This window comes from Falco rusticolus, chromosome 2 (assembly GCF_015220075.1).
Source record: "Falco rusticolus isolate bFalRus1 chromosome 2, bFalRus1.pri, whole genome shotgun sequence".
NCBI lineage: Eukaryota > Metazoa > Chordata > Aves > Falconiformes > Falconidae > Falco > Falco rusticolus.
The window spans coordinates 31,253,125-31,324,720 of NC_051188.1; the positions used below are offsets into that span (position 1 = coordinate 31,253,125).

General features: G+C 42.3%; 1 protein-coding gene and 2 long non-coding RNA genes across 8 annotated transcripts; 1 reads left to right on the plus strand and 2 right to left on the minus strand.

The window, feature by feature from the left end:
- Positions 1-16,956: 16,956 nt before the first annotated feature.
- LOC119143297 lies at positions 16,957-18,776 on the minus strand. Its single transcript, XR_005102654.1, has 3 exons — positions 18,502-18,776; positions 18,253-18,378; positions 16,957-17,145 (listed from the first exon to the last, which is right to left on the minus strand). It is a non-coding gene; the product is annotated as an uncharacterized LOC119143297 (long non-coding RNA).
- A 3,540-nt stretch (positions 18,777-22,316) lies between these two features.
- Positions 22,317-36,078, minus strand: LOC119143492. 5 transcript variants are annotated; one of them, XR_005102727.1, is made up of 6 exons: positions 31,226-31,311; positions 29,301-29,469; positions 28,657-28,847; positions 27,641-27,848; positions 27,187-27,248; positions 22,317-25,506 (listed from the first exon to the last, which is right to left on the minus strand). It is a non-coding gene; the product is annotated as an uncharacterized LOC119143492 (long non-coding RNA). The 5 variants fall into 5 exon arrangements; XR_005102730.1 differs by lacking the exons at positions 29,301-29,469; positions 31,226-31,311 and adding an exon at positions 35,940-36,078; XR_005102726.1 differs by lacking the exon at positions 28,657-28,847.
- On the plus strand, positions 31,580-59,830 carry HTR2A (5-hydroxytryptamine receptor 2A). Of its 2 annotated transcripts, none has more exons than XM_037377810.1 (4): positions 31,580-31,670; positions 32,156-32,810; positions 37,655-37,855; positions 57,997-59,830. In XM_037377810.1, the coding sequence occupies exons 2-4, from the start codon at positions 32,396-32,398 to the stop codon at positions 58,794-58,796; spliced, it is 1,416 nt and encodes a 471-aa protein (XP_037233707.1). In that variant the 5' UTR covers positions 31,580-31,670; positions 32,156-32,395; the 3' UTR covers positions 58,797-59,830. The 2 variants fall into 2 exon arrangements, with proteins under 2 accessions (XP_037233707.1, XP_037233706.1); XM_037377809.1 differs by having other exon boundaries at positions 31,590-31,670; positions 32,138-32,810.
- The last annotated feature ends 11,766 nt before the right edge of the window (positions 59,831-71,596 follow it).

The window sequence follows — 71,596 nt, forward strand, 5'->3', positions numbered from 1 at the left end:
CAGAAATAAAAATAGATAAAAGAAAGGACCTAACCTTGGACTTCAAATTTTAGTTCCTCTGAAGGTGTTAGCAAACCCCTTTCATCTCTGTTTCTCTGCTTTAGCTCTGCTGCTCAGAACAGAGCCCAGTGCTGTGTGTTGGGCCTGAGGAACAGGCTCAGAATGGTGGGGGGGGCTTTTCTTCCTGCCTCTTTGCAGATGCCACAGGATTCTAGCAAAACTGGCAAGAAAACCAGCTAGCATCCTATAACCATCTTTTATAACAGGCTTAACTTGATGACAGCCTCACAGAAATCATGCCTTTTCCCTAGAAGGACAGCTCTGGTACTAGCCCTCTTCTTTTAGCTGGGCTTTACTTTGTGAGACCTCTAACATCCAGCAACATTATCCTCCAAGTCCCTGACAGAGCAGGCTCCCCAAGGAGAACTTGGGTACATGTGCGGAGGAAAGTCATTAAGAACTGAGATTTCAAAGCTCTCTTACTTCACAGAAGGAAAGGTTTTGTATTTGCAGTTGTGTGGGGATTTTTCCACAGAAAAAAAAAAAAAAAGAAAGAAAATGAGAAACCCATTCCCAAAATATGACAGTAGCCAGAGCTTGGACTTACTCAGGTACCCAGATGGGCAGATAGCAGCTATGTGGCTTCTTTTCAAGCTAAGGCCAGATTCTGTTTAACATGTGTTTGCTTGTGCAGCCGTGGTTTGGAAAAACAATACCTCCCTGGTCTTGGGATGTATGTTGTTGTTTTCTGCGTGTGCTTACTGAGACTAATTTGAACTGAAATAGTTGTTTCCTTTAAAAGATTCTAGCTAGTTGTACCCCAGACTTACTTCATGATAACCTGTAAGGGCTCTTTCTGAAATCTGTGCAGGCTTTTCCTGCTTGCTCCCGAGCCCTGGACGTGGAGATAAAGAAAAGGATCTGTTCTTTGTCTGGGTGCTAGGTTGCAGAGTGATGATGTCTTAAAATGTAGTGAGGAAACAACACTACATCTGGCTCTCTGAGCTCCCCTGCAAATCAGTTCTGTGCCCACCCGCCTGCAACGAGGGGCTGCCCAAAGCCTCCCAATGGGGGGTGTGCCCAGAGCCTCCCACAGCTTAAATACTGACCTGGGAAGAGGAGAGCTCCTCAGGTGAGCATGGAGGGAGCAAACAGCTCAGCGGTGTGTGAGCTGGCTGCAAAGGTGCTCTGCTGCGTGTAGGCGTATTCCAGGGCAGAACTTGGGTGAATAAGAGATTGCATATAATCAGCACTTATGCATGCAATAAAGGATCTCACTTGGGGTCTGTGCCTTCGTATGCTATAATAACCTAGGAACTGCTGCTTAACTGAAGAGGATTTAAGAGGTAAGGTGAAGGGTGATATAGGCTAATAGCTTGTAGCTGGTGTGAGAAACCCAGTTATTATCCAACATCATCAGATATGTAACTATTCTTAAGCTCACCCTCAAAAGGAAAACAAAGAGTACCCGCACAGTGTGATTTACCATTCCTTAGATAAGACAGAAGAAAAGGGGAAAGAAAGGAATATAAAAACTGGCAGAGGAAAAGCAGCTGCTGAGGTAAGCACTACCAACCTCAAAAGAAGAACTTGAAAAACTATAAAATTTATTAGAATGAAGAACCTGTGACACCTGGAACAGTGAGCTGAATGCATGCTCAGCCTACAGCTTAGTAGTTATGTACCCCTGGGCACCCCACGTACCCCAAGTAGCCACCCCTCTCTGGGCAACAGAGGGGCCAGGTGATACAGATCAGTGCTTAGTTTTGTACAATTTTATTTGTTCCCAGTGATTTTCTCTATTAGATTTGTACCATCTTCACTGCCAGCTGTTTGAGCACTTGTTGTCTGGGTTTATCCCTTCAGCTACAGTGGTGGGAGTGAAGCAGAGAAAAAACGGTGAGAGATCAGGAGATGAACAGCTTACATGAGGGCAGAGTTTCTTACTAAAAAGAAAAGTTGTAGGTGAGAAAATAGTAATAGTAAGACAATGTTCAGCCAGTGGAGTGTAGTTTTAAGTGCAAATTAAAGCCTAGAGGAAAGTGTAAGTCTGAAAGTGGGCTTGATGCCAATTAAATAGAAATGCAGCCTGAAAGTCTCTGGAAGAAACAACAGTTCCACAGCTCTGTCTGTTTCCTTCACTGCAAGATGCCTTTCTCATTAAAAAAGCCACATTGTCTTGTTCTCCTCTCAAGATAACTCAAAATTTTCTTCCTTTGGTTATGACTGTTCAGTTCCTTGTCATGGCAGGAAACAGAGTTAAATTGATGAGTTGCATTTGTAATTTTCTGGAATCAATTTGAGGTTCATGCAAGATCATCAGGGAGAAATGCATAGAGCTCTATACAGGGCATGAGGTGTTAGTGTTGACTCTGTGTGTGACATCACCTCTACTCCACACCTATCCCAAAACAGTGCAGAAACACACCAAAAACACTGCCAGTACCTACTACTATTGAACTGATGACTTTGATTTCTCAAGTAGTGACAATTGAAACGTTGTTAACAGTTCCAAAATCCAGCCTCCAAAACCATCACTGCTACTTTTGACCATATGTGTCCTAAATATAACTTGCTTACTTCTAGGAGAAGTATGATTAGGAGAATTGGTGAGCCTTATATTTTTAAAATTGACTCCAGAATTCTTTCCCTCTGTTTGCCACTTTGCAGCTTTTAGAGATTGCTGTGGAATGAATCCTCACTCACAGTCTAGGGACATTGTTATAGCTTTTTGCCTTTTAAGGTCCTGACTGGAGATTACACCAGGATATACAGCCATGTAGACTACGGAGCAGCTTGTAAACAGACCATTTGTTGGTGTGTCGAGGCTATATCTCTGCTAGCTGTCACTGTCTCTGCTAACAAAGGAAAGACACTACAGAAAAAGAAGATATCTGGAGGTTATAGTAGATTAGAAGCTGAACATGAGTCAGGAACATGCTGCTGCAAGAAACTTTGATACAATTGTGGGATGTAAAAACAGAGGTTTCCTAAGTGGCAAAGAATGTAATTTTTTCTGCCCCTCACAGCACTATTGAGAACCTGTCTGGAGTACAGAATGTAAAAGTAATGGGAAAACCCCAGAAGAGAGTAACACCGTTTCCGAGAGGTTTAGAAAACAGACATGAGAAATGGTTGTCAAGAATTTTGTTTCTTCCATCTAGAACAGAGAGACTTGAAGAAGGACATAATATAACTTTAATTAGTGAAAATACTATTAAAAGAGAAACAGAGTTCAAATGTTTTCCACGTACACCAGATGTCTTTCAATATAAACAGAGTTTTCATAAAGAGGACTGCAATCAATGGTTTCATTTTGCACCAGGTGTGGGACAGAGTTCTTTGCCACATGAGATAATCCAAATGTAAAAAAAAAAAAACCACTTCTAAAGGTAGTGGTATGTGGAAACACAGATTTTAGGAATATTTGGCAATTTTAACAAGGCCACAAGCAGTGCCAAGGACATATGCTTATCTTTCCCCAGAGAAGGGAGATGGCTAAGAGGACTTCTTCAAGTCCCTTCCAAGATTAATAATTTCTGTAATTCATACTCAGACATGTGTACAACATAAATCCCACACAGTCAATTTTCAGAGTCTCTCACCAAGCTGCCCCAACATGGAAACAGCATGCCAAATGCAAAATAAAGTTATTGCCATAACCAGAGGCTCCTAGAGAGATTTCATTCATCAAATATCTGTTGTATTAGCTGCCAAGTAGACAGCTGTCATAGTAGTGAAGTCCTTCCTTTCATGGTTCCTCTCCTTTTATTGGTAATGTTTGCTGCTAGTCTGGTACAGATTGTATATAACCACTGTTCTCTCTTCATTTCTGCTTATAGCAATTTTCTGTGTTCATAGAATTCAAGCACCTTTGGGTTTATTTTATAGTGAATATAATAATATACAACCACTATAAACCGTATGTTAAGCTGACTTTTACAACAGAACAGCTGTCTTGGACTTGGTGGGGTGGTTCAAAGAGGTCTCAAGAGCACTTACTCTAAAATCATTGGAGCAGGTTTGTATTCCTCTGACAAAGTCCCCATTAAACACTCAGCGAGCACATGCCTACTCATGATGTGATATGATCCAGGTGTTAAGAGGAAAGTAGGATGGACATCTGAATGGGGAGGTGCTGTTTTAGTAGCTGAGACTTTACTGAGATGTGCTTTTTAAGCAGGAAGTGTTGATGACTGCTTCAGTCCCAGCCTAGATTTTAACAAAAGGTGGGCCACAAGATCATGTCACATGCATAGTATTTTCCCTGCTTTAGCCTTCTGACTGAAAATAAGATGAAATGAAAGAATAATTTGTAATGTATTCCTAATGATTTCTTCTGTCAAACTGTGGTACCCATGCTCAGCTGTTATCTATAGTCATCATCTGAAACCTCATATCACCTATAGTGCTTGCATACAAATTATATTCCCTTCAAAGTCTCATAAATCCTAATTAGCTTTAACTCTGATGCCTTAGAGTTTCTGATTAAGGAGATCAGAATATCTCTTTGCTGCAGGATCCCTCAAGAAGCAAAGTAGAACATTTGAAGAATAGTTCAATATAAAGTTAATAACCTACAAGCATCATGGTCAGACCTGATAACTTTAATTAAGAAAATGCCCATTTGGAAGTTGATAAGAAAGAACAGGAAAGATAAAAACATTTATGAGAGGAGAGTGGCCATTAAATAATGCAGTTCTTGTGACTGCCTTTAAAAAATATTTATATAACAAGTGTATTTTATACTTGTATAATTTAACATACAGCAATTTGAGATCTTGCATCTGAGTTATACCTTTACTAGTCTGTAACTGGAAGAGCGCTGAAGGGCTTACTGCATTTATAGTATGAAATCACAGAATCATAGAATCACTTAGATTGGAAAAGGTCTTTGAGATGATCAAGTCCAGCCATTAACCCAGGACTGCCAAGCCCACCACTAAACCATGTCCGTAAGCACCACATCTACATGTTTTTTAAACACCTCCAGGGTTGGTGATTCCACCACCTTCCTGGACAGTCTGTTCCAGTGCTTGACCACCCTTTCAGTGAAGAAAATTTTCCTAATATCCAATCTAAATCTCTGGCATAACTTGAGGCCGTTTCCTCTGCCATCACATGGCACACGTAGGACAACCGGGGGATCAGGCCCAGCTAGCATGGGTTTATGAAAGGCAGGTCCTGTTTGACGAACCTGATCTCCTCCTACACCAAGATGAACCACCTAATAGATGAGGGAAAGGCTGTGGTTGATGTCTAGATTTTAGTAAAGCCTTTGACACCCTCCCCCGCAACATTCTCCTGGAGAAGCTGGCTGCTCATGGCTTGGGCAGGTGTGCTTTTCATTGAGCTAAAAGCTGGCTGGAAGGCTGAGCCTGAAGTGTGACAGTGAATGGAGTCACATCCAGCTGGTGGCTGGTCACAAGTGGTGTTCTCCAGGGCTCAGTACTGGGCCAGTCCCCTTTAATCTTTATTGATCATCTGGATGAGGGCATCGAGTGCACCCTCAGTAAGCTGGCAGACAACATCAGACTGGGTGGGAGTGTTGATTGCTTGAGGGCAGGAAGGCTCTGCAGAGGGATCTGGACAGGCTGGACCGATGGGCTGATGCCAATTGTATGAGGTTCCACAAGGAGAAGTGCCAGGTCCTGCACTTGGGTCACAGCAACCCCAGGCAGCGCTACAGGCTGGGGGCAGAGCGGCTGGGAAGCTGCCCGGTGGAGAAGGACCTGGGAGCGATGGTTGACAACCAGCTGGACATGAGCCATCAGGAGGGCCAGTAGCATCCTGGCTTGTATCAGGAATGGTTGGCCAGCAGGACCAGGGCAGTGATTGTGCCCCTGTACTGGGCACTGGTGAGGCCGCACCTCGAACCCTGTGTTCAGTGTTGGGCCCCTCACTGCAAGACAGACACTGAGGTGCTGGAGCGTGTCCAGAGACGGGCAACGGAGCTGGCGAAGGGTCTGGAGCACAAGTCTGGTGAGGAGCGGCTGAGGGAATGGGGGTTGTTTAGTCTGCAGAAGAGGAGATTCAGGGGGGATCTTACTGTTGCCTGCAACTTGGGGAGCCAACTTTCCCTTGGGTTGTTGTTTTGTATTCCTATATCTAATTCTTCCTTAAAAGACACAAAACCCAATTGTTTCTTGTGGCGTATGAAGGCACGGACTCAGGTTGTTGTGCAACCAGAGACCCTTTATTGTGCAATGAAGGTCATATTTATATCTCTGAGCCCGCATACAAATTCCAGCGATATGTTTCACCAGGCTCGGGGCGGAAGCCATTCATGCAGTTACATAGCTATATATAGTTACAAACATGCACACACCTTTTGGCTAGACAACCATGTTTTTCTTTCTTACTTTCCTTCATAAGACCCAGCTGTTCTCTTACTTCCTGTCAGTAATGATCAGACATTCTCCATCCTCCTCTCCCAGTTTCTCACACCCTGCAATTCTTGCCTTTAAATATAACAGTCTGTCATACTCTCTGCTTTCTTCCATTCTGTTCTAGGCTTCTCCTTTATACCCCCAGCCTTTATGGCATGGCTATCAATTTGCTTTTTATTTCCTGCCTGCAAACCCCCACTTCTTGTTCCTTTTTTCACATATGCAGACTTACTCTGTTCCTCAGATATGCTTTTTGAGTGCTACCTTGGAAATTCGATTTTAGCTTCCTCAGTTTCACTTCACTCATTAACTGGATATTCCCAAATAGGTTTTGCAGCATTACAGTGCCTGCCATCTTACCTCAAAGACAGACCTGCCTGGTGTCAACAAGAATAGCATCCATTTGCACCAATATATCTTAAAGCTAGAGTTCTCGCCACATCTGCTTGCACTGAGGCAAATACTTCAGAGTGATTTTGCCTTCTTGCAAACATGTAGAGTGCCATATACACAAATAATGATGCATAACAAGCAGTGCTGGTTTAGAAGTATTTTTCCCATAGGAAATGCTGACCAAAAAATTTAAAAGCAAATATAGTTGCAATTTTTAAAAGGAAAACCTCTACTGTTTGGATTCCTTGCCATCACTTTCCTCACTTAGTTGTGTTCCTTCCATCCGTCTCTCTTTCCTTTTGATGGAAAAATATATGGAAAAAGAATGACTAGGAAGAACAGGAAAATTCCCCAAATGTTCTTCCTTCTAAAGAGTCTTATCCTCTGTTTTCTTCCTCTCTCTTTCACAAGAACACTTTCTAAATAGAAAGCAAGAAAGTAAAAAACTCTGAAAACACTTGAAACTTTTCCTTTTCTTTTTGATCTTCCCTATTCCTTCCCACTAAGAAGGGGGATAAACAACCAAGATGCATATATGAAATGAAGGGGGGTTCTATGTTTTCAAGGCAATCTGCTCCAAAGTCTTCCCAAAGTAAAGCAGCTTGTTCAGTTCTGATCATGGATGACTGTAAAGTTACAAGGTAAAATAAAAGTTTTCTCTTAGGTGGCAGTGAGGGACATGAGATCTTAGGTTATATCTGAAGTTTTCCTTTGACTTAGCTGCTGGTTAAAGCACCCTCCACTTCCAAAGGTGACAGAGAAACAGCAGCTGTGGGCAGTTTAACTACAGCTGACTCTGCAGTAGTCTTCTGCAGAAATCCGCCTGCCTTACATATTCATGCTGCTTTTACACTCTGCCTGTCTCTCCTCTCAACTCCAGTTTGCCCTCGGCTCTTTGCAGCATGACACACCTCTGCAGGGAGTTCACCTCTGTATTTCAGAGGGATATTTGACTTCCCTACATGCACAGAAATTGCATCTTCTCTGCTGAATCACAAGATACTCATGTTTGTGCATGAGACTGGATTTGCTGTGTGTTCAGTGGTTGCACGATGAAAGCTTCCAAAGCCGTGGAAAAGTAAAGGTCAACAGAGTCCATCTTTAGGAGAGCAGGGCAGAAATTTAACCCCAGTGATTTCAGGATGGGTGGCTAACACAGCTGCCTGCTTGTGGCCGCGTTATAAAGCAGGGAATCGCCTGTCAACAGGGCCACACACAGTCCCTGCCATCCCTTTCCCTATGAAACCTGCCTCTCTGCCAGCCACTCACTATGCTGGACAAGCGTATGATGAAGACTGGGAGCACAAAACCACTGAATAATTGAAGCTGGATTTTTATGTTCCCCATTGCCTGCAGCATCTTTAGTGTTGGGTGATGCAGATGTTGGGCAAAACACGGAGTGGGGGTGGTGGTTTGGGCTGCCAGGATGAAGTACAGTTTGAGGTCCCTTCTTCATTTTTCCCCAGAGCTTCCCACAGGATGACATCTGCCATCTCCCTGCCAAAACATAGGCATGTGTTCTGCTAGCCAGTGTCAGCGAACTGCGTGGTGCTGACTGCATTTCTCCTTACAGAAGCAGAGGACTTTGTCATAGCAAATGACTAGAGTGTTAAATCTAAGAAGTGTCATGAATTGGTTCGATCCCTCTGAAGAATTAGATAGATCTTAGTTTCTATTTGTCTTCTTACTTTGGGGAAAAAAATAGAAAACTAATGTTATTTCTTTAGCTGCAAAAGCAAACAGAAATGAGAAAAATATTTTGGAAGCTGAGAGGTTTTTCTTTTTTATAATATTGCACCGAAGTTTCTTAAACTAAAAATTTCACAGTGAAAATATAAGGTATGTGCTTCTGCTTACTATGTAATAAAGAATGGTAATTCCTCCCAGGAGAAGACAAGAGCACTCCAAGAACTTTTGCTGTCCTAGATACAACAGGATTTCAGCTATCTCCTGGCACTCAAGTTATACTTAGAAATATATTCCTTCCTATATTCAGAAATCTTTGCTGGCAGGGAAAGAAACAAGCTAACACCTATACCTCTCATGAGCTGGTGTCAGCACTTATTACTATGAGTTAATAAGAACAATGTGGTCCCAACAGCCTCGATGCTCAAGGTGGCTGTGGTTTCCAAGAGCTGAGGGGACTGCATGTCTGAAAGGGTCAGGTTTTGATTTACATTTATTTTCAACTCTATTAGTCTCTTAAGCATTTTTGCAACAACTTCCTTAGACCTCTGCCAACAGAAGTATCTTCTGCCCTATAAATGCTGCCTGGTTCCAGATGCTAGGATACAAGACTACCACCAGGATTAGGGATTCGAGATCTAAGGCTGAGCAGGTCAGAGAGGAACAGCCACCCACTGAACCACCCATAAGTGTTGCATTTCTTGGGAGCGGAGCAGCAGCAGTCAGGCCTGAGGTCCTCTTGGACCTGGTGACAGTCTGGGAACTGGCTGCAGATAACAGCCAGCTCTTCCAAACTGCCTCTAGCACAGCTTTGATTCTCACCTGGACCTGTGACCTGGTGAGTCAGTGAGTGGCTTTTCTTTGAGTCAGGACTGATCAACTGCCTTACAGAAGCAAGTACAGGAGCTGACATGGTCATCTTTCAGCTAAGCTCTAGAATAAGGACTTCAGTCACAGGAACAGATATTTCATAGCATCTTCCTAAGTGTCCTGGTATTGTCCAGTTTCTGCATACTGCACCTCTGGCAGTTTTATTTTCTCTGCGTGAATTCCTAAATTAAGTTTCTCATAGAACGCATGCTGTGGTTTTATATTTTTACGGTAATATCTCTTAAGACAGAAGACTACCTCAGTTCCACAGTAAAAGCAAAAAAACCTTTACAAAAATAGGTAAAATCTCCCCAGAGCCACTAATTCTGAAGTTAACCACTGAGAAATATATGTATGAAGGCTGCACAAATATGCTATATATAATAGATATATAGCACTATACATAGCATGCAGTAATATTATAAGTAGGACACTAATTTGATATGCACTAGGAAATGTAAAATTAAATTAGCAATATGTCATCAAATAGATTTGAAGAGATTTGACTTATGAATTAAATTTTAGTCTAGCCTTTTTGTTAGACTTCAGTTATCTTTTTTTTTTTTTCTTTAAGCAAAATGTACATGAGAGGTGGGCCTGTGCGAACATTATGAAGTTCAACAAGGCCAGGTGCGAGGTCCTGCACATGGGTTGAGGCAATCCCAAGCACAAGTACAAGCTGGGCAGAGAACGGATTGAGAGCAGCCCTGAGGAGAAGGACTTGGGGGTGTTGGTGGATGAGAAGCTCAACATGACCCAGCAATGTGCACTTGCAGCCCAGGCAGCCAACTAGACCCTGGGCTGCATCAACAGAAGCGTGGCCAGCAGGTTGAGGCAGGTGATTCTCCCCCTCTGCTCCACACTCGTAAGACCCCACCTGCAGTACTGCCTTCAGCTCTGGCGACTCCAACATAAGAATAGCATAGGCCTGCTGGAGCGAGCCCAGAGTGGGGCCAAAAAGATGATCAGAGGGCTGGAGCATGTCTGCTGTGAAGACAGGCTGAGAGAGTTGGGGTTGTTGAGCCTGGAGAAAAAAAGGCTCTGGGGACACCTTATAGCAGCCTGCCAGTGCCTGAAGGGGGCCTACAGGAAAGCTGGGGAGGGGCTTTTTGCAACGGCATGTAGCGATAGGGCAAGGGGGAACAGCTTTAAACTAAAAGAGGGTGGATTGAGATTAGGCATTAGGAAGAAATCCTTTCCTGTGAGGGTGGTGAGGCACTGGCACAGGTTGCCCAGAGAAGCTGTGGATGCCCCATCCCTGGCAGCGTTCTAGGCCAGGCTGGATGGGGCTTTGAGCAACCTGGTGTGGTGGAAGGTGTCCCTGCCCGTGGCCAGGTGTTGGAACTGGATGATATTTAAGGTCCCTTCCAACCCAAACCACTCTATGGTTCTATAATACATAGTAATTAGATAAGGAAGCATTTCTTTTGTTGTCACTGCAATTTCCCAGCTTTACCAAAACTTTCTGCTCTCAGGTACTATTGTCAGTCATATTCTATATACCTACATAGGTTATTTTGTAAAACTTATTTGACAAGGAGGGTTTCTTGGGGGGAAAAAAGGAAAAGCTAATAAAAAATCCAAAGCTAATTCAACCCACCCATTCCTCGTATTTGATTTCTGTAATAAAACATCAGTACCTCAGTTATGACCTTTGCTCTGACTCTATGTATGATTCAGAGACTACCCATAACAGCCCAGTTCATGTGTAAACAACTGTTAAAAGTTAATGTTGCAAAAAGTATGGAAGGATTAGATGCACAGTAAGTATGCTCTTAACTTTAAGCAGCAGTGCAATTGCCCAGCATTATGCAAAGTGTGAATCAGCATAGAGCAGGTAAGAATTATTTTTGTTTTCACCAACACTTGAAGCTCTAAATTGTGTTGAGTGCAGCTAATTATAGTATAGTTCTTTCAACAGGGAACAACATATCGGTGCACAGGAGTGTCTCTATTAATTATCAACTCTTGACAGAGGTTTCAAAATTTTGCTTGTAAAACGTTCACTAACTTCTAGTAGAAGCATATTAAAACTGTAAGAAGGTACCTCTTTTATCTCAGTGTGGAATTCTTATAGCACCTTGCTGTTGGTAGCCTTCACAGGACATCTTATGCCTGGGAGGAGAGACTGCCATCAGCAGACCAGGAATTCTTCACCATCCCTGAAGAGAAACAGTATGCCTTAGTGAAAAGAGATCCAAAACTAGGGTTTCCCCAAGTTTCATGGGACTGTGCAGGGGGAAGGAGATACATTTTGTGAGTGAGGAAAATGTAATACCAAGCTAACTTTGGTTTTGTCCATCAAGCTGGGAAGGTGCATAAAGAATTTGCCCAGTGTGAAGTCAGGAATATTGCTAGAATAACTGCTGGAATTGCAGGTTTTCACTGAGCATTTGTACAGTGTCAGTGCCTGGGTGTTGGTGGAGGGGCTGCAGGGCAGCCTCTGTGAGCTGCAGGTAACCACACCGGAGCAGATAACCACCCTGCAGCCCATGGAGGACCTCAGGCCAGAGTAGATATTCATGCTGCAGCTCGTGGAAGACTCTGTGCTGGAGCAGGTTCACCCTGAAGGACTGCAGCCCCTGGGAAGGACCCATGCTGTAGAAGGAGGAAAGTGTGAGGAGGAAGGCACAGCAGAAACGAGCTGCTACGGGCTGAGTGTAACCCCCATTCCCCGCTTCCCCTGCACCACTTCGGGAAGCAGGTGGTAGAGGAGTTGGGAATGAAGCAGTGGAGTTGAGCCTGGGAAGGAGAGAGGGCAGGGAAGGTGGTTTAGTTTTTTGTTTTGTTTCTTACCGTCTTATTCCATTTTTAATTGACAATAAATTAAATTTAAATTCCCCAAGTTGTGTCTGTTTTGCCCATAATGGTAATTGGCAAGCAATTTCCCTGTCTTTATCCTGACCCATGAGATTTTTCACACAATTTTCTCTCCTTGTCCCGTTCAGGAGAGGGAATGAATGAGCGACTGGGTGAGTGTTTGGTCCTTAACCAAGGTCAAACCACCACAGTGTTGCAGAGCTGGACTTGGGGAACTTGACATGTGGCCAACAGAAAGTCTGCTGGAGACAGTGTCTCCTCTCGAAAGCATGCAAGCTGATTATCAATTTACATCTGCTCAGAAGCAATTCATCCCTGTAGGTGATGACTAAGGTAATCATGCAAATACTTGCAAGTACAGATGAACCCATCAAGGAACTACATGGAAATAGTCAACTTTACCATTCAATCCAAGTTGAGCACTCAATTCCCAGCTTACCTCAAAGGCAGAAATTCTTGTTCAGTTCACCCTTTATTCAATACAATTATTTTGCTTTTCTGTCAAATGCAGCGTACTACTTAAGCCTCCACTTCAGTGGAAGGGCAATTTAATTAATTCACAGAGTTATTATTTTAATTGGGTTTGAGTGAATCAACTTTTGAGTGAAAGTCAAGTGACGGGGGTTATTGGCTTGGCTTCATAGATGTTATTCTTGCTTGCATTTCAGCTAGCCCCAGAAACAAGGTTACTTCTCTCTGAGGATCTCAGTCTGAGACAGTGGCATCCACTGCAGTTTTATTATTTTAGTAACATAAAAATGCAAGAAAATTTAATGTTAAAATCAAACTTTCCCCTTCTTACCACATTTTAACATGATGGAAATGCTAATTAAGCTGACACCAACTTGGTCATTAGGCCATATCTTCAATTGCCAAGAAAAAAAAAGAACAATGAAAGGGGAAAAAATTCACATTTTGGTGAGGAAATATTCTTGTCAGCTTCATCATGCAGCTGTGGTACTTGACCCACCTGAGCACAGGCTGGTACATGAGACAGAAGTGATGTCCACAGAAGTGATGTCTGTCTCCTTTGCTGTGCTAGGTAAAGCAAATTCAGTAAAACAGTGAAGAACAACAAGACCAGTATACACTAAATTAGCAGGAAGCTCTGTATTCTGACAGGACTAGCTAGCTGAAGTAACGCTATAAATGCAGGACTGAAACAAATAAAGAACTCTCAATAACAACCTTTAACATAAAACCACTGTATCTTCAGGTGGAATCAGTTCTCTATCAGCAAGATATGCCAAAGGAAGGATTTTTTCTTTATCTTTTGTAGTTGCAGTGAATTCCTGAGTCATTAGAAAGTGCATAGCTATCACGATCCGAGTTCCAGCCAGTAGGAGCTCCTAGATGGTTCCCTAATGCAAAAATTGCTTCCATTTCCTCTCCCCTTTCCTTCCTGATGCACGGGCAGATGGGAGTGGGCAGTGTGTGTTATTAGTGTTTGTGTTGATGTACCACGTATAAGCCTCAGCTGAGTCTGGCACTGAGTGTGGAGTCCCCTGATGGCACCAAGGATGGTATAAAAGTAGAACAGGACAAAGTTCTTGCCTCCAGAAATTTCTAATTCCAATGAGACAGGAAATACTGTTAACAGGAAAAAGAACACAAGGAGGTGAAATGATGTGGCCCAGGCTACCCACTGCGAGAGCTGGGAGCTGCCATCAGCTCTCACATGCCAGAGACCCTGCCTTTGACACTATGCTTCTCTTAAAACCATGCAAGTTGGTTTTGCACCTGATTCTACATGATCAGCGGTAAACAGCATCAGAGAAAGTTCCTCAGAAGTGGGACATTCAGCACTACCAAAGAGATTATGTATCTGAAGTCATCCAAAAAAAAAACAAAACCCCAACCAAAAAACCCACGTCCCTCTAACAGGAATATATACAAAATTGGAATTCAAGTAAGGCAATGAATTCACATTCCATGGCTGCACTTGTAAACACCAAGGTAAGATGTTGACATTTAATTTTCTCACATTTATATTCCTAAGAGGAATTATACATTCAGTTTACACAGATTTATTGCCTTAATTGCTTAGCAGCATTAGGTGTAACATTAAGAAGGTCAAAAAAAATGTTTTTAATACCTATTGTGAGGTCCTGAGCCCCTGTGAATTACAATTCTAAAGCCTTCCGTCTAAAACAAAAAGCAGTCTAGATGTGAATGTGCACAAATTAAATGCCTTCAGAGGTGGGAGAAAAAAAGGAAAAATAAGTAAATACTGTTTTAAGCCACATACACAAAAGTGCATTTATGGAGGCAAATACTGTCTTCTCTGGTGAGTGGAAATATGTGTCTGCTGTTGCATCTAAGTCCTCAGCTCTGATTTTCTCATTGCCAGTTCCTGAGCAAAGACCCTGGAGGGAAGGGAGCAGCTCGTGGTCCTGTTTGTACAGTAGTCTGATGAGATCATCCACTCCCAAGCACTGGGACTCAAATGGTGTTTTCCATCCACACTTTGCAGTAATGGGAAAATCAGGGTGTTTATTAAACAAAACCTTTCTGCGTAAAGCTTTGCTGTCTTTCAAAGACTTTCAGATTCTGAGGAAAAACCTTTCCTTTTCTTAATCAAATATATATTTCTTTTTTTCCACCAAAATGTCAACATTTTTCTAACAAATTTTTTCTTTTCCAAACAGCTCTAGAAGATACCTTGTGTCAATTACTGATTATGTAACTGATTACCTTTTGAGGTGATATGATCTTGTGTAATTCAGGTTAGTTCTGTTGAAGTCTGGAGTTACGGCCAGGCAGCGAATTTTCCAAGATGCTGTTAAGTCTGCACCACTGCACCACACCGTCCTCTCTGTCCCTGCCAGCCAGTGAACCTGCAATGATTGATGCATCGAGACCTATACATCTCCTTTCCCATTCAGATCAGGGCTGCATGCTCTGCTGGCAATGCCATTATATGCTGGATGAGGGTATGGCCAGCAGTGTATTCCTTTTTCAGTCCTAAATTCCTTTCTGTGTTTCGTACATGCAAAGCTCTAAACAGCTTATGAGCTGCGCGCTGTGGCTACATAGGAAATTGGTTCAAACAATTTCCCACTCTGTGATGATGATACATACTGTAACTTCAGTGAATGACTCCTACTGCTAATTTAGCTTAATATGAACGTGCAACATCACAAAATCATTTGGCAACAGCAGTGGTAAATGCCAACCAGAGCTGTTGCCATGAGATGAATATTAGTTTAATCTTCTAAACCAGGGGGTGATATTTTAGTTGGAAATGCTACAAACTGTGAAGAACTTAATCTGAAAATAAGGATAAGGAGTTGTATACAATACAGCTGATTTAGGCATGTACTTTACCAAACCAGTACAACATTACACTGACCGTACTGTAGTTCTTATATATCATATCTTAATACTGATTGGTACATTTATTTTTAATTCAGCATTTCATCTGATTTTGATGGAAGAAGAAATGTCAGAAATCGGTATTCTTTGTGCTTCCTCAGACCAATATTGTTCTGAACAAGTTTCACTGTGGCAGTACAAGTAAAAAATACAGCAGGATTTAGGGTTTTGTTGCTATCTTCTAGACTGTCACAGTCAGAGTTGGATGCTAGAAATGCGAAAAAACCTCTCCAGACATTGAGTCTATTTCAATGCAAAACATTTCCTGTCATCTGTGTATTTTCTAAGATCCTCATTCACAAAATTCCCTGTGGTGGATTTCTCCAGAAAAGGAAGGAGCTAAGACGGTGAAAGAAAAATTATCTCTTGGCTTCAACCTGTTTCTGTTCACCTTTTCCTTCCTTAGACTTTGCTGTTCTCATTTCTTCTGTGTAGAATTCCCCAAATACTTGCTGTCTATCATCCTTCTTGTATACCTCCCCTAATAACCAACTAAATTGAGTCTTCCCTGTAGAGTTAAGCCCCTACACTTACTTGTTGCTTTTCTGGAGCCCTGATATGTTTTCATTGTACAGTAACAACAAAGTAGTACATGTTTGCACAAGGACAACCCATCTTCACTCTACACTGCTTCACCAGGTAGGAATGGAAACTAATCACAGAATTCCCAACTATTTCAACCAAACCAGGGTGAAAAAACACTATCAACCCTCAAACCTATATACGATTCCTACCCTGCTGTCACTATCAGTAAGAAGAGGCTTAGGAAGACCAGCCTGAACACAGATGAAAATTGAAAAAAATTTTTCCTAGGCCCTTCATTCCCAATCGCTCTATGCTGGATTTTCTTAGTCAAAAATGCCTCACTGCACTTTTGCATCAAATACCCAGCAAGGATAAGCTAGTCAGCACCTCTCCTCTCCCAGTAAGTCCTCAGATTGCATCCACTCAAGCTGTCTTCTCTCAGGGCATGTTCGGTGCTTTATCACTGCTGGCTCACAGTGTCTCATGTCCTCCTCAATGCTTCTTCAACAGCAGCAACTGCCATCGCTACATGGCTTGCAGGGTGGGCCACTGCTTGGTTAGTATCACTACAGGGAGAGGATGGAGTGGTACTTCTCTTTCCAACAATACTGCAGCCAAAACAGGTCACAGATGAAGGTCTTGCCTCTGCCTAGCCTGACTTCTGTCTGCTGATCTGCTGTTCTTCAGATCAGGCTATGCTAGAATGAAGGGACTAGGAATTTTAAATCCTTAACCAGACTTTAACTAAAGTTAAAGTGATTACCTCCCAAATACAACTTTAGGAAGTAAAATGTTCTCTGTTACTACCAGAGCCCTGTAGCTTGACCAGCTGCTGCAGACATAAGATGTGCTCCTCCTCTTAAGTGAGAAAAAGAGATTTTTTTTCATACCAAAAGAGGCTTTTTAAAATTTTATTTAAGACAAAGCCTAAATGATTAAGCTGTTCCAGTGTGGCTTGTAAAATACAGTACCAGATCCAACATAATATTTTTTAAAGAAATCTAGGAAGCAGAGATGTAGGACTCCTCACAATTTCAGGCCAGTTTTCAGAAGCAATTTCTTAAGACCCTTCTGTGGCAGGGAGTACCTGCAGGTAGAAGAACAGAGAATGGTGAGTGAATAAATGAAGGAGTCAAAAGTTAGGGTGGCCAAATGCACAGAATTCTGCAAGAAAAACATCTTGAGTAACATAAAACATACTGATAGGACTGCGATCAGCAGGTGCATCAAATGCAGATAAGAACATGTCACTGACCAGATGCTACTTGGGCAAAATCTGCCCTGTAAGTCTGCCTAAGTACAGGTTCATTTTTCTTCCCATAAGGCAAGAACAATTCAACATTTCTTGAGGTGCTGGGGTTTAAACAAGCTGTCAGAATTACATTCAGGAGCAGTCCTGCTTTGTTTTGCTCATTTATTTGTATGCAAGGATAGGATAAGCACCTACAAATATTTCCCTGCCCAGAACAGGAATGAGGATGTTTTCTGGTTCACAGCAATCGCTCACAGATCCTCAGCTTTGCTGAATTGCTTCACATGAAAGCTCCTGTGCTTAAGCAGGTATGCAGTTAACCCATATGAAAATGCCCATCCATATAGCATGGAACCTCCAGATGGACTGTGGACACAAAGCATCTTGAAAAATGAGGTTGCTTGCACCATATGAGACCCTGTCCAAGCACACGCAGCTGGAACAAGGGATGGTGACACCACTACAACTAATGAATGCAGGCCAGTAAGTAAACCTACCTCAAACTTGCTTAGTGTTTGGAAAATTCTATCATTATGCTTTGGTAAATTATATTCACTTTTTGTCCTGGATGCTTATGGGTGTGGCAGTGCCAAAGACCTAAAAGGAAGTATCAGGCTTGCTTAACACTTAAAATACTTGTTTGCTGGAGACTATTTCCAGCATGACAATCTGGATGGAACATTTAAAGAAATAAGCAGATATGTGGCTAAAATTCTGTGAATAAGAGGGAAGCTGAAGAAATGTGTAAAAAAAATGCTCAGAAACAAAGCAAAACAATCATTATTTTTACATGCTAATCTGTTCCTGTGGGTTGATGATTCTCTGGCTGTCATCCCCTGGCAAATTACTGTGACCATTAAACATCATGTAGCAAAATCCAAACCCAACTGATGTACAAGGCTTCCTTATGCTAATTGCAACAGTGAATATTTCTCAGAATACCTGTCATTCTGGAGGAACAGGCAGAATCCATGAAGATGAGGTTGTTTTCACAACTTTACCCAAATATTGTAGCTCCAGCCACATTAGATGCACACCACTAGGCATCTCCTCTGGAGGGATGTTTCTCTAATAGCAGAATATTCCCCTTCTAGTGTTATAAACTAAAAGAGGACCCTTGACTAGAGGTTCCCCTTAGAGTTTGGGGTCCTCTTGCTCCCCTGAGGGGAGTATTATCATTGCAGCTCTTACCTCTGCCAATCTTCTTTGTTACAGTGCCCTGCTATGTCAAGCATATGGTGGTGGAAGACTTTTCCATCTTAATACCTATTCATTCTGCTTCATCTTACCATGCTACAACATCCTATATCAAGATGTACTCTCAGTACAGAAGGTTTTCCCAGAGTAATAGCTCTTTTTGGAGGTTACAAATCCAACTTCCCCATGTTCTCTGCTGCACCATGAAGTCTGTTTTTCTCACCCTACACATCCAAGCAGGCGATAAATTTAGTCGACAGCGGTACTGCATCACTTCCCGCTCCCCCACTATCCCTCTGTCCCATGAGTTGCCACTGCCATATCTCTTCCTCCTGTCACCTCCTGCCTGCTTGGTTTCCCCAGTTCAACCTCCCAATGTGGTCCTTGCTATACACTGCAGCTACCCTGCTCAAAAGTGTCTTTTTTCCTAGTGGTGCTCACCAGTCCTCCAAAGCATTTGCCTTGCTTTATCCCCTTTGCCTGTCACCAACCTCCTCCTATGCCTGAGTTTTCCCAAACTTTTCAGCACTGACAGGGTTAATGATGGAATGAAACAGCTGTGAAATGGGAAGCCCAAAAGCTCCTAATTCACTTCCTCTTTTTTACCTTTCCCCCACCCCTCCTGTTTTTAAGGGAAAAAGCTGCAAACACAATTTCAAGGACTGAATGTGGCTGAAATTGCACTGGAGGGGACAATCTGTTCCAGCCCAGAAGATGGTGGGAAGAGAATCCAAGGAAAAGCAATTGTCTGTCTTCAGTTGTAAAATCGATGAACAATAGGATTAATTATCTTCCACTTTGGATGCAAGGATTTGCCAAACTTTTCCTTACTGCTGTATTACCATCAAAGCTGAAATGTTAAGACATACGCACAGTGAGAAATCGTAAAAGCAGAGCAGCAAAAAGGATGCGGGGGCTGCAGAAAGAAAGATTTAAAAGACTAAATATGCAAAGAACTGGGCTTAAACACATCTGCAAAAGAAAAGGGACACAGTGATTTTCTTATCAATATTTGAAGGGTCTGAACACCAAGGGGAGTTACGTCCTTCAGCAGAAAGGATGCAATTAGGAACGGTGGATGAAATCACAAGGTGAATTTAAACTGCCCATTGTGGAGAGGTAAAAACAAAAAGTCTTTACATAGGAAGATATTCTAGGAAGTGGGTGTCCCACTGCCTGTGGAGAACTAGGCTGGCTCAACAGAAGCACGCTGTTTGCAGCAGTCCTCCACTGCCAGGGACATGTAATAGATGACCTAAGGGGCTTTCTCATCTGTTGACTCCATGTTCTGGATTAAATGACCACAAACTCCAGATTTGTATGTGTTTATTAGCACAGTTTAAGACCGCTTCTTTGCGCTCTGTCCCACAGGCTGGCATCGCTTTGCTTTCCTCTGTTGCCAGCACAACCATCTCTTCAATTATTAATGAAGGAGTGGTTTTTTTGAAGCTTTTCTTATCCCAATATGTTAAATCTGTCTTGGAGTTGTACTACTGTGTAATTAGTTTAATGCATTTGAGTTGGAGGCACAAATAAGGTGGATGCTGTAGTAGCAGTGTAATGATGGGATTTCTCTCCAGCTGATGATACACCCAGTAGCGTTTCCAGTTTTCAAATTTTGAATCTAATGGCTCATTCCTGTTCTTTGCCAGGGAGCATGTGTGAGAGAGAAACACAGGGTGCAACCACTGAGCTGCTTATCTTGTAGAAGTCAGTTGCTCGCAGTATATGTGAAATCAGACCAGGAGCTCATCCCAGAAGCTTGAGGGGGGAGCACAGAAAGCAGGCTTCAGGTGGCAATTTGTTAGTTGGTTTGGATGTTGCACAACTAACTGCTGTCATTTGCCAGCACACATGGATGACAGGGACATTAAGGGAACTTGGAACAACATATTTAAACATCCAAAGAGCAGCAGCAGCAGGATGGGGAAATGGGGAGCCCCATCCCTGACAGCTGCAGGCAGGAGGGAGACACCGTTCTCCAGCTTCATTTGCAATTCTCTGGAGCTCAGGGCCTTCTGGGATGGCCTTCCTGAAGCACCAGGCTGATTCCTAGTTTTTATGGCTCTCTGTGATAATTAATTTTCCATAGTCTGGACAATGATGTGGGTGGCACTGATTTGTTTGTTGGGGAACCACCTACTAGTCTCAGTAAGTATTGTGTCCCCGTGCCAGAAAACACGTTGCAGTGTAGCCCATAACATAGGCCTGGATCACTTCCTTTTAGTACTTAGAGTCACTGAGATAGTTCATGCATTTTGATGCAGGAACTCCTGCCCCATATTCTCCAGCTTACTTTTTGTGGAAGCTTGACTCTCCATTAACTTCATGTTAGTGGGAACATTATTGATTTCAGAGAATTCACTGTTAGGAAAAATAACTTGCTTTTACAATGGCTTCCTTTATTTGTCTTGGATGATGCTGTTTTCTTTGTTCACCTACCATCAGCGCAGAATAATTCAAGCTGGATGCACTAGTTCAGCGGCCTGATATTTAAGCACATATTTACAGGAAAAAGGCATTAACTGAGCAGCCCTTGACTCAGGGCTCAGATTCTGCCAGGCTGGCAGGACCCAGGAGTTTCAGCCATTAGAAAAAAATACAAGCAAAACTCATCTGTTAGGCATTTGGGTGGGTGCCTGATTTACTTTCAGAGGCAAATTTCTGGCTTGAATCTTGCATTTTAATGCCACACGTTACATTAAACACTACACACAGAGCATCAAAGAAGCAATTCAGTGCAATGCTTGAAGCTCTCTTGTGTAATGTATTGATTCCATCTAGCATGTGCCAGGTATGTCTTGTAGCCTTGACATTTTCCAGCACCACAGAACATTTTGATTTCTGTTCCCCTCCTGATGTGTTTCTTGGGGATGAGGTATAAGGCACAAATGGCAGAAGTTACCTCTTTATAGCAGAAGTGTCTTTCCAAAGTCAACATGCTATAGGTATTTCTGTCCTTTTCGCTTCCAAACCGCCCTACACACAACTCTGGACTTCAATAAACAATAAGATGCTGATAAATGAGTTGTGTTCATAATAACTCTTCCTACAAAGCAACCAGGAAAGGTGATGCATTTTTTCTCCCGCCTTTTCTCCTGTGGATTGTACAGTCCAAAAGCTCCCTATAAATAAAACCAGACACATATAAACATGCAGCCTCTAACCACTGCCAAGCAGTCCATGGTGGGACTCCCATTAGCACCAGGAGTGTACCTCTGCGAACAAAGATCATGAACCTCTGTTCTGAATTTGCTCCCCATTATAACCTGTGCAATTCATTACAACTTCTTGCCTACACATAATTTCTGCTGAAAGTTCACCTGCCCATTCCAAGCCTTCCTTTACAAAGGCAGGCTTTCCATTGTTTTCTCTCAGACCATCACTGGATTTCCAGTGTTCAGGTATTAAAGGTCATTCTCAGACAGGAAAGCATACTGGCACAGCACCTTGGGAAACGAGAGTAACGAGATCCCTATGGACCAGATTCTGGCTCACTGCAGAACCTGGCACAGATAAGCTGTTTTCTCTCACATGTGGAAACACACTGGAGTGAAAACAGGAGATTTTCCATTTATATTGATTTACCAGTGGTTTGAAAGATACTGTACTCCACTGCCAAGCTCTCCTTTTCTTAGTCCGAACAGGGACAGGGGTCTAAGTTACTTGGAGAAGTTCTTCTTTCTACGGCATGCCTGACAAACACATGGATAAAGTAGTCGAAGAAGTACTGAAGAATAAAAAGGACATTAAAATAAGGACTTGACAGTTAGCCAAGAAAGGATTAAAAGTTTAAAGAGAGCCCTCCAGGACCCCAAAGACTTTTTTTGGAAAGAGATATCATGTTAGGGTTTTCTACTTTTTGAGGTTTTGCATTTGAAGTAACAAATTTGAAACCATGGATGTGGAAAAGGTTTATTCCTGGGCTTACAAAGGAATCTAGCTGGCCACAGGATATGGAAGGGAGTTTTTGACAAAGATTCACCTGAGTCCGCATACCTGATACCTGACTCTTATGAATCTGCATACCATAACTGACAGGTAGATCTTCCTTTCCTCCCCTTTCTGCCCTTCACCTGTCACACATCAAATCCTTCTCAGTCCTCACTTTCTATTCTTCAGGTCCTGTTACTTTGCAGCAGCATCTGTTCCTGGTATTTCTCCTTATCACCCTGATCTACTTTCACACCTGCATTAAAAGTGCCTTCCTTTTTGCCTGCCTCTGCTTACCATGTAAGAACTGTGCTACAGGTCCCAATTAATCACTGGAGCACTGGGGTTATTGCCGCCCTGTATCTGCCAGGACATCCCAGGAAACGCTGTCAGCCTAAAGGGCTCTCTTGGGTGCCTTCCATCCACCCCAAGGATGCTCATGCATCCTCTCTGCCCTTGCTGCAGTAGCACCAGCAATCTTCATGAAGTCTTTCCTTGACGGTATCTCACAAAGACACACACGGGATATCTGCCAAGGCTACAGCCATGTTCATGAAAGATACGAATGCTGTGGGAAATACTCTGTCTGCCCTAGTCCTAGACCTATGCCTAGACACATACATCTTCTCTGCAGTGGATCATGCCAGCATGTCTCTCAGGACTTTTGCACAGATGACCAGAGCAGACCAGCAGCTAACTGGGATTTATTGGTGCGCAAGAAGGTGATCTATACATGAGTTCAGTGACTCTGCACATACCACAGAAAGCTACAGTGCCCTATATTGTATTAATAAACATGATAAAAACTTATGGTTGGAAGAAAGGCAATCACTTTTACCATTTAACACTTCAATACTTTTAATGGTAATGACTGCTCCCTCATTCCTGCCTCTCATCAACAGCTTTCAAGGAAGCATCATTAAGAAGGCATATTCCAGTACAAGAGAGGCATCAGGTTCCATTCATTTAAAAGAGATATTTCAATAAAGCTAATTTAACATTCAGATCAGAGGTGCCCTCAGGGATTCCTGTGTCTACCCTACACAGCTCTGATGCTCAGCTGTAGCCCATGTTTGTATGATACCAGTGTGTAAGATAGGGAGATGCCCAGTGAGTGTGGATTTTCCTAAAAAAGACTGTAAGTCAGTCTTTTATTGGACTCCACAATACAGTGGTGTTCAGCCATATGTTAGAGTGTGGGAGGGTATAAACTGCACTACATAAAGCCAGCAGGTTCTCCACTTGTATTTCAACTTATAGTACTTGCACCCCTAGTAGAAACTGATAGAAAATTTAATATTAGATCCTCGACAGACTCAAAAATGAGTAGGAAGAAAATGGAAGTCAAAATGTTTACAGAGATATCAAACCCCACTGGAAAAATATTTTAGCTTTTGGTTGTATTCCATTTGTTTCCTTAAGTGATTCAGTGCTTTAAATAAATAGTTTTGATTGCCTTAAGTGTTCTAAAGAAAAACATTCAGATTCCAGTGGTATTCAGGAAAAAGAGCACAGATAAATCAGTCTATTAAACTAGGTAAATAATAACAGCTTCTTTTACAAATCAAGTTGTAAGTTTTTGTGATCTCCCCAAGGTCTTCAGAGCAGAATTTTACAGGCTCTGTAGAGAGTACCTGTTCACAAACTGCATCTAAAAAAGAAGGTGGGAATTAGTTGTACCACTAAGCCAAAAAGATGCTGCATTTCCTCTGGAACACTTAAAATTATAGTAAAATTATTCTGCAGAAAATACAGCATTGCAAACTTTGGAAGTAACAGCAAAGTCTTGGCACAGTCAGTTGAGCTGAGTCAACTAGTTCAGCCAGTGCTGCATCTAGATGTAAAGAAATATTTACATACCTGGAGGTAACATGATTCTTTTATTGTATTTTGCAGATCTGACTCAGCTCTCACTGTTTCAAGAATCAGATGCTATGAAGATACAATTTGTAGCCTGATCTGTGAATCACCACCTTACATGAAATGATTAAAAAGTGGGATCCAGCACAGCAGTCCAATGAATGAGTGCCCCTAAATTCACTGCCATGGAATCAATGGAAGCTTTTCCATTGACTCTCAATGGAGACACTCAATTACCTTTCCATTAAGGCATTTTTTTTCTGTGCACCTACAGTTAAGATCTATCTTAAACAAGCAGACTGGATCCCAGCCTACGATGCTAGCATTGTTGACATGCCACAGTTACAATACTTAAGGATTCAATCAGCCAGCCTGTCTGTTGCAAGTTTGCACCTTCTTGCAAGTTCACATTGCTGAACCAACCTTGATTTAATGCTGGACTATATTTTCATAGACAATAGCTTTGCCTGATTTCACAGAAAAGTAGACCTACTGGGGACTGCCCCTTACAGAACTCTTGCATGTATCCATTAAAGCTGTTCTAATCAGTTAAATACAACTAAACAAAACCTGATAACAAAAATATTAGTTTTGCCAAGGAGGAATAACTGCATGTTTCTAGAACTACAGCACACATTCGATAACAGACATTCATGCTGATGCAAATTCATGCACTGTGTAATGTTTTCCACTTTGATGGTCATAAATTACATACTGTAACTTAACAAGTTGGAAAATGTGCTATCCCAGGAATAAGAGAGGGAAAACATAACAGCAATCATCTGCCAGTTTAATAGAGAGCTGTAACAAATAGCAGCTATATTTATTTTTTTAAGATCATCATTTCAGGGCTGCAGCTGTTTTGTTCTGCCATCTTTAAAGAGCAATAAAGGTATGCATAGAAAATACATTTGTAATGTTAACTCCTGCTGGTCTGGCAGGTCCCCACCTATTTCACAGGTCTCTGGTAGTGTCTTCCATATGCTGTTGAACCCATGAGCTTCTGGGGAGATGGGAAATACAAACATATTTGGGCAACTCCCTGCCACCCCATAATGCTGCTAAACCAGCAGAGGTGACTCCACCTTTTTGGATTCAATATTGATATTTTTTTTCTTTTAAATGCTTCTCCATCCATCAATGTCCAAGTAGAAATGTAGCAAGTTCCTCATGGATTCAGCTTACTCTTGCTTTTCTGCTTATGTGCTGCTAGAGAAACAAGAAAGAAAAGAAAAGGAAAAAAAAAATAAAAGCCCAGAGAAATACAGACAAACCTGTGTATGGAGCACAATAAATTGAAACAGCTTTTGTTTTCTTTTTGTAGTACTGTACTGACCTTGAGAGGGAAAAAAAGTCTAATTTAAATATTGTAGGATCTAAAATTATGAGTAGACATCAGCAGTGAATACAGGGAAAAAAAACAACTTTATCACCTTTTACAAAGCGATGGAATTTATTGGAAGAAGGGAAAGGAATGAAGGATGAAGTACACCCACCTTCTATAGTGTGTATTGCCTGACTAAAAGGCTAAAACAGCTCTTAACAGACATGTAAGACTCCCCATAGACGATGATGGCTTGGCAGAAAGTTCCCACAATGCCACCTTTGCAATATGGTGTGTGGTTTTGATCACCCCATTAAAAAGATGTTGTAAGATGGGTAAGAGCTGAGGTGATACAGGCTTTGGACGATGACCAGTGTTAATTGTGGGCAGCAAGTGCATCTTCAAGCCGCAAACTGAAGTAAATCAAGTGGAAAATGCTCACTGCTGCTTGCAAGCTTTAAATTGAGGAAAAAATTAGTGGAAGAGATTCTGGTACTAATACTGGAATATAGAGCTTTATGCTATGGGATTCGCACTGATATGTGTCTGGATGAAATAAAGTTTTACCTACAGTGGAACTGGCTCATTTGTAATTCAGAGGATCAGAACACAGCATAATATTGTCTCAGCACAAACCAACCTGCCAGCTTCTTCCTAGTGCAGCTGAAATGGAAATATCTAAAGCAAAATGTGTTTTAGTAAATCAAATGTCTGCAGAGGCCTCTGGTGATATAAAAGCTATTGTCAGGTATATAAATAGTTAATATTTACATCTGAGAGAAAGATGTAAAGAAGAACTTGTCCCTTCAGGTATCACTAAAATAAAGCATGGAATTTTAGAGATGTTTCTTTAAATAAGGCTGTAGCATTCCTCCTTAAAGCATCAAAGGCCATTCATCCATTCAGCACAAAAGGTTAATGGACACTCCCCAGCAGTTTTGACTCCTGTGGGAAATTAAGTTTCCGCGGGATCAACATTTATGCAAGAAAAAAATAATTTTGCCCAAAGCATTCAGGTTTCCTTTGGGAAGAATCAAAACAAAACATTTCCTTCACTACATGGGTTTGACCCAAATCAAACGTTTCAGTTTATTTTTTAACTGAACAAGAATGTTTTATTTCAGCTCAGTTCAACTTGAAACTGCCTCTAGGCTTGCTGTTACAGTGGATATAAAACGTCCAGGAGAATAAGGCAATTTGCATATCAGCCAGTTAGCTGTCTCATAAGAAAACATTTTTAATTCAAAAATATTAAAATGTTACCTTTAGATCAACAAGACTGAAGCAAAATGTTTGGGTACTTCCAAACTGAGGTTCTTCAGAACTTTTCCTCCCATGAAAAAATTTTGATGTGGTAAAAGAAATGTTTAAATAGCAAAATTGCACATGAGAAAAAAAATATCTGACTGATTTCCAGCCAACTAATCGTTCCATCAGTTTTATGCCACAGCAATTCAATTGAGCTGCACTGGAATCACACTGGAATCATACCAGCCTAAAAGAGGTCACCAGTGCAATGTTACTGATCTTGGTGCACAGGCTTAGGAAGATAAACAATGTACCTTAAGCTGTTCCAGGTTGTCTTTCACATTTACCTCCTTCTTTGGGCTGTAACTGGCAGATCCTGAAAGAATAACATGTGGTTAGAAAGGAGGACACCCTACAAATCACCAGGAATACTGCACATCTTTCCAAAACTCAGGGATGAATGAGGCAATCAGGCTTTTAAAATCACCTGGGATTGAACAGACTGTAACGAGCATTTGCATGTGGGATAGACATGAAAGTTTACAGTTTCTGTTATTTTTATATATATATATATGATACATATTTGCTTATTACAGATTTCTTAGTATATATTACACTTAGAAATTATAGTCAAACTGAGTTATTACAGCTTTGCTTTTAGCCTCAACTTCTAATATTCAGTTCTCATTCAAAAGCAGTCCAGACCAAATCAATACAGACAGCCAGTTTCACAGCAGAGACCCCCACAACAACACACCAGTTACTCACCACAGGTTTTCAGTCATCACGACCCGTGGCCCACAGGAGGACACAGGGTGCTGGTGCTACAACACCCAGCTTGCTCAGGATCATCACCTGTGGACGCAAGGTTGAAGGACGCTGCTCCCGCGTGGATTTCAGAAAGATCATGCAACCTGTTCTCATGTTACTGCAATGGCATGGGTCAAGAAGGCTGAGAGATCCAGAATGAGCTTGACTGCGGAGTGTGTGCCAAAAAAAGAACAGCACTGTTTAGTTATTTGTTCTGGTTTGCAATAACTAGCTTTTGATTCACATCCTGAGGCACCACAGTATTAACTGTTCCAACAATCCCTGATAAATGTACACAGAGATACAAAATGGTAGCTGTCTTGACCGCAACACAAATTATTCACATTCTACTTGCCTCACTTTTAGATGTCAGAGTGAGTGATTAACCTCTGCAGTTTACACATTTACTGATCACACAAGCCACTCAATACATAGGGCAGGGCAATGGCAAACTCAGAAACTGGGGATTTTTATACCTGAAATAATCCTGAGAACACCAAATCTGTGTTATGCAAACTAGTTTTTGTATTTCTCCTCTTTCAGATGAAATTGTTGAAAAGCAGCATTTCTAGGAAGCAGTTATGTGCACCACGCCAAGCATAAAAACCCTGCCCAAGAGGACAGATTAATGTTCTACATTTCCAAGCAGAGCTAGGAAACAGAGGAGGGGCTCTCATGAATCTGATATGTTGGTGCCTTCCAGAAATTAAAAAGCAGTATGTAGACGGTTCCCATGCCAGCTGTGTTTCTGAAGAATGCTCTATGTCTAATGCAGACTACATTATCACCGTTTTAAGCTAAGATTTCACTTAATTTACATAGACTGGGACAGACTGCAGCTGTCTGTTTTTAGTGCAGACATGCTGCCTGGGATTTCAGGTCACAGCATGTGAGGCTCTGCTGCTGTCAGAGTGCAAGCTTCTTTGTTTAAAAACGGAAGATCATGGGACCTACAGTTTTCCAGAACTACTCACCATTAGGAGAAGCAATAGTCAAGGCTGCCTTTAGACGTGACTAACCACCTAGGGGTTGTACCTCCCTGCTCTCTCAAGGCAAAGTACATGCTTAGTTCTGCGTAGAGGCGAAAGCACCCGTGGAAGCCCTGATACCTGCCTTTCACTGGGTTCAGCACAGAGAGGTTGGATATTTTTGCATTGCTTGACCCCTGTAACGATACCATATGGAAGGGAAGCCATTTTCAGGTTCTTGTGGGGGAGATGGGATGGTTGGGTTTTGCAGTCAAAGAAATCCTGAGACAAATAATACAACGTACTTGTGCTCCGTAGCACATCCAACATACTTTGCTAGAAGATATTGTAAGATCACAAATTTGTTTCTGACATACTGGGCTATACAAAAGTGGTTTGTGACTCATCCATGTTTCACGTGCAAACCTTAAAAAAGACATTTCATCTACCTGTGCCTCAGTTTCACATATGTCAAACAGTTTTATGGGGAGACAGAGTAGTGTTCAGAAGGCACTCAGACGTTGTGGTGGTGGTGGTGGTGGTCCACAGCTAGACCAAAGGAAATAAACGGTGCAGTGCTTAGCTGAAGAGCTTATGGCCATACCTGCAAAGGTCTTAGATGAGGCAACGTTCAGCCTGTTTGCACTTACCTTCTGCGTTTCTGATGTCCAGAGCAGAGCTGCAGTCTTAAATGAGTCATTGAAGCAGAGGAAGGATGAAGTATCTGTGAAAGTCATGCCATTCTAGCAAAAGGGAGATGAAGCTACTCTGTAAGAACGAGGAAGCTCCTTTAGGCATCTGCTTCAGGTCTACAGGGAGCTGGAGATGTGAAATCAGGATTCACAAACCTTTTACACACAGCCTATTTCTTAACTCAGGAAATTAGAAGACCAGGTCCTAAGCCTCTGTCCTTGGAGTGGGAAAAAAGACGCACAGCTCTGCTTGGTGAAACTGGGCTTTGCTGGCAGACCCACAGTTTGGGTACTCACCTGCAAAATAGTACCCCCCCACCTATGACTGTTACTTTAGAAATGTTAGAGCCCCAAGGGAACCAACTAAGAAAATAACAGGACACCTGGGTTCTTCAGAAAGGATTATATGTAGCCCTAGCCAAGGGGTCTTGTGCCCTGTTTTGCACAGTAGCCACGTTCAACAGAAGTGCAGCCAAACATCTGCAGCGGATCTGCACTTTCACGTCAAGAGCATCTTCGCAGGATGGCTGCTGAACCCTCTGGAACATGGATGCCAAATTCACTTGGTGAACACAGTAACCCATTTGGTTGTTGTATTAAAGGCAAGAGGGAAAGAGCCCCTTCTGGCTCCTGGACAAGACTGCCAGGGTTGAAACATTTCTTGCTAAATTCAGCATTATTAACCTTCTTTACCATCTTGTGTTGCCCGATAGTCTTCTGGCCTCACCTACAGGACTGGGAAATTTAAGCACTGGGATGACTCATCTCCAGCTCCCATGTGGGCATCGGTAGGAGCTACTGCCTGACTGCTCCGTCCTGCTGTGATGGCTGTTGGTCTGGGCTCAGCTGGGAGCAAAACTGGTTCCACAGGAACTTTACTGTGAAAGGGGTCCTGTAACAGTGCCTCAGTGACCTGAATGGGCTTTGGTGGGTGCTCTGAGACTTTGATCAGGTTTTTGACCCCTGAAGTGATTGGCACATCAGCTGAGCTGTTGTAACTCTCCCTGTGTTTGCAGCCCCCGGGAAGTGCAGCAGAGTTAGTGGTGCTGCACATAGAGCTGCGCTATAGGAGCACACGGCAGTTGCTGTGGGTCTGCCAGGACCCACCAGTGCCCAGTGACACTAGCATGTCTCTGAGCTCTCACTGCAAACTGCCTGAGCCTGCCTGTATATGCCCTCTACATGAGGGAAGTCTGCAGTGTATTTCAGGATGGGCAGGGGAGCGGTGAATCCACTCAGCTGAAATTTTGACAACTGTGTTTCAGAAAATCTGGGAGTAGGTTTTATGTTAGGTGGCAAATTAAAGAGCTGGCTACTTCCTCATCCACGTCCTGGCAGCAGACGTAGAAAGCAGAAATGGTGGAAGGCTGTTTTGGTTCCCCCTCTGCTGTATACTCTTTTGCTTTACTGAACTGCTCCATTTGGGACACTTACTTGGGACAGGCTGCTGGGGTTAATTGTTACATCCACCTCCTGACAAATGAGCATGATATCAGAGTGACTTCAATTTTTTATAAATATCTATTGCCAATTTGATTATCGTGTCAGCACAGACCAGGAGTTAAAACTGAAGGGGACTGGATGTTACTCCTTCATCTTAAGGCTGGCATAATTTTCCGTCCACATGGGAAAAGCTTCACACTTACATTTTTCACTAGTATCTACCATCGGGAGCCTTAGATTTTGTCTCTGTTAAGCCTGCATCCTGTAAAACACTGTAATTGCATGCAGCTGTGTTTGCAAGCCATCCTCTGCAAGTGGAAAGCGTGCATTGAAAAAGCACCCAAGCGGAGGACCTCTGAAATATAAGCTGCACAAGCTGCTAGTTTACCAAAAAGACCCCCTCTGGTCTGCCCTCCCCTGCCCTCCTCTGCTGTTGCTACCTTGCAGTTTATGACATCCAGACAGTGGGAGGTCTGACGAACCGAACAAGGCAGTGAGCGAGAAATTCCATTCCTGTCGAAATCAGTAATTCCTCCGTGCAGGCTGCTTTTTCGTGTGCATGTGTGTGCTTTCTTTTGTGTCACTTCGAGAAGGGCTCTGATATTATTATTACTTTAAATACAGCTTGCCCTGGGGCGGGGAAACGCACAAGGAAAGAGTCGGCAAGCAGCCTATCTCTCAGAAGAAAAGAGCAAGCCTTGCAGCACAGGAACCGGCTTCACTCAAGTGTGCAGTTTAGAAGTCAAAAAACTATTCCAAATACCACCATTTTGGAGGAGGCTGAAGAAAAAGGACACAAAACTGGCTAAACACAGTGAAGAATATAGTAAATCAGAGTATAAAGTGCACCTAATTGCAGTTTGAGAGTGGGCTCTGAAGTACAATGTAAGTCTTCCTTAAATTGTATTTTTTTTATGACAGTATCTTGTTGTTTAATTTCCATTCTGAAGCCAGGCTGGGCCAAAAGGTACAATTAGCTATAAAAGTCAGCATGGAGCAGAATGTGTAATCTCTGATATGAGGCTGAAGATGATGCTGGAATAAACAGGAGTCAGACACTATCAGCCATATCATGGAAGACAAACTATAAATAAGAGCATGTCTAATTATTTCAAGAGAAAGATGCTGGATGGAATCTTTAATCAACTTTCTTAATAGGGAAGCGAGAGCTCTGCTGTTTTCTATGGCAAGCTATTTTAATACTGTTGTGTTTAAAATTGTGTGATTATGGTTACCAATAGCAATAAGATATGTAGTTCCAGAGGGGAGTCCTAGTGGCTGCAAAAGTTTTTTCTCTTTTTCTCCAACATTTTTGCTCCTGAAGCCTCAAGTCCACATTCTCTATCCTACAGCTTGGTTTTGCTTTTCAGCTGGATTTTCAATGTATGCCAACGCTGGACTTCCGATGGAACTGAAAACAAAACATTTCAGCTTTTGGAGTAATTCTGGTATGTTTTTCTACATCACACTAGTGGCAAAGATACAGTCGACAAAAGATTGTGCTCCCTCAACTTCTGGCATGGACAGCTGAGGAATATAAACCCTGATGGTGACAAAGGGTGATCATTTCTTATTTTTCACTACTTATCTCACCGGTTTTGGACTTAGCAATGGATATTCTTTGTGATGAGAAGAGCTCTGTGAACCCCACTGTAAACTCCTTAATACAAATAAATCATGAGAGAAGACTTTACAGAAATGTTTATGGAGCTGGAGAGATTAATATATCACATCTTTTTAACCTGACTGTCGACTCTGAAAACCTTACCAATCTTTCGTGTGAAAGTAACATGAGTCCACCGTGCTACTCTTCCCTGTTTCAGCTTTCACAGAAAAACTGGCCAGCTTTGCTGACAGTGATAGTGATTGTTTTAACCATTGCTGGAAATATTCTTGTCATCATGGCTGTGTCACTGGAGAAAAAACTACAGAATGCCACTAACTATTTTCTAATGTCACTTGCAATAGCTGATATGCTGCTGGGTTTCCTTGTCATGCCTGTGTCAATGTTAACCATACTGTACGGTGAGTATTAGCTGTGTAACCTACTGCATGTATTAAGAAGCTTTAAACATTGCATGCACATGTTGTTGTTGCTATTATTTCATTTAGTTACCACAAAAAAAATTAATCACTCTATACAAGTTGAAATATATGTAATTGGTTAATGGATGTAAAAATAGGTGAAGTATTTGAATCTTTTCCTACTTTCCATTTCTAGTTACAAGCATTTTAAACACAGTCCAGATCATCAGTTTATTACTTAGTTGCTGGATGAATTGTCTCAAAGTGTATACGAAGATGCTTTGTTCTTGCTATTCTTTCAGTTTTTTCCCTGGCTCATAATTTTCAATATTCCTAATGAGAACGTAGGGTCCTGTCAGTTACTTTGCTCTGCAAATATGCACAGAAGCACTAATGACTACCTTTAGATTCAAAGTAGGCAACCTCTTCAATTTTCTTGTTTAAGTAATAAAAATGTAAAGAATTTTCTTAACACCAATACCCTGCTTAGACACTTACTTACCAGCAAATGCTGGAATAAATATTGTGGGAGTTAAAAAATGGATGGGAATTAATTCTACCTGATTCTAAGTAAAATTTACAAATGCAAAGCTATGATTTCTTAAGAGTAGTTATTTAAAAATTAAGTGAATAATGACTTACAGTTCATAACCTTGCAGATGTTTAACAGCAGATCTCATTTTCACCAAAATCACTTCCAGCATAGCTCACGTAGAAAAAAAGCAGCAGCCTCTGTGTTCAGTACTAATATAGTCAGGCTGTTATAATCCCTAAACTTTGAGTTTTCCAGTGCCACAACTGAATTACTACAGTTCAAGGAGAAGCCAGGCAACATCAGGAGGAAAGTGAGGTTGTTTACAAAGATTTCTATTGCTTCACTATTTTGGGAATACAGGTCCAAGCACGAGCCTGTGACTTAAGAGAGATTTCATACAGAAACCTGGAAGTTTATTTCCCAGTTTCTGTATTTCTACACAGATTGCCCTCAGTAACATTGGCAAACTGTATTTGGCATCAGTGATGGTGTAACTTTGTAATTTATTGCATCAGTGATGCAACTACCTTTGGTGGAAGAAACAGCGTAAAACAGAGCTGTGGGAGCAGCAATCGTCCGATGGGTGAGATTAGCAAAAACCTTTATAATCCTGCATGATTCTCTGAGACATGCAACAGGGACTCCTGCTGGCCAGGCTCTGCTGCCAAGCAAAGAGGTGCCAGAAATCTGAGGCTCAGAAGTGGTTTGAAGGTTGGGACGCAGGATTTCCTGCACACAGCAAAGCCGAAACCGTTGTCGCAGAGGGAAGGCTGCATCACCCTGCTTTGCAATCACCAGAGTGGAGGAGCAGCCAGGCACCTAAAGCCATGGGGAAGGGAGTGTGTTGGCTTTGCCTCCTCTCCCCCTGCTTTTTGTCTTGCAAGGTTAAGAAGAGGAGGCCTTTGCAGGGTAGCTGCGGGTGAAAAATCATCTGGTGGTGCACACAGGTACCAGAAGAGCCATCTCAGCATGGTGCACCATCATCCTCCACAATGACCAGTGATGGCACGCAGGGAAACCTCACCTTACACAGAAGCATTTGCTCAGTCTCAGCTGCCCAGCTTCAGCCACATCACCTGCGTTGTCGTCCTAAGCCCAAACTGAGGGCCTTTGCACTTGATTTGCTCTGCCGGGGCACCTCAGAGGCTATGGAACAAGTGTGCCCCACCACCCGCTCCGCATCACCTTGAAGGGGAATTGTGACTGTTTTGCTCAAAAGAGAGATTATTTCCTTCTTGAGAACTTTACAGCTACTGTGGAAACTCCCATTTGGGTGCCCAGTCACACCAGTCATGCACCTGTCCCAGCCTGCATCCTTTGGCCCAGGCAGGCTTCTCCATCCACCCAGCAGCACCAGCCTCTACTGGGAAAAGACACCAAGCAAGTCCTGCCAAGGTGGACATGCCCACAGAGCAGAAAACTCACAGAGCTGAACAACAGTGCTGGTTCCCACCCAAAACAATAGGGTGCTGGATGCTTGTTGCTTCTGCCTTGGAGACTTGTCCCATGCATAGGTGACAGCAAAAGTGTGGAGCAGGGGTAGGGATTATTGGCAGATGCTACATAACTCCCTGCTGCAGTGGAAAGACCAGGCATTTCAGAGGGCTCCTGTCCAGCCCAGTGCTGACCCCAGGCGTGGTCTCGGCTGATGTGCTTCTGAGAAGGCAGGACAGTGCACAGGGCCTTGTCAGCAACTGCCTGTGCCTACAGACTCTCCTTTCTTCTTTCCTTACAGCAATTCCTTAGCCTTTCGCTCAAAACAGTTTTCCTGTACCTCCTGCCCAGTCATCCTGGCCAGCTTGGCCAGCTTGCCTCCTCACCTGAAAGGCCTTGTGAGAAAATATTTATCCTCTCCTGGATATATCAGGAAGAAAATCTTATCTCATCCTAGGGGCTACCTGCCCTCCCTCTCAGTCTCTCAACCTGAAAATGTATAGATGACAAGCCTCATTTGCCTGTCCCTTGTATGGGACTCCTTCACACGAGCTCCTGGACCTCATGAGCTCTCATGGACCACATGAAATCCTGGACCTTGTAAAACTTCTCCTGCCTACCCAGTCTTTAAATTGCAGCCGTATTTTGTTTTGTTCGGTTCGGTTTGGTTTGGTTTCCCCTTGGATATATCAATGGGTGAATTGGACAGTGGTCAGAGCACAGCACAAGACAAAGGTGCCCTGCACCATGCTCCACATAAAATGTCCCAAGGTCTTCCTGGAGGATACTGTCTACACACTTCCTAACTCTTATTTCATCCACAATTGGCTCCTCTCATGTACTTTTCCCTATCTTGGCCCTGTAGTCTCCAGCGTAGTTTATCTGATGGATGCTGTTTTACCCCTGCCCCATCCAGGTTTAGAGCAAGGACAAGAGATCTAGAAGGATATGACAAATGCCTTCCCAAAGGCCACTGAAGCAAGAGAACAGATGCATGTCGTCAAGCGTAAAAATACTTTATCGCTTTTCCCTTTGTAAACTGTCCTGGCCTGACAGAGAGATGCTGCTGGGAAGACATGCCCCAGAAAGCCTGCCCTCACGTAGCACACCCCAGAGACCAGACTCCCCACTGGAAAACCAGAAAACAAGATAAAACATACCCATAAATGCTGTATGGCTTGTCAGGATCAGCTCATATTACAGCAGTCCAAGAGCACCATGAAATAGGTCTCCTCAGTGCCTACCAAGACTAAAATCAATTAGGCACAGACCTCGCTTCTCTGCCTCTCCCTCTGTTCCTGCTATTGCAAATCGGGTTACTGTATCTTCCAAGGAGACAGGCACTCCCCCAAATACTAGCGTGTTCTCACAACACTAAATTTGGCATTGCCCATGACACGCTGTCATGGGCAGCTTGGTTAATATGCTCTAAATTAAATCACCACAAGATAAGGACGCAGATAACTGCAAAACTTATTTCAAGGAGAGTTTTTAGTGATTGCCTGCAGGACTAGAATGGCCTTTGAATGGGGGTCCTGCAGGGCTCTGCTTAGCCTGGATCTGCTCAGTATTGCCCCTAACAGCTTGGCTAGTGTGTAGAGCGTGAAGTTACACAGCTCTCCAATAGCACCAAGCTGGGAGAGGTTACAAGCACTCAGAGGGACAGGATCAGAATCATCAACAATCATCTGGACCCCTGAAGAGAAAATCTGAAATGAACAAATAACATTCAGTGAGGATAAATTCAAAGATAACAGCTAAGGAAAAAGATAGCAAACCAACTACTGCTGGGAAAGTTTGTCCAGGCTTCGGGAAAGCTGAATAAGATCTGACTGTCAAAACGGATCATAAGCTAACCATGCATCACTAGTATGACATTTTTATACAAAAGGCACTCATCATTCCAGGTTTTGTAACTAAGGACATTCCTGTGAAGCAATCTTGTATTTCACTTAGCAGTCAGGAGGCCTTTGCAAGAATACAAAGCCCTGTTTTGGTCACTGAATGACAAACAAGATGAGGATAAATTAAATAGATTTCAGGGCAGAGAAACAAGAAGCACAAAAGTTTTAAAAGCATCATCTGTAAGCAAAAGATAAAGGAATTGGCTTTGCTTAGTCTCGAAGAGAAAAAAAAAGACACAAACCAACAAACTAGACAAGACACGATAGCCATCTCCCAATAGCTTCCAGAAAGGATAGCAATCAATTATTCTTCAAGGCTAGTGGAAAGAACAAGGAAAAAGAGAAGGCTTAATTTGCAGCTAAGAAGAGGATTGGATATTGGTAAACACTAATGCTTTGCTTTGGATTGCTCTCTGTGGAGGAGCCTATCAATATTTATTGATACAGGGAATATGCTTATATAAGTATGTGGTGAGACAAATATCACTGGTATGCAATAAAATGCATTTTTTTCTTCAGCTGCCACTAAATCTGAAGTTTCAGTTTCACAATTTAGATGGCTTTGCATACCAGCAGGTGTTAATAATGTAGTAATTACGTGGATAAAAAGTCCTAAAACGAAATTGAGAGCTTGCAAGTTTACAATGACAAAATTGCTTCTCTTTCCATAGATTTGCTGCCAGAATTGGTTAATCATAACATCAAGCATTAGCATTATGCAAATAGAATAAAAGAGAAAAAAACTGACACTGCCTGTAGCCTGGGAAAGAAGCAGAGTTAATCCCAAAAGCTACACAGTTAGAAGGTTGCAAACAAATAAAAAAGGTTTCTTGATACAGCATCAGGCAGCTTCTGTTGAAGACATCACTTACTACCAGCTCCCACTAGAAGGATATAGGCACTAAGACATACGTGTCACAACAAAAGATGTATGACATGTTCTTAGCTGATGTCAACTTTCTCTTGTGCAGGATACACATGGCCTCTACCGACAAAGCTCTGTGCCATTTGGATCTACTTGGACGTGCTTTTCTCCACTGCCTCCATCATGCACCTCTGTGCCATCTCACTGGATCGCTATATTGCCATTCGAAACCCCATCCATCACAGCCGGTTTAACTCAAGAACTAAGGCCTTTGCAAAAATAATTGCTGTTTGGACCATATCAGTTGGTAAGTGAGGCAATATTTCAGCATGTAATTGCAGATTTCTAGCCTTTGAGAGGATTTGACATATATATTGCGGTCTAAAACTGTATTCTCTGCCTGCAATATTTTGCTTGCTACAGTCTAAGAAGTGCTGTAATGTAGTAATTACACAGTGGAAATCAAAAACAACAACAGGAAGTGTAGGAGAACTGACTACTGGGTTCGGGTTTGTCTTAAAGATGTGTTTATTTCCCATATTGATTATCCATTATTACCTTAATGTCTGAAAAGAAAAATTTATCTCAACTGAAAAAAAAATATCCCTGTTTTATGTAAGTCTATTGTTCCCAATTTCTTACTAGGGTAATTTGATTACAGATGTTTCATACATGCAGATCTTTTCTGCCTTTCTCAGTGCATATGGTGGGGTATTTATGCATCCTATTTAGGAGGCATTAGACGCTCTGCGCAAACCCAAAATGAGAGGAATTTCTCCACAGGACGGTTCAGAGTTACAGCTTAAAATAGGTGCTCTGAATGACTCACTAGATTAATCCCTCTTTGCACTAGCAAAACCCAGAGGCTCAAAACCAGACATGGGAGCATTGCTCTTCCATTCCCGTGGTGGCAGCACCCTTGGTCCAGGGCAGTCTTACAGCATGGGAGTTGGGAAGAGTTTGGTGACTGATGCCACCAGGGATTTCCTCACACACCTGGGGCAGTGCTTCTTAGACGTGTTGGAAGCATGGTTCCCTTTCAGCTCATCTGGTTTCGTACACCCCCTGAGCACTGGCAGCTCATTTATTCAGAAGCAGGAAAAAATCCCTCTTTGCCCTGGAAGAGATGGGTGTTGCCAGCAATCAAATGTAATTAGCTGCTTCCCTGGCTAATACAAATTATTCCATGTGTTAACTGTAATCTGTTACCACTCTTCCAAGGGGAAGGAAAGGAGATTGCTGCCAGCTTGCCACTCTGAATGGTCTCCTGGCCTCCCTCTTGATCCTGGCCCACAGTCTGAGAAAAAGCGGTCTAGGATTTTTATGACTTAAAATAGCTGTGCAGTAAGAAATAGCGGGAGCCCTCTTTCAACAGGAGGACAGTTCCTCCAAGACCTGATGAGGTTCAGCAGCACCACGTCTAGCTCTAGGGTGCATTCAGCTGTTCAGCTGTAGATGTTCGGTGCAGGCCAGGTGAACTCCACCCTAAAAATACCTAGTTACCTCTCAAATATGAAGGAAGCCTAGAGAAATTCAGATGTAGATGTCTTCATTTAGATTAGATAAATCATACCTTATATCTCTACAGTCACATTTTTATCAGTCCAGTAGAAAACATATTACTTTGTCCAGTTTTTCAAATCTTGGGCACTGCTGTGCCAGCATTTTCAGTGCATTCTCCATTTGATAGAAAAAAGTCAAGCATTCCTTAAGTTTCTATGTACTGTCTTTGTCTGCCTTTGTGAGTGGTGCCTATGCTTATTTTGTGTGAAATTATTGCCCTTTTTAAACACAAATAAATTCACAGAATGATCAGAACAACCATTCCAGGGGAAACCTAGTGATCCATGCTGCTCAGCATCTTTCCTCAGACATGGGCTCACTGTCAGAGTATCTGAATTAGCTCACTATTAAAATGAATCCACAAAAAATATTATTTAAGCCCTATTAGTTAGAACATGGTTTATGGTCCTGTAGCAGGAGGGCTTAGTTCTTTGACATCTTGATATTTCATTTCAAAAGTCAGGACTGTTCTTTGCAGTAATAACTGACAGCATCTTACCCGTTGTAAAAACACCTTTTCTGCTCTCTAGAGAATTTTCTTCTCACAGTGATCAGATGAGCCACAGATGTTATCTGTTATTACTATGGCAAGTGATAGCAACATGGTCCCTATTTATAGAACTCTGAAAAATACAACTTATTTTATTGGAAATAACTCAAGTGTGGCATGAGTGAAGAAGACGGTGTCCTGCTTTACTGCAGCTGAATAAGGACACATGTAAGGGAACAGTGGATGTCAGGAAAGTAAGTGGGCTGATAGGGTAAACTTCATGTCATTCACACATCACCTGTCCCTCAAGCAAGTAGGTTAAATAGATATAAATGAATGCAGGCAAGCACACTATGGTGTGCAGGAATGAAGCGGTGCTGAGCTGGTTTGCTAGTCCCATGGAAGCAAGGGGCATGGGGAGACAAGCTGAAGGAAGACGAGTTGGTTCCCAGTCTGGCAACCATGTCGTGAAGGAGCTCTGGCAAATCTGATGTGCTCCAGAGGACAGACAGAGAAGCAAATAAATGGCAAGCTATAAAGAAGCTGCTGAGCTAGTCACTGCCAGGCTGGACTGAGTTTGCACTATGGCATATTGCTATATTAACAGAATAAAGAAAAATGCCAGTGTTATGAGGAACCTTGCTAGATCCCAGATCACCCATGCAACTTGCTGTCAGTCAGTCATTGACCCTGCCCTCCTGATCTGCCACCATTCAGCTCAGAATAGGTAGGAAATGGTTTCTAAAGAATGAGGTGCTTTCTGTATCATTTACTAACAGAAGCGCTTTCTGAACAGAGAGGTACTTTATGTATCATTTACCAGTCTCCAGGCTCTCAGTGCTACTTAGAGTGGCAGGGTTATAAATTATTTAATTCATTGCATTTTCACATAGCTATAGGGCTATAGGTGGCACAGACAGCACCGCTGTCAGGCACAACACGCTCTCCTCAGTGCATGGTGTGGCTGTTATCTCATTGGAGAGGCAGGAGTTTCTCAAGGGTTTGCCCTCCATCCTCAGTTAGATATCCTTTGGCTTCCCCTTGCTCCTGCAATTTGCAGCTGAGCTGGTGCACTGTGAACTTTCATGATGTATGAGATGGAGGGTAAAAAGCAAGAGAAAGAAATGAAAGATGTTTTGCTCCCCTGCATAGAGGCTCATTTTAGCAGGGGAAGAGGGTGGGAACCTGGTGATCAGAGACCTTCAATAGCTCCCTCACTGTCAGAATCCTTAGTCCATCCTCCTGCATAGCCCCCTTCAACGACTGCTTTACCAGGCTGAGTCCAAATCTAGTTATGTTCTGTTTGTATGGTAGTATCCTGTGCCCAAGTCATCTTTGTACCCTTCTCTGAATCTTTCCTAGTGCTTCTACACTCTCTTTCAGACATAGGTGGCCAGACCACAATATTAAAGATGTGGACACACTATGAATTCATGTAGTGTAGTAATATTTCCTGCCTTGTTCTCAATTCCCACTTCAATAAAACCTACCTTTCTTTTGATCTTTAGGACTATCCCTGCACATTGAGCTCACTAACTCCAAACTCATGGAATCAGAGAATGGTTTGGGTTGGAAGGGAACTTTAAAGATCATCTAGTCCAACCCCCCTGCCACGAGCAAGGACGTCTTTCACTAGTTCAGGTTGCTCAAAGACCCATCCAACCTGATCTGGAACTCTTCCAATGATGGGCATCTACAACTTCCCAGGGCAATCTGTTCCAGTGTCTCACCACCCTCACTGTAAAAAAATTTCTTCCTTATATCCAACGTAAACCCATGCTCTTTAAGTTTAAAACCATTGCCCCTTGTCCTGTCACTACGAGACCTGATAAAAAGCCCCTCTCCAGCTTTCCTGTAGTCCCTCTTCAGGCACTGGCAGGCTGCTATAAGGCCTCCCCGGATGGAGTCTTCTCTTCTCCAGGCTCAACAACCCCAACTCTCTCAGCCTGTCTTCACAGGAGAAGTGCTCCAGCCCTCTGACCATTTTCATGGCCCTCCTCTCTTTCCTGAGTAATGACAAATAGTTCTGCATATCTAGTTAGGGCTACCCCCAAACTAATGTACAACTGCTTCTCAGCACTGGATTTTGTTTGCTACTTTGCTGTTCATTAGCTGGGATTTATGAGGACCTTCTGCAATTCTCTACAGCCAACAGCTGCATGTTGCCAGCACATTTATTCAGTCCCAGTGTTCACACAAACAGGTCACGGATGGGCTGAACAGCGCTGATGACCACAGAGGGCTCTTGGATGTGACCTTCTACCACCCTCACTGTGGAAACAAACTGTTTAATCCTACCCTTTGTTTTCTGTCTTTCAACCCATCCTTTTTCTACAAAAGAATCTTTCTTCTTCTGACATTAGAGCTTAGTTTCTTTAAGACCCTTTGACATAGTGTTGTCAGAGCTTTCTGGAAAACCAGGAATATTATATCAGTTGGATCACCATTATCCACCTGCTCACTGACTCCTGCAAATACTTCTAGCTGATTTGCAGGGCTTGCAGATGTTGTCTTATTGCTTCCCATCTACCCATGTTTCTTTCATTATGACTTCTAATTTACCTAAGCAACAACACTTCCATTCACCAAATTTGTAATTTTCCTTTTATTCACTAAACTCACAAATTTATTCAGTCAATTTGTTCCAAAGACCAGTCACTCAGTGGTCTTCCTTCTGTTGGCTTCGGTGACATACTAAGTATGTATTAAGTATTTAAAAACACCATAAAAAAAAGATAATTTGATTTACTTGACTTCTGAAATCTTGACTTTCTTAGTTTAAACAAAAAATGTACTAATATATGGGTTTGCCTTTAGTGGAAGAAAAGCATTTAGCCAGCAGCATTTCTTTCGCTAGACCATGTAATGCCACAGGCAATTGGTTTAAAATTGATTCTAATTACTGTAACAGATTCTAATCGTGTCTTTAATTCTTAAATCATCCACTACCCAGAGTGGCTAGATAATTAGATTATTTGTAGCTGTTGAAGGCAAAAGCCCATTAAACCCTGAAAATTATTCCATTTGTTTTAAAGCACAGAGGTCATTACTGAGAACAGGTGTAAAAAGCCCAAGCATTTCCTCTTCCTAGAAAAATCAGAGCTGAATTTTGAATAGTGTTTGACTGGAATCTATAGAATTGTAAATAGAGCCTATGCTGAAAAATTCAGGTAAAGCACCTTTGAGTCCTAAGTGGACCTAAGAAATGTATTGCTCTGCAAGAGCCCAACAATGCCTTATTCTCTCATTTAAAAATCCTCGAAAGGGCCTCATAAAAGAATTACAGTCATGAATGTTAAGCTATTATATATGTAATTCCTCTGTCCTTATTTCTCTCTATTCCTCCGTTAATGGTCTAAGTAATGTGAGGTTTGATGAAGCCCAAATCCTCTTAGCTGAGTTTTCTCTTTATCATTTCTCACTCAGCCTACACATCTGTTCACTGCCTTCAGGCAATCTCTGCTTTCCCCAGTCACTAACAACTTAGATTTATTCAGTACTTTTCATGCAGAAAAAAAGTCCAAAGTGGAGCTGGATGAGGCTGGTGAAATATCCCCCACTGCATAACTCTCCAAATTTTTGCTGTTGCTTCCAAGGCTTCAAAAATAGAGAAATACCATAGCATGTGAAGCAACATTCTCCAAAGTGCAGGGTGCAAAAATTTACCACTGGTGCAAGCCCAGTGCGACTGAGCCCTCTGATAATTTGGCAGTGTGAAGTTTTATGCTGACATAGAGGCTTGCCCCTCCTTCCCAGGCAGCCTGCAACTTCTTTGCATGACTTCTTGCTGCCCTACAGAGTACAAAGGGCCAGGGAAGCAGCTGGGATTGGGAAAGTACAAGTCTCAGTGTCTCTGGATTGTGGTTTGGCCTTCTTCAGCTCACACCTCCTTCTGCCAAGGATAGCTTTCATTTGAAAGTCCCTTTACTGTTTTCAAAAGGCACAAATAGCCAAGGGGCTACAGGCTGGGGATCCCTGTTCCAGATCCACCACATCCTCCATCCTTCCCAGATGACATACTTGTAATTTGCCAGTTCATTCAAGCCTAATTTAGGGATGGCTTGGCATAGTAAAAGACCACTTGGTATAATATGGAATACACTGCCAAAATACATAAAATTGCAAATAATTACACACAGCACTGTATTTCGACAATATAGATTTAAAGTTGAGCATTTAAATTTGGAAGTGCTGGAGCTAAACTGGAAATATCTGCTACACTACTCTCTTTACCATGTAGTCATTCAAAACTTGGCTTTGCATTTTTAGAAGTATTTATAATCACTTCCTTAGTTAACATTTCTTTGTTTTTTAATCATACTCATTAAATCATCTCCTAGAGAGTGAACATACTGTTTGCTCTTTCCAGCTGGAGGATTTCAAGAGCAAACATTTTAGGTTTTGTGTTTGGGCAATCCTCCGGGACCTTCTCCATTTGTGGATGTAGCTGCCACCATAAAAATAAAATGCCAGAAAAATGTTGTCAAAAAGTTGTGACACAACATATAGAGAAATTTGCATTAACTATAATGAAGGGCCATGGCACAAAATCTCATGAACGAAGTATTAGAGCTTCATCACCATTTCACAGAAGTAGGATTTTCATTTTGTTATTTTATAGAGACACAATATATGAGTTTTGGTAGTCAGTAACAATTATGCCAGTAGAAAGTTTATTGCCATACTAATCACTCCCCCAGCAGTGATAACTAACGAGTAAATGAGCACTTCATCCATAGGTTGTCCGAGGGAAGTTAACATTCTGTGCTGGGATGCACATTTCTGAGTTGGCTAGCACATGTATTCCGGTTATGAGACATTACTTAAATGGTTCTGAGAAAGAGACATAAATACCGTATTTACCTTCCTCATCGATGTAAATTATTCCCATATTTCCCATGTAACAGAATCCTTTGCTTCTTTCCAGAAGAGTGAACACATGTCATCCACCAGACCAACAGGTTACCACACGTACCTTCCTCTCATATCTGTGAAAGTTAAAAAAACTTGCATTTTGAACTTGTATATGGGTTTTTTTCATTATCTGACAAGGTGGTGTTACTAACCTATACTTTTCTGTATGCAAAAATGCGGAAAAGAATAGTAATGATTGAACTGCTTTCCAAATTCTCCAAATTTGGAAACACAGACATAAAGAAACAGCATAAAAATCCGTTGGGCCACATTTCCAAACTGGAGACACTGAGCAACCAAGTAAACATCTGGATGGGGAAGAATGCATTATACCAGCACATATGTGTTATCAAATGAAGAATAATTACTATGTATACGTTTACTAATTTCTTTGTGTAATTACCTGATTATCAGGAGGAGATGAAGGATTTTGCCTATGAAAAAGACACACTTTCATTTTGTGAGCACCTCTTTTGCAAGAAATATTCTGCTTTACTGGTACAAAAAGCAATGAGGAGTGGTCACAACATTCATGTGTGGCCTTTCTACTTCATTTTTTTTTAAAAAAAAGGCAAATTTTAAATTATAGAGCTGTATTTTTAATAGCGGAGCTGTGTGGAAAGAATCTGGTCAGTCAAGGTACTGATGGCAGAATTTGTTCGTTGTCTTTTTTTAAAAAAAAACACACTTGTCTTTGCCCTGAAGACCACAAGAACCATTCTTCCCCTTGAAGCTAATGGCAGAGAAGCATTAAGCTCAACTGGACCAGGCTGGTCCTATTGTCAGGTTTCTTCAATGAGTAAGTGACTGTTCATGGTTGGCAATATAACTTATAACCAGCCAGACTCTCTTTGTAGATAAACAGATAAACTGAATGTTTTAAGAAAAAAGGCAGTAACAGTACAGTGCCCCTTATAAGTTACTCCTCCTCTGAAAGGCTGTTATCTTTTAGCCAGTCGTGTACCCAGCACAGTGTGCAATACCTACAAGAATCCAGAATGGATTCCCCAGCCAGAGAGGGAATGATGAGCCTAGATCCTACCACAGGATACTCTTTTCTGCAGAAAGTATTATGTGAGGTGTTGCAAAATGCAGAAAGGACATGTTTGCAGGCCTGCTCTGATCTTTTTCCACTAGGTCTCTACAAGAGTACATGCTCAAAAGGTGATCTTATAGTGACCAAGAAATTACTTTAGCATCTCTTACCAGAGGAACTGGAATTTCCACATAGCAGAAGCCACATGCAATATAAATGAGCAGAGAAGAAGTGCACAAGGAATCATGTTGGGATTTATAAACTCTGTCAGCTGTACACTGCAATTGCATTTAATTGCCTTCTAAATTAAAAATAGTGTTGTTAAACTAGCACTACATGGCATAAAAGAAAATGTCAAGAACAAATTTCCATTCATTTTAAAATTATAGAGAGCAATTTCACAGCTTCTTTCATGTATTTAAAAAAAAATTATTTAAGCCAGATCTTACATTTTATAATGTTAAGAAAGAAATACATATCACAGAATTCTGTTTTACAAAAAAAATCCTTACATTTACCCCTGTTAACAGGAACATTGCAAACTATTGCACACTTGGTCTGCAATTAACTTTCCCCATTCATTTCCCAGCCCATGCCATGGGCATCTTTTCTAAGTAGAAGTCCAGCTAATAAGTGTCAGGGGTTTTGTCAGAGATGACTCAACATATTTCTAATTACCTACAAAAAAATTTGGAAATACCTGTCAGCTGGTTTTGCCTATGATGTCCTCCAGAGTCACTGATGGAAAACAGCCTGTCAAAGTCCTATGACGTCCTAAAAGTAGGCTAAGATATCACAATAAAGGCTCTGTTTTTTGGCTGATCAAAATCAGAGCTGTGTATTTCACAGCATTCAGTCTGGCATTTATGTCACAAGTAAATCACAGCCACTGGGAAGACTTGTTTTCTTTTGGTAGTACATAACCCTTGTTATGATTCTGTATTTGATCTGAGCTTCCAAATGTCAACTTGACCGCTATTGCTAGGATCATGGACTGAGCTGAACCGAGCATAGTAAGAAAAATACTGCATGGGGTTTAGCTTGCAGCTTTCTTCTTACAAGCGTAAAAGTGCCCAAAAGTTTTAGGTTGTATGTTTCCAGGGTAAAACCAGACCTGCCTTGCATACCACTGCAGGACATGAGGAGATCCCTCCAGCACTCAGAGCAGCCAATTTTTGTTGCAAGGGCAGTTCATCCTGTAGATGGGATACATGGGAAGGCATGATTTATCGCTTTTTCATCTCTTTTTCAACCCTGCCATCTTCTAAATGTGACCAGGGCGCTGGCTGATTTAACAAAAGAACAGTTCCGTCAGGGTGAAGGGCATTATATACTGGCCAGGCACTGGCACATCACGTACAGTATCCTGAATCATGATGTTCAGAGCAGTGCAGGTCTCTAAGCTGCTTCTCATCCTGTTTTCCCTTCCAAATTATCCATCGCATGAGGGCATCTACCCCAATAACTGTCTGGCCATTGGCGCAGTCTCCTTATATAACTAGTTAGAAGCAGACTATTTGCTTAATCAGCAGCCTCTCTGCAAGCAATCACAAAAGGAGGCACAGAGAGACAAGATGAAGATCTGGATCAAAGTGGAAACTGGCCTGAGGTCTAGAAAATTCAGAAGAATTACAGTTTGGGTTGTCTGTGCCTTCAGACTCAGTGCAAAATAGTTGCTAAAATAACAACAACAACAACAACAACAACAATAATAATAATAATAATAATCTCATAGTTACATTCAGTCTCCTTTTAAACTATGCAATGAGGTCAAGCAGAACTGCAGGAGAAATCTCAGATACCAAAAGAAATCTCTATTCAGTTCATTGGAGGATTAAGGCAGAGTTAAGTAAATTACCAGCGTTCAACAAATCATACCCAGTAATAATTAAAATCCCAGAAGTATAAAAACAGAGATAGTAAAGGATCTTGCCACTCAGACTGCTCCAGGAGACATCACAGTAGTTACTTATGATCTGTCTGTAATTTCTAGCTTATTGCTACTATACATTTTTTTTAGACATCACTGTGTATGTAGCATGTATAGTATATAATAAGCTAGCCCTAAGGAGCCTTCAGGATCTTCATAGCTAAAAAGGCAGACTGATAACGTGTGATCTGGAAAGATCCTGTTACAAACGTATGGTATTTATTTCTTTCTCAAAGCACAATTATCCCCAAATCTGTTCTCCTAGGGGCCTGAACAGTGAACATTGCAAAGCCATCTGACATGGAATACAAAAAGGTCCTGCGCTAAACAAGAGGGATACCACAAGTGGCTGGAGTTGATCCCACTTAAAGGCTCTTTTCCTTTTCAAATTAATGTATTTACCTAAGCCAGTGACAACTGTAAATTTGTAACTTCTTTTGAGTAGAAATTAAACCATTGCTACAGGGAACTTAAAAACACCAATGCAATTTAAACAACATTAACTGAGTATACAAAAAGGAAAAAGGGTGTTTGACCTGCTTTGCTGCATTTTGCTGAGCCACAGAAGTAGCAGGTTTGTCCATCCAGGAGCTTTAAATAAAGAAAAAGCAGCATCTTGTCCCTCTGCATAGAGCTAGGCTGGAGACCTAGGGCACCTCTTGCAATTTTTCAAACTAAATATTCAGCTCTTTATCATAAGGTCACTCACTTCTAATCACTTCTAATCACCATGGACGATGTGGTTACACAGCCATCATCAGCCTACATCCCCTGCAGGAGAATATTAAGCCCAGCTCCCTCCCAACTCCCAGCTGACAGCAGGATTGTAGCTGCCATCTGGCTACCTTGAGCTTTGGCTCTGCTCAGCCAGCATCCTCCAGGCAAGCCGCTTCCTCGGCTTCCTGTCCACACTCAGCCAGACACCGCCTTACTCTCTACTCTTTCCAGACTCGGGAGAGTGATAAGCCTGTATCTCGCCAAAGATCAGACTGCAAATAAATTGGTATTGTAAATAATAATGCAATTAAATTACAGGGTGGGAGGTTTTAAAAGCCTTCTACTGTTACATTAGAAAACTCCCCCCCCCCTCGATTTTTGCAGCTGCGGTTTGGTTTCCTCTAGGCACTGTGAATGCGACACGCCATCTCCACCCTACCTCCCAGCAGGTCTTCCTAGGTGGGGGGTGGGGATTAAAGTGGAGGCAGATGCACGGAACAAGCTGGAGTCCATGTAGAAGGGCTGGCACATGGGGCCACATGCCCTGTCAGTCTCACTGGAAATACAACGCCAGTGTCCCAGCTGGGAGTGCTGGGATAGAGGACCAGCGATGTATAGGCGGAGGAACCCTCCCAGGAGACTTCACCAGACCCATTTGAAGATATAAATGCTATTGACAAACTAGAGGGATGCAAAACTTGCAGAAACCTCCACTGCTACCCTACACCCTTTCTACCCTATGCAGTTGGGTGCTGGTAGGACATCTCCTTTGCGCTAACAGATACAGCATCACTGGCACGTTGTCAGAGCGCAGGCTAAAGGTGTCACAGCACTGGCCTTGCTGGTCCTCAGGGGACTGCCAATGTTTGTAACGACCTACTGACACTGTTGTCAAAACAAGGCTGATGTAAGTAATGGTGACTTCAGATCATGAAAACACAGCTTGTAACTCATTTAGAAAAGTTGGCAATCTTAGTTGAGTAGGTATGTGGCCACATGCAGATGGGTGTGTGTTTCTGTGAAATTAGTGCTTATTTTCAGCCCTGCTTCTTTTTATGTGACACGTGGTATCCACATGCCTTTAAGCCAAGTAGGATGGAGAGTACCCATGCCTTTCCAGTCCTTGTAATATTTCATACTCTCAGATTTTAAAATGCACCTGAGGCTGCAGGCAGGTCTCCCTGCCCTTCTCTTCTTCAGGCACTTCCCCATGAGAACGTAGCAGGAATAGCTGGCCTGAGGGAGGGCTAATGAGAAAAAGAAGCCTCTTGCCGGATGCAAATCTAACCTAGCCCAGCTCCCAGCAGAAGAAAGTTATGGCTTCCACACAGTTTGCTGGTATGTAGTGGGGTTTACCCTTCTCTGTGCTTTTTCAGCATTGCCACTGACACTAGTTGTCCGTGTGCTCTCAGCATAAGCTGGGAAACATGGGACTGAGCAGGACAAAAGACAAGCAATTTCACCTCAGATGTGACATGGCAATGCGGTGCCAACAACACTGCTGAATCCCTCCCATAAACACTTCTTTGTCCCACCTCTAAGGATGGGCTAAGTTTTCACATGGGGAACACAGGAATAATGCTTTCTCAGGTGGACAAGTTTGCTCTACGTGGCATGATGGCACACTCCTTACTGGAGGTCAGGCTGAATGGGTTCCTCTGGATCAGTAAATAGGAAAAGGATTTTTAGGCTCTGTTACTGGCTTTTAATCTCCTGGACTTCCTGGATTTAAACAGCTCTGCCCTCTCTTCTGCTGCAAAAGCCCAGATACCTTCTTGCCTCCCTCTTCTTCCTTGTAGATGCATTTATGGTGACTTGTATTTGCACAGTAATCTACACAAGGCAAAGAGATTTATTTTTTAACTGAGAGTTGACACACTTGCCGAGTCTAGGGCCAGGTTCTTTTGACATCTTTCTCCAGGCTTAACATCCCTAAAATATTCAGAATCAGACCATGAGGTCTAACCAAGCACAGTAAAAGGGAGATTCATTGAATTCATGGGAGACCTGTGGAAGAATCTGGCATGTGGTACATTACTTTGTCCTTTAGCCGTATTGTGCAAGAATTTATTTATGGGGTAGTCTGATATTTCTTACTTATTTAGGAAAAGCTCTGTGCCTCAGTATGTATAAATGCTGTAGTAAACAAGCAGATGGAATGTACGTGTGTGTCATCTAAAAGAAAAAATCTGTATAAATTGATAAAGTGTTTCAGTTTTACAAGGTTTCTACTGATCAAGAACATACACGTATTTGCTGGCCATAGAGGTGAAGGTTTTACCTGCAGGTGTTCCATACAGAAGGTCACCAATGTGCTAACTCCAAGCAGAAAGACTTTTGTTCTACAAAAGACAGAAGCACTGCAGAGCTTCAGCTAAAATAAGGCAATATGCAGTAAAGAGCTGAGGACATTATTGCCTACAAGCACATAAGGAAGTTACTTTAAAATAAAAAAAATAATACTCAAATGAGATAGCAAGACTAGCTTTGGGAAGTGTGACTGCTTTGCTGCTTATGAAAGACCAGACCAGGCAGAACAGCTTTGTCAAGCAATTTCTCACCCCTTGAAGGCCTCCCCTCTGCCCACGGCAGTCGGCAAAAGATGAAGTCAGCCTGTGCAGACCTGTGCTGGCAGTAAACTAAGAGGGTTTGGTTGTAATAGCAAGACTCTCTATTTCAGCTTGCTCAGTTGAAACCACCAGGATCTGTTTACTATTGCTCCTTGCTGCATACACAAATGGCATGATCTGAAATCCCCAGTCCCTAAATCCTTTTTCAAAGTAATTTTTTTTGGACATTCATAAATATTTATTTATTTCTAGCTATTTGCTAAATGCAGACTTCTATATGCCTCTGTTAGACCCTTTAGCGACCGGGTAATCATATTACACAGAGGGGTAACAACTTCTCTTGATTTGACATAGCTGAGAGAAGCCAATAAGCACCTTGGCAGAAGCCTCTGCCCAAGCCAAAAATGTCATTAGCTAAAAAGCAAAGACTGTAACAGTGGAGAGGCTCCACTGGAAATTACTGTGCAAAAGGTTGTGTCTTCTGCAAACACTCAGAACAATCGGAAAATCCAACAAGGCAATAAGAAGGACCAGATGTGAAGGACACAGAACTTCTGAGGTGCGTGCAGGCAGGAACAGCACTTAAAGCCGAGAGCAAAGAAACCACTCCCTACGGTTGGATTCTTGCTGCCTCTAGGAAATAGGGCTGCATGCACATTTTGTAAGTGAATGAGATTATACCAAATCAGTAAGAAACTCCATCAGCTGTTTCCTCTCTCATAATTCAGCCCACTCTGGATCCGTGGGTTTCTAATCATTTGAGTCAAAAAGGGACACATGTCCTTCATTTCTTGCTCTGTCCTCCCTGTAATGCTCCTTTAATTCTGTTTCTATTTAACTTATTATTGCATTCCTACAAGTTAATTTGGAGAGACACATCTCTGTTCTTGTTAGAAATAGGCTTCAGCACTGAGGACGTAAGTGAGAAACATCAGTAAGACACTGAGACTTTTCTGATTTTGTTTTTCTAAAATTAAATAGGTGATTTCTGGCATTACATTATTATAAGTGATCATTTGCAATCATTTTCTCACATAAAAAGAATTGAATATATCTCCTACTAGGCTAAATAACATGTTTCCTCAGAGATTTTCTGAGCTGCCAAGAACAAAGCCATTTCAAAATTTATAGAATAATCCAAGCATTACTTGGCACCCCCTATGGGAAGTTAAATATAATGTAGTTTTCCTTTCAGTTGTATTAAATATAACATGTGTGACAAAATTAAGTGTACCAAGGGAAAGATATAGAAAACCAGCTCTCTGTGTGCCCTCGAATAAAAAACTAAATTTGGCCTATAGACAGTGATAGGGAAAATGCCTGGATCCACTTTGACTCCAGCCCTGTGAAGATGGCCTCTTGGGATGCAGAAAAGAGACAGTGCTCCCCTAGCACCGTGACTCACTTAGCTCTTGAGGAAATCCATCTGAAAGCAAATATTATGTTGGAATTTATTATGTGGGGATGTGACAGAAAGCTCCTCATGACTCCTGCCTCCACCAACATGCGTTCCTACCGCTACAGAAGAGGTCCGTGCTTGTCTCACACGTGAGGAGAAATTCTAGCCCAGGATACAGGGGACACTGCCACGCTGTCTAGGAAAGGCAGAGGGTTTTTAACATTCATACTAACTAGATGAAGCCTCAGATGGTGATTCCCAATCCACCCACAACTTTTCAACATCCCCTCTCCCCAGGTGGAAATGTTTGCATCTACACTGCCACCCATCAGCAAACTGCACACCCTTGCTATTGGCAATGTGGCTGGCACTATTTGAGCAGCAATAAAATTATAACAGTGAAAGGTTTGTCATGACTGGAAATGGTCAGTTGGGAAATAACATTTTCAGGTGCATGCAGAAATCAGCTAAGTGTTTGCAGTTCTGTGGAAACCCTGACTCCCGTAACGGTGAGTGCCACACGCCAAGCAGAGACATGGAGCCAGACTGAGTGGTTCTTCTGCAATGTTTAAGCAAAAGCTCAGAAGTAGCTGTTGCTAAACTCCAGCTCCTGATATGAAGTTCAGACGCATTTGCATCCTTGACACTCGGAGGAGGACAGGGTCCACAGCCCCCCTACAAGTGGTTCACTGTGGTATATGTTCCTAGAGCAACCAAACATCCACACAGGGCACCGTGGTAGCCCAAATGAATAAATATTCTTTTGTGTGGTTACTTCAATCCAAAATATTGAAATAATGTGATGGCTGTGTTGCACCAAGGCCATTTTTATACAACATGAAACTGAGGATATGCATTGTATGCATTTTATGTCTTGGGATGTAGGATGTGGATGGACATGGACATCCTACAAGTTTGTTGTTTGAATGTGCAGAAGTATCAAAGGAGGACATTCTCTGAGTACAGAAAGGCACCAGATACCAGGCATGGGCTTTTCTAAAGAAATGAGACAATATTGCCCCATTGAGCTGCCTGAAGGAGCAACTGGGCTTCTCCAAGCAGTAATTCTTTCAGAAGTCCCTAGTGTCACAGTGCATCTCTGTGCAGTGGCTCGTCATCTGGCCCATAACCCAAGTATGTCTGAATCAATGTGACTGCTAAAACTTGAGCTGGGGCGATTTTTTCTTTTTCATGCAAAGTTGAACAAAGGTGCTGAATTTTGTCGAGAAACTGTAATGACATTTCTAAAAGGTATTTCCTATTCCTTGGACATTTATTAGGGCACATAGTAATGCTTATCTGTATTCAAATCAATTGAAATGGATATATGTGAGGTGAAAGCATGTGACTGACAGCTTCTGCTTGAAGGAGACTTCACGGAAGGAACCTTGACTTCTCTTCATCCTAAGCAGCCCAAGTATGCTACCCTGCAGGGCATATTGTAAATTCTGGCTTTGATTCACTGATAGTCTCAGCAGCTCAAGGTAGCTGCAAACCCAGTTTAGCTGTCTAGTTAAAGTGGTTTTATGGCTGCTGCATACCTCTGAAGATTTGCGACCCAGCAATGTGTACCACTAAATCAACCTTTGTCAGTTTTACCAGGCTTTTTGAGAGAACAACAAGAAGGATGCTATTGTTTTACCTCTTAACCTTTGATGTTTTCAAGAGATTTTTGTCATTCTGAAGTTGTGCCCAAATGCTTGAGGTTTAATGAAGGATTTATTACTCATCTGTATTGTGTGAGTTCTGTTTTACACTTTATTAAAGTCCATAGAGTTTGAAACAGCCACCTGTGTATAAATCAAGCTACATGAATAAACCACCTTCTACCAGAGGAACATAATATTTAGGGATGTCCACAAGGGAAAATGTTCTGATATAAGTGGAAATGTCAACTGGAAACGCAGTGGATAATGTACCTCCAGGGCCTGAATGGATGCTCCCATTCTGTGGTGAGTGCTTCCTCGTGCTTCAGCTTAGTTTGGTTTGGAAGCAGAATAAGATAAACCATAAAAAAGCACTCAGGGGATGTCAAGACCTTTTCCAGACGGAGCTTGAGCTAGAGGGAGCCAGGGATGTGGCACGGACAGGGTGTGGAACAGCTGTTCTGTAACAATCCTGCCAAGTCGTTTCCTCTGTTTCTATTGTTTGCACATGCCCATTTCCCAAATACCTGCTTGTCCCTACCTGGTAGCTCTGCATGATCCTTTCCTGTGAAGCTGATTTTCTTCTCTTGATGTTTGAATACACAGGCACAGTTTGTGTCTTTTAAAACATCCACAGTCACCAAGAGTGGGGAGCTGGAAAGCAAGGACAGTAAAACCAGCAAGAAATTATATACCTGAATCATCAAGATGAAATAGATCAGTCAACTTCGATCTTTAAAGAATGAATTCAGTCAGCTGCAATAATGCTAATACAGCTTAGACCAGGACTTTTTGTTATGTGTCTACGGGACAAGCCTGATCTTGACCAAATCTGAGTGACATATAGGTGACATTCTTGGCCACGTATGATACTTCCTAAAAATTCTATCAAAATAGTGGACATGGGTTGCACATGGAAGCTCCTTTATTTATAGTTTAAACATGACTGCCTTTGAATTTGGTCCCTGTGTGGAATTTGCTATCCTCATGCTACAGAAGCCAGAAGCTAGCTGTTGAAGACGGACAAATTTTGTTTGTTTGGTCACAGGAGCAAAGAGTTTAGTCCCTGTAGAGGGATGAAAAGAGAAAATTGGGCTGGAAGTTAATTTATTCCATGCAGGAATGCCACAGTGTCATTTGTGGGACCCCTTGCATCAGCAGAACTTGGGTGTACACAAAAAGCAGGTTACAGCTGTCAATGTTCTCTGCTACCAAACCGTGGTACCTCTGGTATTTCCAGACTGCATACAGGCCAGTTACCCGTGGCTGCAGGGGAAAAACACCTTGAACGGTCATTCAGAAAAACTTACATGACCAGCGCCAGCTACAGCTCTGCTGTGAACTGCACTTTCGCGCTTGTTAAAAGAATGACAAGGAAATGTGAAAACTCCAGCTACAAGCTGAAACTCATTTCCATTTTTTAAAGCCAGAAATCTGGATTTAGATGCCAGTCTCCAGAAGCTGCTAACAACAAAACAAAGCAGGTGGAGAACTGCTGCCCTTGTATTTCAAGTGAGGAGTTGTAACTGACTTTGGCCTTCTACTTGAAAAAGCTTGCAGTTGTGCTAAAATTTTCCTTTCTAGTGCTGCTGCCTCTCCTCCCATGCCCCCTGATACAGCTGAACCATAAGGTCTGTAGTAATGAAAGGCATCTTTTTACTCTGTCAACGCCATTGTTTATTTTATCTCTGCAGCTCACACTAGGTCTTTGAATGAAATGAAAAAACAGCCCTGCTGTTATCAGTGCAGGGCAGAACCAGATGGGAAGCTTGTGGCATTGCTCTGACTAGTGCTGTGCCTCCACGCAGCTGGAGTGTAATGCTGGGAGGTGCTGGGTGCCTTCAGCATCTTTCAACTCATCCAAAAAAGAAAAGGAATGTCAAAGCATTCCCCATTTCCCTGGAGGTATTCTGCACCCCAGATAACTCATCCATGGCTGGGCAACATGGCTCCTTGCAGCTGACCTCTCCCTCTGTGCTGTCAGTCGGACTGACTCAGATTTTTTTAGGCAGCAGCTTTCCTGGCATCACTGGAGATTTCCATCAGTTCAATGCAGGAGCTGCTTGCACCTCACCCACTGGCTTCTCAGAGCCCAGGTTCAAGCATTTAGGGCTTGCGCAGCAGAAACAGAAAGGGCAATACCGCAGGGTCTCCACCAGCTTCTGCCCCAGGCAGATAAGAACAGCGCTTTTGTAAATTGACCTGTGCAGACAAAGCTACAGTGTTGTTAGAAAAATAAACAGCCATGGTGTTAGAAAAATAAATATCTTTGTAGAAGCTCCAGAAGCACCAAAGGAATGGAACATATGAAGAGAATAATAGCCTAATATTATTATTATTACTGTCATTATTACTGTTTTTTACTGTGCCTGGACTCCCCAGCCTCCCTCTAGGACTGGAACGGCTGTGCTGGGCACTGGAAATGTGTGAAATGAAGAGACAGCCTGTGCTTTTAAAGGGTTCCCTGTCTAAGCACCAGAGTGGAAAGAAAGGAAAGGAAGGGTCGTAGAGGGAAGTACCACTGAAATGCTAATGTTAGGGGATGAGTTTCAACTGTGAACCAGTAAGGACATTCTTGGGCACACAAGGGACAAGTTAGGATACAGCATCATCCTCACATCGTAAGAAATTCTTCCCTAATGAATTTTTTCTTCCTCAGAAGCCAAATACAGCATCTGAAATTTCTATTCAAAGATGCAAAGGGGACTGAAGCTCCCAGATGATGCTAACTTTCTGCAGGAGTCAAACTCCTAGTTGCTTTTATCCAGAGAGGGCTGCATTATCGCTCTCTGCTTCACTACTCCACTTTTGCTGTCTTCACAGCACATCATCTTTTTCACTGTCTGAATATTGCCTTACTTGGAGAGACAGTATCCATTTGGGGGGTGGGAACGAGACAAATATTGAAAAAAAAAAACCCCAAACCCAACAACCAAAGCAAGAGCAGCTGTTTGATTTTGCTGAGACGCTAGCAGCATTTGCAGAAGTCCCTGAGGAAATGGCTGAGTGGGCTTGAATCAGACAAAGCAGTCCAAGGAGAACGGACTTCATCAACCTGGCCTTGCTGTTCATAACAGGGCAAGGACACAGCACATGCTCCAGGGGAAGAAAAAGTTTGCATGGCTGCTGTTGCCTCCGGGGCTGTGCGTTGAGAGGGCAGCCTGTAGCAGATGGCAATACCATGAATGGACCTTTGCAGTCCTGCACAGAGAACCACATCTCAGGCTGCCTCATCTGGTCTGTCAGTGCTTAATATATCCCTGTCATTCCTCTGGCTATTGACATGTAAAGTGCTGGGGTTTTTTTAGCATTTAGACTGTGTCGTCAAATGTATGGTGATTACAGGGAGAACAGAAAAAGAGCCAATGAAAGATTACTCTCAGAGATATGAGAAAAACTGATATTTCCTCTTAAAAGCAGTATTTCACAGCCTAATCAGAAACCAGTACCCAGAACACTTTTAATTCTCTTATAAACACAGCCCAAGACCACTCTCTAAGCCACCCCAGAAAAGACAAACATAGTATCATTTTGATCATAGTTAATAAAAGCCTTTGCCAAGGTGGCAGGAACCAAGAGGCAAGTCTGGAGATCATTACAGGGGCCCAAGGTCCAAGGGTATAAAGCAGTTTTTTATGCTTGTGTTGCTACCAGGTGTCATGGGACAGCTGGATGGAAGGACATGTGTTTTACCTGTGGCTGGGGTTTCTGTGAAAGAGAGAGGGAATTCAGATTAGAGTAACGGCAAAAAACCTTCAAAACTGTAACACTGCTCTTCCTCTGCCCTTCTTTGCTGGAACCTTGTAAAGGTGGTGGTAGTACAAATGTCAGAGCCTAGCAGACCACATTTAGTTCCTGAAATTCAGCATCTGCAGGATGAATGTTTCACACAGCATCTTTTCTTAGGACAGCCCCAGTAAAATGTCACAAGAACAGGACTAGCATTGTGCCGCTGCTGAAACATGAGATGCAATATAGCTCATTCCCCTGTGTCAATTCAGTTTGCTTTGGGATATCTATCAATTGTGGGTCCATCTGTTAGTGCTCATTTGTGTCCTATACCCATTTATTCTTTGAGAAATTATCTATATATAGCTAAGAGTGTGGGGTTTTCTTCTTGGAGATTGGAAATAGTGGGGTTTCTTACTGTGTTTAACCTCTTATTTTTCTAATCTACCTTCAGGTATCTCCATGCCTATACCTGTCTTTGGACTACAAGATGACTCCAAAGTGTTTAAGAAAGGCAGCTGCTTACTTGTGGATGACAATTTTGTCCTAGTAGGCTCTTTTGTGGCATTCTTCATCCCTCTAACCATCATGGTGGTCACCTACTTTTTAACTATCAAGTCGCTGCAGAAGGAAGCTATGCTATGCGTGAATGACATTGGCCCAAAGACCAAGTTTGCTTCATTTAGCTTCCTCCCTCAGAGTTCCCTGTCCTCAGAGAAACTCTTCCAGCGCTCTTTGAACAGAGAAGTGGGGACTTCTGGGAGGAGAACCATGCAATCCATCAGCAACGAGCAGAAGGCTTCCAAGGTTCTTGGCATTGTCTTCTTTCTGTTTGTTGTGATGTGGTGCCCGTTTTTCATCACCAATGTGATGGCCGTGATTTGCAAGGAGTCATGCAATGAAGAAGTCGTTGGAGGACTACTTAATGTATTTGTTTGGATTGGCTACCTTTCTTCGGCTGTCAACCCACTTGTATATACGTTGTTCAATAAAACCTACCGTTCAGCTTTCTCTCGTTACATTCAGTGTCGCTACAAGGAGGAGAAGAAACCTTTCCAGCTGATTTTAGTGAACACTATCCCAGCACTTGCATATAATTCGAGCCAGCTCCAGCTAGCACAAATGAAGAGTTTGAAAAAAGAGGCAAAAATGATGGCTAAGGATTATTCAATGGTCACGATAGGAATACATCATTTGGATGGTACCTCCAAGGGAATTATCAGCCCAGCAAACGAAAAGGTTAGCGGTGTTTGATGGTCAGCAGCTGCCATGAGAACCACCATGTGTACGCTGAAAATTTCACCTGGTTGTGAGAAGCTCTGATAGCTTAGGAAAATCAGCCCTGTTCAAGAGACCCTCCAATAACATCACATACTCCTCATATTATCCTGTGGTTGAAAAGCAGGGATGAAATGGTATCAAATGTGCAATTTTTTTTCATACAGTACTTTGGCTATTTTAAGCACAGGCTTTATTAAACTTATTTTTTTAATATTCTAAAGGATATATTTCTTAAAGAAAAAAAATGAAATTTCTGGTATTATAACATGAGCTGTGAAGAAACCTACGCATTTCTTTTCTCTTTGCAAATGAAAGCTAAGCTTTGATGCTCTTGCAGAGTTGGCTCCAGCTAGTTTGTCTTGCTACAATGGAATTTTGTTATCATCAACTGAATGAGCACTTTACAGAATTTTAAATAAAATGATGGTTAATTTACTAATATATATTTAAAATAAATTTTAATGTATTAAAGAAAAATCTATTAAAACCTGTAGAGATTAATTATATGGACATTTTGGTAACAGTGTTTTTATGGCTATATTTTTCTTCTGAGTAACCATTCTGAAATGTTACTGGGCTTTTCTGCCATTCATTCTATAGTGCGAATTAGCAAACTTCAAAGGTAAATTATACTTGAATGATTCTTTGTTTCCTCCACCACTCATAATCTTTATTTCATGTCTTGTGCTTTATCTCCATTCAAGAAGTTTCATCTGTTCAGCTTAAAACTTAAAAGTAATCTTTTCAAAAGTAATTGTTGGGCTTGATTCCCTGCTCCTTCCCACTGATGTTGGCAGGGAAGTGAAGTGAGAGAAGAGGGGAAAATCAGGCACAACATCGCTGAATGATTTCAGGAACAATTCCACATCCATGCCTCTGATTCCAACAGAGTCTGATTTAAGTAATGGCAGAGGAAATTTTGAATGAGTAAAGCCTTCAGTAAAAGGTTGCAGCAGAACCTCTCTCGTCATTTCTCTTCGGTTACAAAAGCTGTTATAAAAAATGTCCTTCTGGTTTTGTTTTAGTGCTTGTAGAGCCAGAATTATAAGAAAACTTTTAGTTGCTCCAAATTGTTTTCCATAATTTCACTGTTTCATTGTTATGGTAGATTGCTCAGGAACAGTAGGTATCTTGCACTATTAGGACTCAGCCTTAATGAAATATGTATGGACAAATGGAACCCACTTGAAAAATAACAGGACTTATAAGCGACACTGTATTTCACCTACATAGCTCCAAGGGCACAATACATTACATAAAGAATGTCAAATACATTGCTTGACAGGAATGCCTAGTCATGAAATTGCTTCCTTTTGGGCATCATAGACCATTTCACCAAAGCCAGTGGGACTCTGCTGGAGAGCAGAAACATAAGTGTCGCATTCACCTGCAAAATCTAGATCCAAGCATTTGATTAATTCCATTAATTTTGCAGCCACAATCATCAAAAGCAGGATGCATTCCAGTTTCAGATCCTGTCCACTCTGAAAAAAACCACTGCCTGGCCCAGATGCCAAACCCTAATGCCCTCATGAGTCCTTCTCTTGAAATTGTTCAGTTTTTAGAGACCCATTAAATCTCCACTAAGACAGAGCAAGAGAGAGACAGGGAGAAACTGAATCTGATTCTAGGCTACCAGCTGGGGGTCTTTGGAAGAGGAAGACTTCTAGCTTAAAATACTGATCTGTGGTAGAAGAGGATTTAAAACTTGCCTAGGTATTTTGGTTGATTTCCAAGAAACGGCTTTTATTGTTCTTTTGCCAGTATGATAATTAAATCTGCCAGTTCTATGAGCCATTTCCTCCAATGTGAAATATGTCAGAGCCACCATGCGCAGGTCACAGGAGCTCTTCATGCACATGGGGACACTGACTGGGTCCACAGCCTTCAGACTCCACACCTGGGTCAAAGTGTCATGTTGCAGCAATGCCATGTATGTCATCCATCACCTTGTGGCCATTAATGGTTTTCCCCCCAAAACTGGGAATTTAGGATCACCTGATAAATCAAGTGGTACAAATGCTGTGTTCACTAAGGTAGTTTATATGGTCACTGTAGCTCTGGGTACACTTATTCACCACAAAAAAAAAAACAAAAAAACAAAACCTGAACAGCTTCAGCAGAAGGAAAAATGGACTCACTGCTCCTGCCTTCCTATACACACCCTGCTCCCACTGTGCAGTGTGAGGCATCGGCACAGAAGGGATTTCAGGGAGAATCTGCTAAATGCAGCTGTGCATGAGGACCACTGTAGTAGTAGGTGGGAGCAGTGACTTTCCACTGTTTCCTGACAAGTTTGATACAGACCCTAAACAGGGTGTTTGAGCTAAGACAACAGTCAGATTGAATCATACAGGGCACCCAGGCAAGGGATGAAGCACTGATGGAGCACAAGTGGTCCAAGGCATCCCGTGAAACATGGTATTCAGGTACTTCCTGATGTCCAAATGTCTCCACTCCATAACTGGTGAGATGGTTTTGAGGATTCACCCTTGGGAACAAGCACCCCAGGCAAGAAGTAGGCAGTAATAAAACCAAAGGTCTTTTGAAAGTAGAGGTCTGAGGATCAGGATCTGCCACCATACCAGATTGCCTTCATATGATGAATACTGACACAGGATCGAAGGTCTCTAACCCTGCCTGCAAGGGGAAAGGAAATACCGATGCTTCTACCAGTGGAGGGAATTGCCACATTTTGTGTAGTTTGTGTCCATCTTGATGCAAGTGTCTCTGGCCTTGCAAGAGAAAAAAGCAAACAGGACAGATGGCTCGGGTCCATTTGTGCCAGAGAGCTGAGCCTGCCTGCATGCTGTACGATATATACGGCACCCTGCATTTCTCTGAACTCAATTCCTCCCAAAACTCCCAAGAGTCTGGTTGCTGGTCTGCGCAGTCTTCTTCACCAGCTTGCACTTGATAAACTGTTACTGAGCATTTAACGTCCATCGCTTATGCTCTGTTTACTGTCTGCATTTCACCCACATGGCACAGCAAATCATCCCCCCGTTTCTCTTTCATTTCACCTTCTGTTCCTCTTTCACAATGTCAAATTGCTCAGGTTGCAAATACTGACAGGGGATGTTTCACTACAGAGAGGGTTTCAATTACTTGCTTGATATTTCATTAGAAGATGACTCTGAACAATATTTTTTTTCCAGCTTATTAAAATAAAATCTATGTTTTGGACCTAAGAGACTTGACAGAATTTCTTTAATTGACAGGTGGAGGTAACATAACACTTATTTTTTGCTTAGAAGCATGGATATCTGCTGCCTGACATTTTAATTCTGTAAGCACTCAGATCAGTGGTTTTATTGAGTGATCGGCAGCTTTTACCTAAGAAGCCTCTCAAAGCCAAGAATGCACAGCAGATAAAGACCAATATTTCCAGCTCCTTATGGACATCTTTGACAGTTTAGTGATGCCTGATTCTGCCACTTTGCACCAAAATGTTAATAGATTTTTTTTGTGTGGTTTGCCTTAGTGAGGATGACAGAGTCAGTGCCTATATTTGTTCTACCCACCATGCCAGATCTGCGGGAAGTTGGTCATCAGAACATAGCAATTAACAGAGTCATTACACTGCAGACAGAAGACAAAGTTCAGCTGTTTTGAATGCCATTTTATAGCACTGGGTCCATGCTTGGGATGAACACTACAGTTTATTATGACCAGCTTCAGAGCAACCCATCTTGCAAAAAAATGTGAGTTTTTTCGTTATGCATCACAATGGAATGGAAATTTTTGTAATTTTCCAGGCAAAAAAAAAAGATAAGACATTCACACAGGCTAGCTCAGAGGTTAGGGCCTTTCCCTGCCTTACAGGAAAAGCATGCTGAGTCAGCCTGTCCTATCTGCATCCAAAAAACCTGCTTTGTTTGGAAAAATGTTTTAATCAACCATTTTTCAAGTAGATTGACATTCTATTACTGTCAAGATTGCATTTGAAAAATATCCAAAGACATGAAGCTCACCATGTATCTCCTAAGCTGGTGTGCATCCTTTATACACTTCAGGGTAAAAAATCCTATGTATCTATCCCACCCACCCAGCCATGCACTGTACTTATGTAATTATTGCCAGATGGTGAGATGCATTCTATTTTGAATACCTATATATGTTTGCTTATGTAAATACATAGAGAAAAATGTTTGCTGTATTTTGTAATGTTAATGTAAAATGGTGTTCCAATGCATTATTGCTTTGTCAGATCCCACTGCTAGTAAAGCAGATTAAAATATTTAAATATTTAAATGCCATCAGTTGTTTTATAAACTAGAGGTTTTCCTTAAGGAGTTGTTTTGGTTTGGTTTCATTTCTCCCATTCATACTCACAGTACGATGTCTGCTGAAGGCTAAAGTAATTTTAAATGTCTTGCTGGACAGAGAGAGAAAGCACGTTGTAGAATTTAGTTACCTCAGCGAACTGGTTCAAAATAAGCCATCGCAATCATTCTCTTTTGCTAAGGGCTGCCATTCTTCTACTGAAAAGGTATACTCTGGCTAACTACATATGGCTTAAGACATTTCACTCTTAGAAATGAAGTATTGCTATAGTAATAAGCCAATTAAATTAATTTCACTAAGAAGTAGCACTTAAGATTAAAATGAGTAAGCAGCTGTATTGGGTTTGCATGGCAAGGTGTTGGTAACAAGGGGCTGCAGGGGTGGCTTCTGTGAGAAGCTTCCCTGTATCCAACAGAGCCAGTGCCAGCCGGCTCCAAGATGGGCCCACCGCTGGCCGAGCCCATCTATCAGTGATGGGACAACATATTCCAGAAGGGGGGAAAAAACCCTCAGCAACTGCAGCTGAAGAGAGGAGTGAGAGCAGGTGAGAGCAACCGCCCCGCAGCCGCCATGGCAGGCAGGAGGGGCAGGGGGCTCCAGGCCCGGAGCAGAGGTTCCCCCCAGCCCGCGGTGAAGCCCACGCTGAGGCAGGCTGTCCCCCTCAGCCCGGGGAGGCCCACGGAGGAGCAGATCCCCACCGGCAGCCCCTGGAGGCCCCACGCCGGAGCAGGTGGGTGCCCGAGGGAGGCTGTGACCCGTGGGCAGCCCACGCTGGAGCAGCTCCTGGCAGGGCCTGTGGCCCCGCGGGGAGAGGAGCCCGGGCTGGGGCAGGTTTGCTGGCGGGGCTGGGGACCCCGGGGGGACCCAGGCTGGAGCCGGCTGTGCCTGAGGGACGGCACCCGTGGGGGGACCCGGCTGGGGCAGGGGAGGGGTGTGAGGAGCCGCCCCTGAGGGGAAGGAGCGGCAGAGGCAGCCTGTGAGGGACTGACCCCAGCCACATTCCCGGCCCCGGCGCTGCTGGGAGCGGGGAGAGGGAGCGGGAGTGAAGTTGGGCCCGGGGACAAGGGAGGGGTGGGGGGAAGGTGGTTTAAGGTTTGGTTTCATTTCTCATTATCCTGCTCTGATGTGATTGCTAACAAATTAAGCTAATGCCCCCAAGCGGAGCCTGCCCTGCCCGTGAGGGTCACTGCCGAGCGATCTCTCCCTGCCCTCACCTCGACCCACCGGCCTTTCCTTACATTTTCTCTCCCTGCCCAGCTGAGGAGGGCAGCGGTAGAGCCGCTTTGGTGGGCACCTGCGTCCTGCCAGGGTCAGCCCGACACAGCAGCACAAATAAATAGCAGTGCACCGTTGCACTGACATTTATAAATAACACCCGAGTCACAGAACCGCAGTGCCGCCTATTGGCAGTATTTCCGTTCACAAAGAGTATTAAAATAAGAAACCTTTTTGTTTTCTCCATTTTAAAACTAAAATAGATTTATTCTTCCAACTGATCTTACAGCACACATGCTCTTGTTTACAGTTGCAATACACATCGAAGTAGTATGGATGTTAATAAGACATCCTCTCAAAGCCTTGCTTTAATCTTAAGGTTTCATCAAGCTTTATAATGTGTAAAGAAAAGCGTACAGGATCAGAGAATGGTCAGGGTTGGCTGTTATCAGGAGATCCTGTTAAAGCAGGTTCACCTACAGCAAGTTCCACAGGATTGCATCTCCAAGGAAAGAGATTCCACAACCTCCCTGGGCAGCCTATTCCAGTGCTTTGTCACCCTCAAGGGAAAGAAGTTTTTCCTCATGTTCAGGTGGAACTTCTTATGCTGCAGTTTGTGCCTGTTGCCCCTTGTCCTGTCACTGGGCACCACTGAAAAGAGCCTGGCCCCGTCCTCCTGACACTGGCCCTTAAGATACTTGCATACACTGGTAAGATCCCCTCAGGCACACTGCTGGCTCACAGGCAACCTGCTGCCCACTGGAACTCCCAGGTCCTTCTTTGCAGAGCTTCTTTCCAGCAGGTCAGTCCCCACCTTGTGCTGGTGCATGGGGCTGTCCCTCCCCAGGTGCAGGACCCTACACTTGCCTTTGTTGAACTTCCATGAGGTTTCTCTCTGCCCAACTCTCCAGCCTGTCCAGGTCTCACTGAATGGCAGCGCAGCCTTCTGGTGTATCAGCCACTCCTCCCAGTTTTGTAGCATCAGCAAACTCGCTGAGGGTACACTCTGTGCCTTCATCCAGGTCACGGAGTAAGTGTAACAGGACTGGACCGAGTACTGACCCCTGGGGAACACCGCTGGATATAGGCCTCCAGTTAGACTCTGCCGCTGATCACAACCCTCTGAGCTCTGACATTCAGCCAGTTAATACAGTTAATACATAGACATATTTTTCAGAAGTTATCAAACAAAGAGAAACACATTGTTTTAGCTACAAACCTGTGAGGCACCATAGGGTGAAATGTGCCAAATAAGATCCTTGAATTGAAAATCCACTCAGCTTTAAACTCCACTGCACTCAACTACTGCACGCAGGCTCCGGGGTATCATAATTTCTTACGTTCTTTGAAACAGTCCTTGCCAGACTTGCCTGTTTTGACATACTTTGCACTGACCATTGAAAGCAAATGCATTTAGCTTGCCCTTCTGGCACTTCAAGCCATAAAAGCAAGGACATTTGGAAAAGAAGATATTTGGTCTTCAGATTTATAGTATAATCTTCTGAGGACACTCCTTGAAATATGGCAAAAGGGTCTGTGGAAATTTCATATAATGCAGTGAAGTCCTCTGATATACCTGCAGCTCTGACATGTAAGACCTGGCAAATAGGCACAGCAATTTGAAAGCCTCCTTGATTGAATCTTATTATGTTTGTTGTAATTTAATCACGGACATACCATGCTGTCTGACCCTGAAAACATTGCTAACAACAGTTCTGCAAACCACAATTAATTATGTCCAAAGTTATTTGCCTACACAAGAGCTTAACATTTTTCAGCCAGTTTGAAATCTTCATTTTAGGATAAAGAAAAGCTGGCAAAATCAACAGCCTTACTGAAATTCAGTGTGCCACTTTACATGAGTAAAGTTATCGTATTCTTCATGTTTTCGGGACATCAGCTGGAAGTAGCTGCATGTAAATTGCTTGGATTATAGCACCGTGAAACAAGTGAAAAGCCATGCAAAGTAAGTGATGGTTATAGTTGTGTTAGTATTTTAACTACCAAATTCCTACCGGAATGGAAAATTAAAAACTAATGTAACCAAGGAATTTTAGGTGATTGTGGGGAAAAGTTAGTGTTCATCATGGCCAGGTACTGTAATATTTCAAGCACTGGACTTTTTGGGGGTTTATCTTGAATATGCGAGGTAATATATTTTAAGTAAGACTGCTTTGCCACCCTGGGTGTGAACAGTGGGCACAGAGAATATGTCCTGGGATCCTTCCTTAGGACATATTAATATAGAAGCTGAAAAAAAAATCCTTTTTTTTTTCTTTTTTTATAAAATCTGTATTGACACTGGAGATGTTCGGGAATGATCCTATGCCAGCAGACTTCCTCACCATCATGTGTCAGATCTGCCTCAAATCAAATTGCCAGTAAAAAAAATAATGAAATAAAAGAGAAAACCATACTATTTAAAGGATGTAAATCAACCTGTGGATGAATTTTCTGAAAGGAGTCAGCATGCATGTGCATCAGCATAGTCCCTCATCAAAGGCTAAAGAGAATCTAACTGCAAATTGAGACAGAAGGTTCTTGCATGGTGAAAGGACCCCTAGGAGGCAGGAAGTGGGCAAGGCAGAATAATCAGTCTTCACCATGGAGTTGGCACACCAGTGAGTCTTACAGGAGCCTCCAGAAAAAATACATATCAGAAGTGACAGCGTGTATAATGGAGAACTGACTGCAAAGACCACATGATACTCTGTGATGGCTCTGGAAATGGCAGGTGAAATTCCAAGTAGAAAAAGCAAGGTGATGCATTTTTTTTTTTTTTGGGGGGGGGGGGGGGGGGGGGGGAAGAACTCTAGCTTTACATACAAAATAATATGCTCTAAATTGACCGTTACTACATGGGAATGAGATCTTTTGTGTTATGGTACTATGAAAAAAATGATCAGCAGTAATTAAAAAAGTATTTAAAGATAAGTGTAAAGGGTACAGAGAAGAGCAACAAGGACAATCAAAATTACAAGATGGCTTCCATACAGGTAAATATCTAAATAGATTAGGACTCTTTAAAAATTGGGCAATTTCATGAAGCCAAAGAGAACTCTTTTAACACAGAGAAGATAGACATTTCGAGCCAAGAACTGAAGGGATCTCAGATTGCTAGCTGTTAGTAGGTGCTCTCTGGAGCTGCTCGCCAAATGCTTGTCCTCTTCCTTCTACCATTTGTGCTACAGCTCATCTTCAAAACAGGGTGTTGGGCTGAATGGACCTTTAGTCTGCACAACTACAGCTGCTCTTCTGAAACTTGAAACAAAAAAAGTTATCTGTATAAGAATTTAATTAAGCTATTCCCCATTTTTCTGTTCCTGCTTTTCCGTATTTCTGCAAGTGCATTTGCAGTTGACCTAAAAATTGTCAAGGAGTTAATTTGTAAATTCTTAGGTCACTATCCACTAACAATACTAACATTAGTATTTTGTGAGTTCACTGTTACTCTTCCTGTTGTTAAGTGTCCCATAGCAGTAGAAAAGATTGCTAATACTAGAAGATGGAAAATCTTTAAATGGTTCGTCACTGCTCTCAGGAACCCAGTAATAAAAATTATGTTCATGCAACCACACAAGAGTTGCAGGAAACGGAAGCAAAGAAATCAGTAGTTAAAATGATGGCTGGTAAGTTTCCAAGCAAGCTTACAACACGCTTGTTTTATAAAGTCTCTGCTGCTGAATAGTTTGAAATGACAAAGATATTTGGGTGATTCCTGTCTCTTTGCAGAAAAAGCAAATGGGGTGTGAGCTGAAAAACTCTTTTTTCATTGAATTACTTAGGCTGGGAACTGCTAGGGGTCTGCTAGTCAAGAGTCCATGTCTAAGCCAGTTGACCCAGCTCCTAAAGGCAATGGAGAGAGGCAGCCTAAAATAAGTATTTAAGGCAAGTGGAAAGAATCACTCTTTGGATTTGCCTACTGGAGAAAATCTCAGTCTTCAAATCCCATGAGTATAAAATAGATTCATTCACTACTAACAGCAGTTATAACGTAGCCACATAACATTGCTTTTCAAAACTAAATAGTTGGGAATGATGGGGCTAAGGCTAAGCCTAGAGATATGGTATAAGGGATAAATTTCCCACTGTTAAGAGACTATTAACAGCCACATTTGAGTTCCTTGAGGGAGAACACAGGCTATTTGCTGAATGGGTCTTTTGAGCAACAATCACCTGAGAGAAGGTGAAAAGATGGAACTGTGCCATCTTCTGATCTGCACAAAAAGCAGGTGGCTGATGAAAGAGGAGCACACTGTGACATTTGAAGTGAGGTTTCACCTTACAGACTTACATCTAAGGAAAAAAAGGGGGAAAGAGAAACGCGTTAAACAGATAACTGCAGTCACTATCAGACTACATTCATATTTATTTATCATTACAATTCTTTTGAGGAAAAGGCATGCTGATGGGCAACTGAGATACAGTGAGATAAAACTGGCAAAACAAGCCACTCAGTGTGCCAGGAACAGAACCCGGAACTTAAAAGACATGGGTGAGGGTCTCCCCACTCTAAACCTCTACTTCCCAGTGCCCAGGGAACAGAGATTTCCAGAGGACATCTGGGAATCTGCAGTTCTTATTGACACATTAAAAAAAAAAAATCCCTAGCAACGTAGTTGAAATTTGCATGTTTGAATTAAGTCAGGTTTATTTACTGCAAATAAAAGCAGCAAAAGTGGGAAGCAAAAGCAGTTTATAAAGGCACTTTCTGAGCTGAATTACAGCAGTCATGAGACCCTGAATGACCCAAAGAAAGACAGATTATTCCCAAAGTTTCTCCTTGATACCTCCCATGAGAAAGAAATGGTAGTCATTTGGGAAGCAGCACATAGGGGCCTGAAAATTAATCCAGGGCAGGATGGATATCTGCTTCAGAAACTGGTTTGTGGAAGAGATGGAACGAGTCAGGGTCAAATGAAGGTGGAAAATCTCAGGATTTAGAAGCAGGCTAGTCCAACAGATACTTCACCGAAGTATTTTGAATTGCTGCATATAACTATGCATGAAGTCACGGCAGAAGTTTCCACATAAGCAAAGCTCATCATGGCTGGAATTTGGAAATCTGTATCTCCGTTCCCCACATGAAGTGTAGAAAACACTTTTTTTCTTCTTTGTGTCTTGTAGACAGTGAACTCTTCAAGTCAGAAGGTTTGCTTCTATAGGTTTTTGTACAGTGCTTTGCATTGTGGGCCTCGTCACTGTCAATGGCAATAACTTTTTTTTTTTTCTATGACCTACATTACCAGTAGTACAGAATAGCATCTCCCATCCTTACTGCAACTTAGATTTTTTTCTAACTCCAAAATGTTTCTGAACTGAAGCCTCTTCTTTTCACAAAGGTCTGTTATCCTTCTCTCTTTATCTCTGTCACTGCAGTGAATACTTTTTTCTTACCTATGTATCTCAGATTGTACTCCATCTCATCATCCAGGTCGTTAATAAAGACAGCCTTGTCCCTCCTATTGATCGCTGAGGGCTGTCACTTTGCCAGCTGGACTCTTTACTGCTGATCAATAGCCTCTGAGCCCAGCAATCCAGCCAATTTCCCGCCCACCTTATTGTCCACTAATTGAGCCCATATTTTGCCCATCTTGCTAAGAAACAATGATACTGAGAGAAGTTATTGCAAAGCCCTTGCTAAAGCCAAGGTATAAAACTTCCACCGCTCTTGCTTTATCCATTAAGGCAGACTTCTCATCAGAAGGCAATTAGACAATCAGGTATGCTGTGCTCTTGGTAAATCCATGTTGGCTATTCAAAATCACCTTGTTCTTTGTGTACCTGAAATGGCTTCCAGGAGGATTTGTTCCATTACTTTCCCAGTGATGGTGGTAAGGCTAATCTGACCTTAATTTGCTTGATGCTCCTTCACGCCCTTCCTGAAGGTGGGTGTCACATGATAGAAACATGATAGAAAATGGCTTTGCAATGACATTGGCCAGTTCTCTCAGCACCATCTAATGCATCCCCTCTGGTCCCATAGACTTGTGCATATCCACGAGTACAGTCTTCCCAAACATTGTTCTGGCTAATACTCACCTGACAGGCCAAACTTATTGGTGAAAACTGAGGCAAAAAAAGCAAGCCACTGAGTACCTTGTTCTTTTCCGTGTTCCTTGTCAGTAGCTCCCCTGCTCCATTGAGCAGCGAGCCCACATTCTCCTTGGCTTTCCTTTTGCTGTCAGTGTACATAAAGAAACCTTTCTTGTTGCCTTTCACATCAAATCTAGTTTCAGTACCAACGAAGCTTTGGCTTTCCTAACTCCATCCTTGGCATGCTTTAGAGATATTTCTAAGTTCTCCCTAGATAGCCCACCCCTGCTTCCACTTTCTGTAGGCTTCCTTTTTGCATTTGGCACAGTCATGAGTCTTTTCTTTATCCATGCTGGCCTCATGTATGTTCAATTTTATGCCAAGACTCTTCTTGTGCTTTGAGGAGGTTGTCCTTGAAGACCAACCAGCTCCCCTGGGCTCTCCTTTGCCTGCCAGGGCAGTCTCAAATTGGATCCTGCCAATAACCAATCTGAAGTTGAGGGTTGTGACTCCATTTGTTTTGCTCACTTTCAGACACTCATTATAACTAAATAATACCACATATTAGTAAGTGAAAACTTGTCCCCTTCAAGGTTTATTCTTTTCTGTTATTTCAGTTACTCAGACTGAATCAAATTAAATGAGGATATTCAGAAGACAACTACCTTCTGTTAAAATTCAGATCAATCAATTTTTTTGCTATTTCTTTTGAGGCAATGTGAGCATCTACTTTTACTTTTTAATCTTAAATGGTATTTGGAATCTTCTGACTCTTTCATTGTCTGTACTTCTCCTAGGAAACCTACATATTATTGAAATAAACATTCTTCTTGCCGGAGATCTTGCCAGTTGTTCCAAATGCCATCTAGGTATGTTACCATACTTAGTCTTTGACAGCAATAAAATACTGCCTTTTCCTCGGCATTTTTAAAAGCCATGCTCTTTAAAATAATCTCTTAAATTAAGAGCAGAAGCAACAAACAACAAAGAGTAGGCTGGCTGCAGCACATTTTTGTAAAATGCTGGTTATTTCCTAGAGATAATGTGACGTCTTGCAGCACAAAATGATGCTGCATGCTTTTTCTCTTTTAGCTTTTTCCCTCACAGGCACCTAAGCTGGTTGGAAAGGGATGCAGACCAAGAAAGAAAGAAAGTCCACTGTACCTGTATTACTTCAAGGCTTATGTAGGGATCAAGAAATCCTAGGAATGCCAGCTGGTGTTGCTGATCTTAAC

What these genes read in the sequence shown, in the direction of transcription:
- HTR2A (XM_037377810.1), top strand. Translation starts at nt 32,396, where the DNA reads ATGGATATTCTTTGTGATGAGAAGAGCTCTGTGAACCCCACTGTAAAC. An exon ending in AATGTTAACCATACTGTACG is followed by an intron (nt 32,811 to 37,654) that starts GTGAGTATTAGC and finishes TCTCTTGTGCAG; the next exon opens with GATACACATGGCCTCTACCG. An exon ending in TGTTTGGACCATATCAGTTG is followed by an intron (nt 37,856 to 57,996) that starts GTAAGTGAGGCA and finishes ATCTACCTTCAG; the next exon opens with GTATCTCCATGCCTATACCT.